Source organism: Mustelus asterias, chromosome 22, assembly GCF_964213995.1.
Source record: "Mustelus asterias chromosome 22, sMusAst1.hap1.1, whole genome shotgun sequence".
NCBI classification, from domain to species: domain Eukaryota; kingdom Metazoa; phylum Chordata; class Chondrichthyes; order Carcharhiniformes; family Triakidae; genus Mustelus; species Mustelus asterias.
In genome coordinates, this window is record NC_135822.1 from 63684824 (window position 1) to 63756912 (window position 72089).

Consider the following 72089-nt stretch of genomic DNA (forward strand, 5'->3'; position numbering starts at 1 on the left):
GTCGTCGACCACGATGGCCGCCCCCATGAATCGCACGTGGGTGAGGGCGCCAAGCGTAGCGACTCCTAGTGGTCATCCTCCTCCTCCGCCAGCCATGATGGCGTCGTCCTGGATTCGCACGTGGTCGGACCTCGTGGGTACTGCGACGCCGAAGGAGATTGTCTCCGCTCTGGAGGGTCACAGGCTGCACTGCCGTTCTTGGGCTTCGATCTGCAGACTTTCGCGTAGTGCCCCTTTTTACCGCACTGACTGCAGATCACCGTTTTAGCTGGACACTGTTGCCGTGGGTGCTTGGCTCCTCCGCAAAAATAGCACCGCTGGCCGCCTGGAGCTGCCGCCGTCGTCGGGTCGATATGGGAGCGCGAGCCCGTGGGGCGAGGAGGGATTTGTGCTTGCTCCTGCCACGTTGTCTCCACGTGGTCTTCGGGGTACAGAGCCAAGCTTTTCGACGCTGCCTCCAGCATCTCAGCCATCTCCATCGCTTGGGTCAGGTTGAGGTTCCCTTTCTCCAATAGCTTAAGCCGGATGTACGAGGACCCTACCCCTGCTACAAACGCATCTCGGGCGAGGTCGTACATGTACTGCTCAGCCGACACAGCTTTGCAGTTGCAGCCCCTGGCAAGCTGCAAGAGCTCATTGGCGTAGTCCTCCATGGTTTCGCCCGACTGCCGACATCGTGTAGCGAGGACGTAACGAGCGTGAATCTCGTTGGGTGGTCTCGTGTATCGTTTTTTCAAGAGCTCGATGGCCCTCGGGTAAGTGGTGGCCGCACGAATCGCGAGATAGACCGTGTCGCTTACCCTCGCGTGGAGGACCTGGAGTCTGTCGTTGTCCGTAGTAACTGCTGCAGAGGCCGCCAGGTAGTCCTCGAAACACTTCAGCCAGTGGTCGAAGGTGTTAGAGGCACCGACCGCACGTGGGTCCAGCGTCAGACGCTCTGGTTTCAGCATTTGCTCCATACTCTCTTTACTGTCGAGAGTTTTGTGTTTGTCAATAAAATTGATGCACGACAATCAAGCACGAGGTACAAGGCTTCAGCGATTGAAGGCTTTTATTGACAAACAATGGAACTATCTAAACACGAGTACACCATTCCAGACTGGAGGGGTCCCGCCTGAGCAGAGGGTCTTATACCTCTCCCCAGGAGGCAGGGCCCGACCGGGATGTGCCATAACAGCATCCACCACAGGTATATTAATCCCACAGTGTAAACACCCTAACCCAACAACAACATTATAACAACCCCACAGTGTCAACACCCTAACCCAACAGTAACATTGGAATAACCCCACAGTGGTAACCAACGATGGTTCACCACACATGGGGTACATATGGAGGTGAGAATTCAGATAACCAAAAGCTTGGTCAAAGAAGTAGGTTTAAAGCAGTATCCCAGAACTATAGAGCAGGAGAAATTTTGGGAGAAAATTCTGAAGTTTAGGGCCTTGGTAACTGGAAGCATGGGCACCATAGGTAGAGTGATTAAAATCAGGGATGCTCAAGAGGCCAGAATTAGAAGAGTGTAGATATCTCAGAAGGTTATGGGATGAACAATTATGGACAAAGGCAGGGTCATGGAAGGAGTTGAAAACAAGAATATTTTAACATTGAGGTGCTGATTAACTGGGAGTCAATGTACATCAGACAGCGCAGGAATAATGGGTGAACAGAACTTAGTGTGAGTTAGGACACAAGCAACCGAGGTGTAAATGACCTCAAGTAAGGAGCTGGTCAGGATTGTACTGGATTTGTCAAGTAGACTTTCATATGCAAAATGCAATAAACCTTGTAGATACCATGCGGTCAGATACTGTGGGGTCAGGACATCATGCAACCACACCTCAAGAAATGCTTCCAATTAGAGTTGCCAATCTTGGACAGATAACAAACCATAAATTATAGAGTGCTTGCAGAAACAGCCCGTTTCTAAAGGGTGAACACAAATAATTTTATTGTTGTTGAAAATCTATCTTACTAACTTCTCTCCTGCTGAAAATACTCAACAAGATAAACACACAGGTGTTGCAATTCTGGTGAATATGCTGTGTATGTAGAGTATCAATCACTGCTTCGCCCAGACTGCTGCTGAATACAATGGGTCACATGATTAAGTGAAAACATAATTTGTTCACTCATTTGAGACGGCCTCTTTCCCTTTGAACTTTAGCTGGTAGAACCAGTTCCATTTTCCAGAAAGTTTTTTTAAAAATCATGAATCTGAATATCAGCGTCAAAATCACTGACAGTGAAACCTAAACCGACCACACCGCATTTTCAGAAAGCTGGTCTGAAGGAAAAGCTAGAAAAGCAATTCAGCTTCGACAGACACTGAAACCGAGAGAAACAAGCAGCACAGCTTCCTCTCACAATGGTGAATCCTCACTCTCTGGTAGGTAAAGGCAAAATACTGATTAATGATTTTCATTTCCTTTAATCAGTTGCATTCATACTATTGCAATTGAATTTTCCACTTCAGTGGATATTTGCACAGACTTATTCTGAAACCAGTTGATTTGATTTGATTTGATTTGATTTATTCTTGTCACATGTATTAACATACAGTGAAAAGTATTGTTTCTTGCATGCTACACAGACAAAGCATACCTTTCATAGAGAAGGAAATGAGAGAGTGCAGAATGTAGTGTTACAGTCATAGCTAGGGTGTAGAGAAAGATCAACTTAATGCAAGGTAGGTCCATTCAAAAGTCTGACAGCAGCAGGGAAGAAGCTGTTCTTGAGTCGGTTGGCATGTGACCTCAGACTTTTGTATCTTTTTCCCGAAGGAAGAAGGTGGAAGAGAGAATGTCCGGGGTGCGTGGGGTCCTTAATTATGCTGGCTGCTTTGCCGAGGCAGCGGCAACTGTAGACAGAGTCAATGGATGGGAAACTGGTTTGCGTGATGGATTGGGCTACATTCATGACCTTTTGTAGTTTCTTGCAGTCTTGGGCAGAGCAGGAGCCATACCAAGCTGTAGTGCAACCAGAAAGAATGCTTTCTATGGTGCATCTGTAAAAGTTGATGTAAGTCGTAGCTGACATGCCAAATTTCCTTAGTCTTCTGAGAAAGCAGAGGCGTTGGTGGGCTTTCTTAACTATAGCGTCGGCATGGGGGAACCAGGACAGGTTGTTGGTGATCTGGACACCTAAAAACTTGAAGCTCTCGACCTTTTCTACTTCGTCCCCATTGATGTAGACAGGGGCATGTTCTCCTTTACGTTTCCTGAAGTCGATGATAATCTCCTTCACTTTGTTGACATTGAGGGAGAGATTATTGTCACCGCACCAGTTCACCAGATTCTCTATCTCATTCCTGCACTCTGTCTTGTCATTGTTTGAGATCTGACCCACTACGGTGGTGTCGTCAGCAAACTTGAAAATTGAATTGGAGGGGAATTTGGCCACACAGTCATAGGTGTATAAGGAGTATAGTAGGGGGCTGACAACACAGCCTTGTGGGGCACCGGTGTTGAGGGTGATCGAGGAGGAGGTGTTGTTGCCTATCCTTACTGATTGTGGTCTGTGAGCTAGGAAGTTCAACGTCACCTTCACATCACTTGTTGATTTAAAACCAATAGTTTTCTTCTTTGGTCCTGTTAGCGATTAAGGTTTTCTGCAAAATTTGTAAAATTACAACACATCATCATCTGAGTGTGAGAGTTAGTGGACTAGTACTTTGACACAAATGTTTGTGTGCATCTTTTTTTTAATTCATTCGTGGGACATGGGCGTCGCTGGCTGCCCAGCATTTATTGCCCATCCCTAGTTGCCCGAGGCAGTTGAGAGTCAACCACATTGCTGTGGCTCTGGAGTCGCATGTAGGCTAAACCAGGTAAGGATGGCAAATTTCCTTCCCTGAAGGACATTAGTGAACCAGATGGGTTTTTCTGACAATTGACAGTGGTTTCCTGTCATCAGCAGATTCTTAATTCCAGACCTTTTTATTGAATTCAAATTCTACTATCTGCCGTGGCGGAATTCGAACCCGTGTCCCCAGAACATCTGTTTGTGTGTAGTGTGAATTTATCTGCATAGAATCTCCAATGAGTACACGTACATGGTGTGTATACTTAGGATAGAATCTTTTGAGATTAGATGATCAAAAAGGATATAAGATCATGAGCCAGCACCCACATTTCCCTGATTGATTATCCAGCGTGCAAGTCCTCGTCATCATGTGGAATGTTAATGGAGGTGTCCACCAATATCGCTAATTATACAGAACAACCTGTGTGGCAGTGAAGGTAAGACAAAAAAACAGGCAAGAGAAAAATTCCAAATTGTGAAAACCTTACCTGGTCTGGTCTACATGTGACTCCAGAGCTACAGCAATGTGATTGATTCTTAAATTTGTCTGTGACTCCGGAAGCAATTAATAAGGGATTGAGATGTGGTGTCTGCAGAACCACGTTTCCGTATCTATGGCATGTTGCACTCCTGCACTCTCCACCTGCTTCTCTCTGTTGCAGAAAAAACACTTATGATCTTCCCTCTCCTGGCATAAAGAGTTTGTTGTCTCTCTGACAAAGCAGTGGAATGAAAGCTGTGAGGTAGATGTTACACATCTTGCTAGTTCCACCATCAAAGAATCCTGATGGTGAGAAACTCAAGGCCACAGTCATCTTTACATCTCCTGGCACCACCATCCTTTCCTTGTTCTGAAGCTGCAGGTCTGGTTGCACATTAGTCCGAGCACCTCCTTCATGAAGCGTGGATGATGTACAAACTGCTCCTTGCTTTGTTGAAGGTAAGAGAAGGATTCCTCTAAGAGTGCAAGTGGCAGAGGCCTCGTGTTGAAAACCTTTTTCCTCCTTTTTTTGCGAGCAGCTTTTCCTTGTCTTTGCTGCCTTTATTCCATTTTCCTCTCCTGTCATGGCACAAGGGGAATTGCAACAGTAGCACCCAAGATTAGGGGAAAGTGATCTGTCCAGTACCTTTTCAGTCATAACTGAGAACTCCTCCAAATGCAGCACAACTCTCTGCAGACTTTACACCAACTTTAATCAACTCTTCAAAAAAAACAAGAACTTCCACAAACTCGAGAACCGGTTGAATTAATCAGCAACTAACAGGTAAGTTGTTGATAATCCCTTTATATAGCATTGGGACGTGGAGGTCTTTCCTGTTGCCTCATGCATGCTCAGCTGTGTGTGTTTAAGAGATGTTATGAGCTTGGCAGAGTCCAGTAACTTTTTGAAAGAAGAAACCCAAAATCCCAGTTATTTACTGAACAAATGAAGCCACAACAAAGTAAGTTTTACTCTTCAAGAGTCAATCGAAGAAGACACAGAATCATAGAACAGAATCACAGAATCCCAACAGTGCAGAAGAAGCCATTCAACTCATCAAGTCTGCACCAACTCTCTGGCTGATTATCTTACCTCGGCACTCTCCCACACCCTATCCCTTCAATCGCACACATTACCATAGCTAATCCCCCTAACCTACACATCTTTGGACTGTGGGAGGAAACCAGAGCACCTGCTGCAAACCCACTCAGACACGTGGAGAACATGCAAACTCCACATAGTCACCCAAGGCCAGAACTGAGCCTGGGTCCCTGGCGCTGTAAGGCAGCAATGCTAACCATTTTGCCCCAGTGGCGCTCCCAAAATACTAAATGCTACTTGGATAATCACCAACACTCTCAAACCCAGAATCAACCTGAGTTGAACATGAATCAACAGAATTGCAGTTGATTATAGATTATAAGCTGCACATTAAATGACAGACACGGCTAAGACAAATCTTATGAATTGGCTGGGCAGTTCACTCAGAATATATATCATCAATCTAATCATAATGTTCTTCAAAAGTCTTCTCATGAAGAATTTCAGCTCCTCTTTTACAAGGATTTAGCCTGACTCCCAGCTGACAGCAGCGCACAACTAACCCAAGTTCCATGGGCATGGTCTTTACCAAGAATGATACACATCTTCAGAACCATCTCAACTCTTCTTACAAATAGTCTGAATGGCACAGATCCACCAAGTAACAGAAACAGTCATAGCAACTGTTTATTTTCCTATTCTGGATTTAGCCTCCATCTTCTTCAGCCAGCCTAACCTGCACCCCTCATCCTCATGTGAACTCTGATGGATCTGTGTCCTTTTATATAATCTCAGGTTCAGTCTTTGTTTCCTCAGAAACTGAAAGTGTCAATTTCCTTTTTCCATTTCCCATTTCAGTTAGGGTCTGGCTTTTGTCTTTACTTGTCATTATCATTTCTCATTTCTACCCAAACTGCTGCTACATCCCGATTTTCTGAAATTAGCTCATTCCTCTCTAATTTACTAACACCATCCTTAATTAACCTCTCCGACCTTTCCTGACTTCCTGTCCTTCTGAAATATCATTCAATATTCAGATCCCAATCTCTGTCATTTTGTAGCCATGTCTCTTCAACGGTTATTATGTATTTATTTATCTCTATTTGAATGATCAGTTCAACTATTTTGTTTTGAATGCTACATGCATTCAGATACAGAGCCTTTAGTTTTGTAATTTTATTACTTTTGAAACCTTGTGCCTTATCTGCTGACTTACTCTTAGATTTGTACTCTATCCCTTCCCCTCACAGTCTGTTTATAATTTCCCATATAAATACATTTCTCGCTTGCCTTTGCTCTACTCTTTGGTTTACTATATTTGTCCAAATTTGATACTTTGCACCTACTATTTAGTTTTAAATCCTCTCTGGTTCCCTAGCTATGTGGCTCGCTACAATAGTGGTCCCTGCAGGGTTCAGATGTAGACTCTCCCAATGGTACAATGCAGGTCATCCATCCTGCAGTCCCCACTCTCATCCAAACAAGCTGAAAGAACCTCAAATCTGTCCAACAATTGAAAAGGTTGAGGCTCCTGCACTCCTGCCATCTGAATCCCCTTACCTGCCTCACTCAAAGTCACACCCTCCTGTCCTTGACCAAATCAGATAACTCTATCCTAAGTTGACTGCCACTTGATACAAAGAACACAAGGGTTGGATTTTCAAGTCCCACCCATGGGCCGCCTCTCCAAATTTTCCCTCCCCACTCACAATGGTTGCTTCCATGGACAGGACTTAAAAACTCAAGCCTAGGTAACTTTCCCCTTCCCTGATGCATTGCAGTGTCTGCAGCTCGCCTCCAGCTCAATGACTTTGAGTCAAAGAACCTCGAGCTGCAAACACTTACCACAGACATGTTTGCCCCAGATCACAATGGCACGTGGGAGCTCCACATGTTGTAGTTGTAGCACATTACCTGTCCTGTCATCCTCAATGTGTTTTAATTAACTACTTCATTATTTTGTTCAATTAATTATTTTCCATTTTTATTTTCTTTTATTAACCTACCACCAGTTCCCATTCTATTTTAAACCTTCGGAATAGTATAGACCTTAACTACTTACTCGATACATCCCAGATCATACAGCCAAAATCATAAGAACCATATCATAAAAAGGAACACCTTCACCTGCTCCCCCACACTCTCCCAAGTCCCAGCACTCTTGGACAAAGTCGCACTCCAATGCTGAGTCACACTGAGAGGCCTAATTTATATGCTCTGAAAAATAAACAGTTAGCTCTGCCCCAGGTACAGAAAAATTAGTTTCCTTAATTTATTAACTTCAACTACTCTCCAGTGGTCAGCTTGAATATCACTGCTTAAAACTGGACCAAATTTAGAAGTTAAACAGTAAACTTCAGATACATGTTACAGAGAAACATAGAAACTAAAGGTAGGCCATTCAACCCTTTGAGCCTACTCCACCAAACATTTTGATCATGGCTGATCATCAAATTCAATATTCTGATTTCCCTTTCCCCATATCCCTTGATCCCTACAAATTAAAAACAAACAAACCAGATTTTTAGAAAGAGATTAAGATTCCCACGTTAACCCAACACCCAGCACTCCTGTTCAACATCACACTCCAGTCGCATGAAATCCACAAGAACCTAAGTATGTGGTTCATGGAAAGCTAGTATTGGGACCAATAGAGCTGCTAATATTGACGGCTGGGGCTTTCCAACCAGTTGACATGTGTGATATGCCTTGTAAAATTCAGCCAAATTTTTATGCCATCCTGACCAATAAAATTGCTTCATTACTTTAGCCTGAGGATTTCTTATTCCTAAAAGACCTGCCATCAGAATCTCATAGGTAAGTCTTGATATTTTCCAACTGTAAACCAGGTCAGACAATGTGACGGACTACTATCTACTCTTTATCTTCTGGCTCTGAGGAAGTCTTCACTTACTCATTAACATGCCATTTTTTAGGTCATAACATTCAAGGACTCTCACCGGTTCTTCCCCAGAATACAGCGTCTGAGAGAATGTCCACAAAACAGGGTCCACCTGCTGGGCTTCAATCAAGAATGCTTGGCCTTCCCTAAAATGTTCTATCCTCCCTCTCAACTGATTCATCTTCATCCTTATCCAGCCTGAGGAGCCTAACCAAAGGTGTTTCTCCTGAAAATTCTCAACTCAACTGGCTCTTTCAAAGCTCTTGGAGATGCTGATACTCTCAAACCTGTCAAATCATCACCCAATATAAAATCTACTCTCTCACAAAATAAACTAGGAATAATTCCTGGAATGACAACTCCATTTAAGAAGTCATTTTGTAATTTAATTTTACATATAACCACATCAATAATTTTTCTTCCATCAAACCACTTGGAAGCAAAACATATCATCATCCGCCATCAATGACTGAATTGCCCCAGTCTCTCTCAAGATATTAATGTGTTTGTCTTGTTGGGGGAGCAAGAGAGCATCAACCACTCTAGTAGGTTGTGAATAAACACTTTACAATTTTACTATTACTACTGTTTTATCACCTCTTTATTGGAGCAGTTTTTTTCCAAAGACTCCATCGGGATCCCTATTACTGCCACTGAGTTATCTTTCAGCTTCAAACTAATTGTTTTGACATGCCTCATCTCCTGGCAGTGAAATAATATTGCTTTTTTTACATCAGTACTCTATATTGTAGTGTAAAAGGGTAACAGAATGGATATGAAAATCTATGGGGCACATGATGACATGGAGCTCGAGGAGGGAAGTCCAGTGGCCATTAGCCCCTCTGCTGCTGCCAAGCTTCAAAGAGGGAGTGAAACCACAGACTGTCAATCAGGTCAGACTCTGTCCACATTGGTCAGCCTCAATGAGGTACTTGAGGGGCAGTCAACCATGAAGAGAAATCAAAATAAACCCAGGGGGTTGGAGGATGACAGAATTCCCTTGATCTGATCGCTGAATCTTTTGCAGACACTGCATATTGCACTTGCTACAGATCAAAGACTTCAAGTGCAATGGAGAGAATTTCAACAATTTTGGCTTGCTGGGAAGCCACAGCAACTTCAAATCAAAGCTGTGGGCATACAATGGGGCTGAGTGCATAGCTGAGCAGATTGGACCCACCCCCCCACAAGGTGAAATTGACATCTGCTCTCTGACAGAGGACTTCAAAGGGGTCTGCTCTCACCTGCAGCATCTGATGGGGACAAAGGAAAATATCTGTTGCAGAGTGGAGTGCTGCCATGATTTAAAATTCTGCCAGGTAATTAGAGCGCATGGAGGTTAAAGTCACTTGGCCACTTCAGAATTTGCACAGGTGACAGGCAGGAGTGCAGAAATTGATCACAGGGCTGCCTGAAATCACCATGCCAGCCAGGGTGATCTTCAGGTCTCCAGGGCTGTAAGAGGCAATCCACCATGACACCATCATCCAGGTGGACAGTTGGGAGGTCAACTCTTTGCTCCCAGTCTGAGTACACCCAGCCCCCAGGACCCTTGAAGGACCCATCCTCTGCAGCCTAGCAGCAGCAGCAGCAGGGTCATTGGACCTACCTCCTCAAGCCCCCACAGGGCCCAAAGTGCCAGGCCAGGGTATCAGTGCCAGGGTGCTGGGAACAGTGCACTGTTGGCACTGCCAAGGTGCTTGGCTTGAAAGGAGGCTGAGTGGGGCAGTCTGAAGAGGGGAGGGGTCTGAGTGGGGCAGTCTGAGTGTGGGGGCTGAGTGGGAGGTCTGAGCAGGAGAGGGCCTGAGTTGGGAGGAATGAGGAGGATGGGGGCCTGAGTGGGAGGGGCTGGGTGCAATAAATCTCATGCCTGCATGGTGTGGGTGGTGGAGGATGCCTCTCATTACTGAGGGGTTGGTGGTGCTTCCTCGACCCTCAGGTTGCAACACGCCAGGTCCTCACTTGTGAGGACTTGGTACAGAGTCTGCAAGGTGCAGATTCTGCTGGGGAGGCGGGTGAATAGTGAGGGCCATCTGACTCGGGCTGTAAGCCTGCTAATTATGGTTTTTAATCTGCATTGAGTTCCTGCCTGCTACAAGCTGGAACCCAATCAGGGGCAGCAGCGCAGCCTGGGAGGGTCATAGCAGGTTTGGCGACTGGCGCAAAACTCCCTTCCTGCTAACTCCCGATTTTCCGGGCTAGTGCAATTTGTGGGCCTGGATAATCTCCCCCATGGTCTCATCCAGTTTTTATTTCCAATCTCAGCTTCAGTCTTATTTTACTTCGAAACTGCAGTTGCATTTCTCATTTTCCCTTTTCAGTTTCCCTTGGGGTCTGTCTCAAAAAATTACAAGCTTTGAAACCACAGATTCTATCACAGAGGACATCAGCTGGATCGAAAATGACAATGCTGGTGTTAAATCAGTGTTGCATACTGGCTGATGTCACAATCAGCCGACTCTGCCTCCTTTCACCACATGGCTGTATTGTCTGCACTGACAACCTCACCAAGACCACATCCAGCATACATATGCAGTGTGCACATGTGTGCATCTATCACCAAAATTGCAGGCTCTGTTGTGCAGCATGTTGCAGCTACAGATTAGAGGCGACAGGTGAAAACATGATCCCCATGTCAGACGATTAACGTTTTCTCGTATCTTGTCCAAGTGAGAAGTGCGAGAAAAAAGGCTCCACTAATGTGGAGGATACGCTTTGGGGACACTTAGCATTTCTACAGAGTTGAGAATTGTTCAGGTAAAAGTTGAGTTTGGAACCAAAGAGGAACTTGAGCTTCTTCAAGGAAGATTTAGCAATAGAGGAAGATTGGGAGCTCTGTTTGGGAGGCAATAAGACCAAGGATAACAGGAGGCCATCAAAGGTAAGAGGTGGTTGTTGGCTGGACATAACAGCAGCAGAAATGAAGGAGAAAATAACAGATGGAGAGTGCAGTGGCGGTGAACAAAAGGCAGCCATGTAACAATTAGGGGAAGAATCAGAAATAACTGAGTCTGAGAAGGAATAAACAGCCATTTAAAAGGGTAGGAGAAGGGGTCAGAGGATACATGTTATGGATTGGGGATGTTGGGGAAATTAAGAATTTTAAATTTTGGGGTTGGGGATTTTGTAAAACAAATTGTGGAAGACTGAATAAGTTTGGCTCTGAGATGTGAACCTGAACATGAGTACCAATGGTTTGGAGAATCATGTCGGAATACGAGAAGGATTCATTACTTTATGGATAGTCATTGGGTGAATGTTTTCTTGGCATGCAGGTTGGCAATGAATTGGCAATATTGGTACCTTTCGTCATAACAGCCTGCACCTATATGATCGTCGATCTAATATCCTCTATACCACTTTGGACAAAGGGATTAACCAAAATCTTGCCCATCATCTGTTTGTGCATGTTCGTTGTGCACAATGGAAAAAAGGTTTTATGCAGTCATCCCAGTCTTCTAAAACTACTCATGGGCCTCATCCTTTCAGCGGTCGGTGATGTGCTTCTGTTCATGGACAATAACATGCTTTTTATTGGAGGTAAGCAGAATATTCTGAAATTAGACCCTGATTGGAATAAGTATATGAATACAATAAAATGCTTTTGTACATAGAGTAATTATGCATTTGCCTGCTAGCTAGCAACAGTTGCTGAGCTGGAATGCAAGGCAATCTGTCTCATACTTGGCAATCTCAGACCATGATACGGTTATTGATGGAGCGCCACTTAAAATGATATTATCTTGCAAGAAAGAAATTGGCACTCATTTAAAAGCAGTGGATCTCCAACCTGCTGATCATAGTGATGCCAACAGTCCACTTTTTCAGCTGCTGGATTATATGAGGGATGCAGCAATTATTAGTGTGAAATGTAGAGAAAACTTGAAATAATCAAAGAATGGCATATTCAGATCAATCACTTTGAACCAAAACTCTGGACACAAAATCCAATTTAAATAACTCCACTGCGTTGTGCCACAGCCAAATATTTGTAGCTGATCCTGTCAAACCTGGAATGGTTCTTATTCTTTCAAGTCTTCTCCACTTGGCTGAAGGTGTTCAGTGTTTCTGGTGCAATTTCACTGGAGAACATGTAGTCCAGTATCTCACACAAGTAGACATTTTGTCAGCTTAAACAGTGAAAGTTAACAGACTTCAAGACTGTTGGAGGATATCACTTATGAGCCCGATTCTATTTTGACTTAGTGATGAAACATCCAAATAGGCAAAGGCTCCGAGATGATGGGCAGAAACCCTGGCCCATTCTCCTCAAAACCTTGGCATCCTCATGCATCGGTCACTGAAAGTAAGCGCACGAGTACAGTAGGCAGTAAGGGAGGAAAATGGTATGTTGGTCTTCATAGCAAGAGGATTTGAGTATAGTATAGTTTTACTGAAATTGTACAGGGCTTTTGGTGAAGCCACACCTGGAGCAGTGTATGCAGTTTTGGTGTCCTTATTTGAGGAAGAATGTCCTTGCTAAAGAGAGAGTACTGCGAAGGTTTACCAGGCTAATTCCTGGGATAGCAGGTCTGTCATATGAGGAGGGACTAAGTTGGTTAGGATCGTATTCATTGGAGTTTAGAAGAATAAGAGGGGATCTCATAGAAACTTATAAAATTCTAACAGGATTAGACAGGGTAGATTCAGAAAGAATGCTCCTGATGGTGGGGGAGTCCCGAACTAAAGGTCATAATTTGAGGATAAGGGGTGAACCTTTTAGAACTAATGTAAGGAGAAATTGTTTCACTCAGAGTGTGGCGAACGTGTGGAATTCACCACCACAGAAAGCAGTTGAGGCCAAAACGTTGTGTGATTTCAAGAAAGAATTAGATATAGCTCTTGGGGGGGGAAAGGGATCAAGGGATATGGTGGTGTGGGTGGAAGGAGGGATCATTGAATCCCCACAGTGCAGAAGGAGGCCATTCAGCCTATCAAGTCTGCACTGACCACAATCCCACCCAGGCCCAACCCCATAACTCTACTTATTTACCCTACTAACCCCCAACACTAAGGAGCAATTTACCATGGCCAATCAACCTAACCTGCACATCTTTGGGTTGTGGGAGGAAACCGGAGCACCCGGAGGAAACCCACGCAGACACGGGGAGAATGTGCAAACTCCACACAGACAGTGACCCTGTTAAGTTCATTTTAGGAGACTTATTACATTCTTGAGGCAAGGGCCAGACACCAACTGTTTTGAAACAAAAGAAGTTTTATTCTCTTACATATGCAAGATGGCAGACCCTTGCTCGACTCGTCGCCCAGCAAGAGTGCCCAAATGGGATAAGTCCCATTTTTATAACATAGAAACATAGAAAACTACAGCACAAAACAGGCCCTTCAGCCCCACAAGTTGTGCCGAACATATCCCTACCTTTTAGGCCTATCTATAACCCTACATCCTATTAAGTCCCATGTACTCATCCAGGAGTTTCTTAAAAGACCCTATTGAGTTTGCCTCCACCACCACTGACAGCAGCCGATTCCACTCGCCCACCACCCTCTGTGTGAAAAACTTCCCCCTAACATTTCCCCTGTACCTACCCCCCAGCACCTTAAACCTGTGTCCTCTCGTAGCAGCCATTTCCACCCTGGGAAAAAGCTTCTGAGAGTCCACCCGATCTATGCCTCTCAACATCTTATATACCTCTATTAGGTCTCCCCTCATCCTACGTCTCTCCAAGGAGAAAAGACTGAGCTCCCTCAGCCTATCCTCATAAGGCATGCCACTCAATCCAGGCAACATCCTTGTAAATCGCCTCTGCACCCTTTCAATCTTTTCCACATCCTTCCTGTAATGAGGCGACCAGAATTGAGCACAGTACTCCAAGTGGGGTCTGACGAGGGTCTTATATAGCTGCATCATTATCCCCGGACTCCTAAACTCAATCCCGTGATTGATGAATTGATGCACACCATACGCCTTCTTAACCACCTCCTCCACCTGCGGGGCCGATTTTAGATTTCTATGGACTCGGACCCCAAGGTCCTTCTGATCCTCCACAGTACGAAGAGTCTTTCCCTTTATATTGTACTCCTTCATCCCATTTGACCTGCCAAAATGGACCACTACGCATTTATCTGGGTTGAAATCCATCTGCCACTTCTCCGCCCAGTCTTGCATCCTATCTATGTCCCTCTGTAACTTCTGACATCCCTCCAGACTATCCACAACCCCACCAACCTTCGTGTCGTCAGCAAACTTACCAACCCATCCCTCCACTTCCTCATCCAGGTCATTTATGAAAATGACAAACAGCAAGGATCCCAGAACAGATCCCTGGGGCACACCACTGGTGACCGACCTCCATTTAGAAAAAGACCCATCTATACACACTCTCTGCCTCCTTTGGGCAAGTCATGATGTGGAGATGCCGGCGTTGGACTGGGGTAAGCACAGTAAGAAGTCTCACAACACCAGGTTAAAGTCCAACAGGTTTATTTGGTAGCAAATACCATAAGGAGCTGTGCTCCGAAAGCTTATGGTATTTGCTACCAAATAAACCTGTTGGACTTTAACCTGGTGTTGTGAGACTTCTTACTGTCCTTTGGGCAAGCGAGTTCTGGATCCACAGGGCAGCAGCCCCTTGGATCCCATGCCCTCTCACTTTTTCTAGAAGCCTTGCATGGGGGACCTTATCGAGCGCCTTGCTAAAATCCATATAAACCACATCTATCGCTTTCCCTTCGTCAATGTGTTTAGTCACATTTTCGAAGAACTCCACCAGGCTCGTAAGGCATGATCTGCCTTTGACAAAGCCATGCTGAGTATTCTTAAGCATACTAAACCTCTCCAAATGCTCATAAATCTTGTCCCTCAGGATCTTCTCCATCAGCTTACCAACCACTGAGCTTAGACTCACCGGTCGGTAATTTCCTGGGCTATCCCTATTCCCCTTCTTGAAAATAGGCACCACATCCGCAATTCTCCAATCCTCCGGCACTTCTCCCGTCTCCATCGACGACGCAAAGATCATCGCCAGAGGCTCTGCAATCTCTTCCCTCGTCTCCCACAGTAACCTGGGGTACATCCCATCTGGACCCGGTGACGTATCTATCTTGATGCCATTCAAATTGACATTTCACATGAATGCATAATTCGGATCGATTAGCACTGCTTTCAGCTGGCCAATGAGGCCCCTAGCAACCGCTAGGTACAATTAGCTTCCAATCATATTTCTTTCAAAACAACCATTAACCACGCCTCATTACTTCATAGTTTCAGATGGTTTCAGTTCCCGTTTCTTAAGCTAAATAGACCCCAAAGAGTCTTATTGTTATGATACTGGTTAACCCCAAAATGAGTAATGATTACAAGGGGCCCCGCAATTGCCGTATACGGTAATCGTGCAGCAGTTAGCTTCTTTTCCCAGCAATCATTGCACAAGCACCACAGGAGCCATGTAGAAGGCAAGCTGAATGTCAAATTAGCTTATAATAGAAGAAGGCACTGTTAGCTGCACCCTGCAAGCTGTACCACCACATTCAGTAAACTGCTGACATTGTTTACTATAATTCATTAGCAAAGTGGACTTAGCTAGTATGTCTGCAAGATTCTGTTTAATACCAACATTGTTTCTTCAGAATCACCTTAAAGCAGAAGTAAATGTTTTTAACCGCATTTTTCGAACCAAGAATAGGCATGCTTGCTTTATACTGTGTTGCAAAGCCAGCTTTAAGTCTGCAATTTATGAGAAGCCCCCAGGGTCTGCCTCCGATATTAACCCTTTAATATCTCAACCCAAGCTGGGAATCGAACCCGGGTCCCTGGCGCTGTGAGGCAGCAGTGCTAACCACTGTGCCACTGTGCCAGATATTGAATTCGATGATCAGCCATGCTCAAAATGAATGGCGGAGCAAGCTCGAAGGACCGAATGGTCTACTCCTGCTTCTAGTTTCTATGTTTCCTTATCTGAGAGTCAATTGTGGCAGTCCTGAAGTTGCCCTTGTTTTAACCTTCCTGTCTTAAATCATTGTTTTTTTTAAATCAAATAACCCACTTAAGGAGTCAGGATCATTCATTTACTCCAACATTTAATAAGGCAAATTGTGTTCAACCAATTTGATGTGACAACAGACAACGTTGGTAAGTAATGCATTCCAAAAGCATTTTAAGAACACAGTCCATTTATTAGTCAACCCCAACATGGGGAGTGAAAATATGGATGAAAAGTTGAATGGGTAGCAGAAACAGATTTTTTTTCAGACTGGAAGAAGGGATACAGCAGAATTCCCCTGGGGTTGGTTTGTTTTATAGATATTAATTACTTATATCAATGGTGTGCAGGACACAATTTCAAAATTTACAGATGTCAGAAAACTTGGAAGCATTGTGAACTGTGAGGAGGATAGTTTTGGACTTCAAGAGGACATTGACAGGTTTATGGAATGGATCGATGTGTGATTTTGACATTTAAATCCGAAAAATGTGAAGTGATACATTTTGGGAGGAAGAACAAGGGGAGTCATTATAAATTGAAGTGTGCAATTCTAAAGAGGTGCAGGAAAAGAAAGACCTGGGTGTATAAATCATTGAAAGTGGCAAGGCAGGTTGAGAAAGTCGTTAGAAAGGCATAAAGGCTCTTAGGCTTTATGAATAGAGACATAGAGAGTATAAAAGTAAGAAAGTTATGATGAATCTTTATAAAACACTGGTTCAACCTTAACTGGAGATTGTGTCCAATTCTGGATAACACTTCAGGAAGGATGTGAAGATTTAAGAGAAGGTGCAGAAAAGATTTAAGAGAATGGTTCCAAGGATAAGGGACTTCAGGTACAGGGACAGATTGGAGAAGCTTGAACTGTTCTCCTTGGAGAAGAGAAGATTAAGAGATGTGACAGAGGTGTTCGACATCATGAGCAATCTGGACAGGGTAAATAAGGAGAAACTATTCACTTGTCGAACTGTGGAGAGCACAACAAGAAGTCTCACAACACCAAGTTAAAGTCCAACAGGTTTATTTGGTAGCACAAGCCACAAGCTTTTGGAGCGCTGCTCCTTCATCAGGTGAGTGGGAATTCGGTTCACAAACAGGGCATATAAAGACACAAACTCAATTTACAAAATAATCGTTGGAATGCGAGTCTTTACAGGTCATCAAGTCTTAAAAGTACAGACAATGTGAGTGGAGAGAGGGTTAAGCACAGGTTAAAGAGATGTGTATTGTCTCCAGCCAGGACAGTTGGTGAGATTTTGCAAGCCCAGACAAGTCGTGGGGGTTACAGATAGTGTGACATGAACCCAAGATCCCAGTTGAGGCTGTCCTCATGTGTGCGGAACTTGGCTGTTAGTTTCTGCTCAGCGATTCTGCATTGTCGTGTGTCGTAAAGGCCGCCTTGTAGAACACTTACCCGAAGATCAGAGGCTGAATGCCCGTGACGCTGAAGTGTTCCCCAACAGGAAGAGAACACTCCTGCCTGGTGATTGTATTTGGTAGTACAAGCCACAAGCTTTCGGAGCGCTGCTCATTCATTGTTCTCTTTCTGTTGGGGAACACTTCAGCGGTCATGGGCATTCAGCCTCTGATCTTCGGGTAAGCGTTCTCCAAGGCGGCCTTTACGACACACGACAACGCAGAATCGCTGAGCAGAAACTGATAGCCAATTTCCGCACATATGAGGACGGCCTCAACCAGGATCTTGGGTTCATGTCACACTATCTGTAACCCCCACAACTTGCCTGGGCTTGCGAAATCTCACTAACTGTCCTGTCTGGAGACAATACACATCCCTTTAACATGTGCTTAACCCTCTCTCTACTCGCATTATCTGTACCTTTAAGACTTGATTACCTGAAAAGACTAGCATTCCAACCATTATTTTGTAAATTGAGTTGTGCCTTTATATGCTCTGTTTGTGAACAGAACTGCCACTCACCTGATGAAGGAGCAGCGCTCCGAAAGCTTGTGGCTTGTGCTACCAAATAAACCTGTTGGACTTTAACCTGGTGTTGTGAGACTTCTTACTGTGTTTACCCCAGTCCAACGCCGGCATCTCCACATCAGAACTGTGGAGAATCAGAGGATACAGATTCCAGGCAAGTAACAACAGAACCAAAGGGAACATGTGGAAAAATATTTTCATGCAGCGAATGGTTAGGCTCTAGAATGTCTTCCATGCAAGGGTTGTGAAGGCAGATTCAATCTGGCTTTTAAAAAGGAATTGAATAAGCACCCAAGGAGAAAAAACTTGCAAGGCTGTGAAAAAGTGGGACTGGCGAAATCTTTCTTGTAGACAGTTGGCACAGATTCAACAAGTCAAGAGGGACCTCCAACTAAACAGTTGCCTCCATTCTATGATTCTATTATGTAACAGCAAAAGCTTATATTGTTATAGTACTTTCAGCATGAAGTATTGTTCCCAGACACTTGCATTATACTATTCATAAATTAGAGAGGTGTCAGAATTACTAAATTAATTTCTTTTTAACTTCAGGTGGAGCCCTGTTTGCTCTTGCCCATGGCTTTTACACATGGACTTTTGGATTCAAGACTCTGAATCTCCGAGCAGGAAGTTTGATGGCCATTGTGGTCATACTGGGTTTGACCTTTCTCAGCAGGTGCTCCAAGATGTGGCAGGTGCTGCTGCTCGGCTGTTACAGCGTCTTGATTGGGGTCATGTCCTGGAGAGCAAATGCTGAGGTGCTGTTCTGTGACAAAAGGACAGCAGCCAAGGTGACTGGTGCAATTGGAGCAGTGCTTTTTATGATATCTGACTTCACTTTGGCAACAAACTTGCTATGTTTTCCTGTGCCACATGACCGGTTCATTGTCATGACCACCTACTATCTGGCGCAATTGTTTATTACCCTAGGTATTGTAAGAGATGACAAAAATAAGAGTGACTAGATTTTAACTGTGCAATGGCGATTGTTTGATAATGCAATTTTAATTAAACTTCTGAAGTTTTTCAATAAGCAGAAATAGATTGAGGTCTATATCAATGCAGTTGTCCAGTTTATAAAAGTCTGGAAATCTGAAATGAAAACAAAAAATGCTGTAAAAACTCTGGTAGCATCTGTAGCAAGAGAAACAAGTTAATATTTCATGTCCAGAGACTTGGATCAATGGGACCTCTTCTGGGGCAGGGCTGACCTGTACAAGAGGGACGGGCGACACCTAAACTGAAGGGGAACCAATTTCCTTGCAGGGAGGTTCACTGATGCTACTCAGGAGGGTTTAAACAAGAGTGGCAGGGGGCTGGGAACCAGAGCAGCAGGTCAGCACATTGAGGGATTGAGGGGAATGTAGATGTAAGGACCAGTAAGTCTGAAAGGAAGGACAGGCAGGACCAGAATAATGAACATGATGGGACTGATGGGCCGAAGTTTGTTTATTTCAATGCAAGGAGTGTTATGGGTGAGGCAGATGAGGTTAGAGCCTGGATCAGTGCAAGGGACGATGATGTTACAGAGACTCAGATGAGAGAGGGACAGGACTGGCTGCTCAATGTTCAGGGTTTTGATGTTTTAGACGAGATAGGGAGGGAGGCAAAAAGAGATGGAGGAGTTGCACGACTAATCAGGGAGAATGTCACATCAGCACTCAGAGAGAACATACAGGAAAGATGCAATAATAACAGGGTTATCATCGTGGGTGACTTTAACTTCCCCAATATTGATTTGGACTTCCTTAAGGCAAGAGACTTAGATGGGGCAAACTTTGTTAGGTGCATCCAAGAGGGTTTCTTGAAACAGTATGTGGATAGTCCAACTCAAGTAGGAACCATACTGGAACTTGTATGAGCAAATAAGCCTGGCCAGGTGACTGACCTTTCAGAGGGAGTGCATTTTGGAAACAGTGATCACAACTCCTTAAGTTTTAAGATAGCTATGAATAAAGATAAGTCAGGACCTTGCGGGAAGGTACTAAATTGGGGGAGGGCAAAATTATGACTGTATTCGGCAGGAGTTAGGGAGAGTTAATTGGGAGCAGCTGATGTTGGGCAAGTTCTCATTTGCCATGTGGGAGTTGTTTAAAGACCTGCTGATCAGAGCTCTGGGCCAACACGTTCCAGTAAGGAGGAAGGATAAGGATGGTAAAGTAAGGGACCTTTGGATAATGAGTGAGGTTGTGAATTTAGTCAAAAAGGAAAAAGCATATGTAAGGTTTAGAAAGCTAAAATCGGACAGGACCCATGAGGAACATAAAGAAAGTAGGAAAGAACTCAAGCAGGGATTTAGGAGAGCAAGGGGGGCCCATGAAATGACCTTGGCAAGTAGGGTGAAAGAAAATTCCAAGGCATTTTATACCTACATTAAAAACAAGAGGATAAATCGGGAGAGGGTAGGACCACTCGAGGATAAAGGATGGAACTTGTGCTTGGAAGCAAAGGATATGGGTGAGATCCTAAATGAGGACTTTGCGTTGGTGCAAAGATCTTTGTATCCTTTGGATAAAAGCAAATGACTGCGGATGCTGGAATCTGAAACTGAAAGAGAAAACGGTGGAAAATCTCAGCAGGTCTGGCAGCGTCTGCAAGGAGAGAAAAGAGCTGACATTTTGAGTCCAGACGACCCTTTGTCAAAGCTTTGATGGGCCGAATGGCCTCCTTCTGCACTGTAGGGATTCTATGATTCTATGACCAAGGACAGGCAGAAAGGATTAGTTTAATTTGGCGTCATGTTCGGCACAACATTGTGGGCTGAAGGGCCCATTCCTGTGCTGTACTGTTGTATGACTTTTCTTCAGAGCTGAAGAGTGGAAGAAATGGTAAGGTCACAGAATATGTTAATAGCAGAACAAAGGTCAGCTACTCAACTTTCAGATGACCCTGTGGGAAGGGGCTTTGAGAAAAGGTCAAAACTGAGGAGAGAGTTCAGCAAAACAAGTTTGTGGTATAATCTCTATCCTCCGTTTGGATTTTTCCCCAAACCCCTCCCCCACGGGGCCATCTGAAGGCTGTTTTGCTTTCACAGAATGCTGACCCTTGTTCTCCAGTTATCACATTATATGACCCTTCATTTATGCCATTAACAGCACCTTCTTTAGTCTTTAACGTTACCATTAACACTCCCTTTGTTTGGTGCCCATGAAATATTTGTCAATTTGACCTGAGCTCCCAACCTATCCCTTACCTTCTATTCTGTGCCACCTTTTCCACCACCACCCCGACCTCCAACAATATAATCTATCACATTTCAGCCCCGAAGAAGAGTCATACAGACTCAAAATCTTAACTGTTTCTCTCTCTACAGATGCTGCCAGACCTGCTGAGCTTTTACAGGATTTTATGTTTTTTTCAGTTTGTCACTTGTTTGGTCTAGGCCTCATCATTAACACATCTATTTTTGATTCTGCTTACTGAAATTATATTTCAGAATTTTATTCTGTGTTCTCTCTTCTTGAATTCATGGAACTTCAATGTGGGAAATATGATGTAAAGGGCTTTTTACTATCAATATATACAAAGAGGGTGTGTACTGCTTTTCTCACTATTGCTTAAAATCAGAACACACCTTTCAGTCTCGTTAAATTTGGATACATATAAATTACTAGGACAACATAAATTGGAGGCTTTCACAGTAACCTCATTGCAGTGTTAATGTAAACCTACGATTGACATTAATAATAAATAAAGTTTTCTTTGAGGGTACTGAGGCCATCCCACAGCCCAAAACAACAAAACTGGGACATCTCAACTCTAAGACATTCTCATATCATCCCCCTCTTGCCTTACTCAAAACCAAACAAGTTGCAGTGCTCAGACATATAAAGCATTTATGTTTGTCTGTTTTGCCCCCAGGAATTTCAACTCTTCCTGTTAATCTTTCAAAACAGTTTTTTGGGACCTTATTGATGGTTCACATAACAACCTGACCTGACACTCTTGGTTATTAAATAGTTTCAATTTCATGTTCAATATCTGATGACCATGGTTATTTGACAGTAAGTAGTCTTCTTTCTGATTGAATTCCCATGATTGCTGTAAATATTGAATTTGTGACTCTCTTCTTGCCATTTGGTTGTTTCATTCAGGCTGAGTCAACTCTTGGCAATCTGATTGGTCAAAGACAATCACATGATCACACACTCATTACTTCTCCAATTTGATTGGCCAGGAGAATTATGCAATATTAGGGATTCACTGGAATTCTTTTGATCCAGTAATTTTGGCTGTTCCTGTGCCTTTTTTTTCACACCTATACCCCTGGTTCAACCTCAAAGGACTTCTGAAACACTTGTCTGCTCCAAGTTGTAAAGAAGCAGAGATTCTGTCCACCTGGCTCTTCAGTCTATCTCCAGTCATCAACAAGCCATTTCCCAGCCCCAGATTTTCTTTCTCCTTGCTCTTGCAGGTCCAAGACAAACATTTGGGATGTCCCTTCAGAGCAGTAAAGAAGAAAACAGGAAGCTAAGGTTTTGCACTCAAAGTTGGCGCAGCTAAATGAGGACAGCTGACTGGAGATAATGACTCGATCACAATACCTAACTTTTTATTTTAAGAAATCTGTAATGGTGTAGTCAAACAGCTCAAGAAGCCTTGGAGCCTGTGAGTCAAGATTTCATGCATTAAAAATATATATTACAGCCACCATTTTAAATGTGACTGCAGAGAGGTAGTGAAGGGCCATAGGCAAGAAAAAGTGGGACCAGCAGTCGCAGGGAAAGAGCTATGTGGCCTATTCTTGCTTCTGTTTCGTATGTTGTTTTGCGGACTCACCTCTTATTATCTAGGTACTTGCACAGATTTATTCATGCAGCTGCAGTACATGTGGACCCATGTCTTTTGATTTATCTTTCTGGTTAATTCATTGTTCAATGTTTTTAGTGAGTACAACACTAGAACAACAAGATAAGGATTAAACATAAATTCCAATTTAACCACTGATATCCTGGCCTTTCGTGCTGATGGACAGAAACAATGACAGAAAATGCAAATTCATGCAACACGTAAAATGGATAAGTGAAATAAACAATCTCTTAGGAATCCTGGCAATGGCCCTGAAAATTATTACTCATCTTCTTATAGCACCCAAGTATCAACATCACTTTACCGACAATGATACGGATTAATTTTGCAAATATACAGCAGGGACCTGGAATAGCAACATGAAATAGGTAGAAATTCCATTGCCATATCTGAAGATCCAGCTACAGGTGAAAGTGTTGTAGTAAATATACAAATAGCAGTTCCATTATATTGAGCTGTCAGGATTCATGTAGGTGGGGAAAAAGCACTCTAGGTAAAGACAGTAAAGAAAATAACCCCCAACTCAGAGTGTGAGGGGAGTTAACCAGTCAAGCCAGAGGGTGGGAGGAACGGGTTGGGGAAATCTCAGAATTTATTGCAGGAAAAGTTAAGGAAGAATTGAAGAAGGTTGGGTGGGGAGGGGTAACCATAGCCATCTTGCTGAGGAAATAATCAAGGATTTGGAAGCAGGAGCATGATTTAGGGGTGGGGAGCAACTATGGAAGTGGAGCAGAAAAAAAAAGTGCTTGGAATGGAAGATGGAAGAGAAATAAATGCAATGCTGTTACACATATTAATACAATAGGCCCTGTTTGTAGACAGAAAGAAATGTACACACATTGAACCTGTTTCAGATGAACAAAATAAGTGACAGCCATTCGCTGTCTCATTCCTCAGTGCAATGCATTAACCGATCAGGGTCAAGCTACCTGGTTTAAATTACAAACAATGCTTGGCAGTTAACTGTCACCATCAACTGGTGCATTCTCCATAGCAACATCTCTGCCAATCAGAGTCCACTTACCAACCAATTAGCACTGTCTTCTGTTATATAGGTGACTATCCATTTCCTGAATTGGACAGGGTCAGACATTCTGATAATTCACAACTGTTTTATTGCATTATTATAGTTCAGTAAACACAATGGCTTCCACTCTACTGTTTTTGTCCAGAAGCAACTTCCCACTTTGAAAAAAAAACGTCATAAACACCATCTATGCTCAATTCACTCCGAAGATACTCCTAGTTTACTCTTAAAGGGACCTGCATTTCTGACATTGACATCTTAAAGGGACCTGCATTTCTGACATTGGCATCTGTTCATACAGCACAAGTTGTTGTTTTCCCCTTATATTGGTATTTTTGTGAAGAGTCCGGATGAGTGCAAGACAATCAGCTTCGACATGGCTCTTTTTTGCAATAAAATGTGGCTAATTTGTGGGAAGAAAGAGCAGCAACATGTCAGGAATTATGGTCAAAATTAACCCTGAAAGGCTGGAGCATCATACCATACCATTCTGGTCCAATTTGATCCAAAGGAGAGGTACCAATGCTGATGTGAGATACTGTCTGGAGAAATGTGAGAACAACTATGGGATATATTTTCTTCCAGTAAGCTACTTCAGTGAAAGCATCAATCTCACTATCCCTCTGTATTAGTTATGTTTCACGTTGTATGAATTTACAGTAAATAAAGAACACAAGACCTACCAGAAGTAGCATTTAGCTGTTGAAGACACAGCATGAAGGACCTGTGCTATGATCAGCATCGCAATATCTGCCTTCTATTTATAACTAGAAAGCTGTCAGCTGGAAAGAATTAATACAGTGCATTAGCTTCAGTCACAAGCATAAGAAAAAGATTACAATGCCGATTGGGAGGAATGAAAGATACAAACACAAAGTTATAAATCACCAAATATTTGTTAGTGAGTGCTTTCTATGCATGCACAAACAACTGGGGCGGAGCGTTCATGATTTGTGATACTGGCTTATTTATCTGTATCCCTGGGCTGGGGAGGAGGAAAATCAACCAGGGTCGATTCATTATCATGTTGGAAAGTTAAGTATAAATTTATTTATTAGTGGCACAAGTAGGTTTGAATTAACACTGCAATGAAATTACTGTGAATATCCTCTAGTCGCCACACTCCAGCGCCTGTTCAGGTACACTGAAGAATTTAGCCAATGCACCGAACCAGTACGTCTTTCGGACTGTGGGAGGAAACCGGAGCACCCAGAGGAAATCCATGCAGACACGGGGAGAATGCGCAGACTCCACACAGACAATGACCCAAGCTGGGAATCGAACCTGGGTCCCTGGTGCTGTGAGGCAGCAGTGCTAACCACTGTGCCACTGTGCAGCCCAAAGTGCACATATGTGGAGACTGAATGAGGACACAATCTGACTCAGCTATGATATGTTTCATGATCGAGTAGCCTGCAGACAATCATTCCCAAACCTCACAAGAATGGCCATTGGGAAAGATAGTTACAGATTGTGAGCAACTGTGAAATGGACCCCAACATAAATCTACACCTTCAGGAGAACAGGGAATAAAAGTTGAGAAATTATAGCACAAAAACAATCTATTTATAGGCAGCTGTGGCTCCAGGGTGTGCTGGTGCAGTCAGATGAAAATGCATTAGCCAACTTATTACCAGATGACCGCTCCATTCTTGAGATCCAATTGTCTTGTGCACCTTTTCACACTCTGAGGGTTCAACGCACTTTCCTGATGTTTTCCTTTTTTTTAGTTTCATGGGTTCATGCAACAGGAGAAACCACAAATGTGATATATTTGACTTCAGCCTTTTCTAACATTTTGGGATTTTCAACCTCTTGTCCTTTTTCATGTTATTATCTGTGCACTTGTTAAATTTTGTTATCCAGCACTGCGTCATGTGACAGGAATGTTATCTTTTCTGTGATGCTTAGTCAAGAATGAAATTGTGTCTTTTGTTCAGAGCAATGTGTTGTCATGAATAAAATAAATTTTTCTTTGGCTTTTAAATGTACCTGATCATTAACTTCCGTCTGAACTTCCACAGCAAGCCATTCAGTCGCAAGCTATGCAAAATTATACTTAGTATAAAACCAGGTGCTGACCTAGATTCAGATACAACAAAGGCACACTTTACCCACTTGACTCCTCACTAACATCAGTGAACTTGTGCCAAAACTGGGACAGCATACTGCATACACATCAAACAATAGCCTGATATAATGATACTCACAGAATCAACCTTATGGTCATGTTTAATCTCTTTCATCATCACTTCTATGTATATGCAGCACAGTCTTGTACAGTAGGGATGGAGTGGTCCTGGGAGTCCGCAACATTGATTCCAGACCCAGTGAAACCTGATGGCATCAGTTCAAACATGGGCAAATAAACCTCCTGCTAAGGGACTACCTACTGCCATGTTTAGCTGATCTATCAGCGCTCCTTCATGCAAAACCACACTTGGAAGAAACACTAAAGGCAGCAAGGGCACAGAATGTACTCAATATGTGGTACTTCAATGCCCATCATCAAGAGTGGTTCAATATTACCACTACTGACAAAGTTGGCCAAGTTCTGAAACTGGGATCCATCCTAGTTCAGTGCACGGTAAACCAAGAAGGTCAGACTAAGAGCAGCCCAAAAGCTGCAACACAAGACTACATGTATATTAAACAGTAGAAACAGTATGCTAGAGACAGAACTAAACAATCCCGCAACCAAAAATCGATCAAAGCTCTGCATTCCTGTCACATTCAATGTGAATGCTGGTGGACAAGTAACAACTAACAGGAAGCGAGGCTCCATGAACATACCATCCTCTGTGATGGCAGAGGCCAGTACGAGAGCAAAAGATAAAGTTGAAGCAATTGCAATCATCTTCATCCAGAGGTGCTGAGTGGATGATCCATTTCTGCCTCCCCTGAAATTCTCAATGTCTGAGATATCAGTCTTCAGTGAATTGGATTTACTCCACATAATATCAAGAATAGGATCAGCAAAGTCTGTGGCTCTGACATCAGGCTTTAATTCTGAAGACTTGTGCTACAGAACGAGCCCTGGCATCTCTCTGACAAAGTGGAAAATTGCTTCAGTAGGTCCTGTCCACATAACACAAGATGATTCAAACTGGCCAATTACGATTACATCAGCCGACTCTCAATTATTAGCCCCAGTCCAAACATGGACAAAAAAGCTGAATTCCAAAGGTGAAGCAAGAATGACTGTCCATGATATTAAGGCAGCATCTGACCGAGAGTGGTCGCAAGGAGCTCTCCAGTGGAGGGAGTCAAACCTCGAACAAAGAAAGATTGTTATGGTCGTTAGGAGCCAATTATCTCAGTCTTGGAACACTGCCACATGAGTTACTCAATATTGTCCTCAGCACAACTAGCTTCAGCTACGTTATCCAAAACCTTCCCTCTATCATATGGTCAGCAATTCTTCATAGAATCATAGAATGGTTACAGCACAGGAGGCCATTTGGCCCATAGGGCCCATGTTGGTTCTCTGCAAAAGTGCCAATAAACCCACTCACCCGCCCCGCCTTTTCTTCATAGCCCTGAGTGTTTTTCCTGTTTAGATATTTCTGATCCAATTCCCATTTGGATGCCTCGACTGAATCTGCCTTCATCACACTGCATTCCAGATCCTAATCACTGGTTGCATTATTTTTTTTTTCATATCGGCAATGTTTCTTTTTTTTTAAAGTAAAAGTTTATTTATTAGTCACAAGTAAGGCTTACATTAACACCACAATTAAGTTACTGTGAAATTCTCCTAGTCGCCACACTCCGGCACCTGTTCGGGTCAATTCACCTAACCAGCAAGTCTTTCAGAATGTGGGAGGAAACCAGAGCACCCGGAGGAAACCCACCGGGTGAACATGCAAACTCCACACAGTGACCTAAGCCGGGAATCGAACCTGGGTCCCTGGTGCTGTGCAGCAGCAGTGCTAACCACTGTGCTGCCCCAATGACCTTAGATTTGTTTCTTTTGGTTCACGAACCTTCCACCAATGGGAACAGTTTCACCCTATTTAAGTTGTATAGACTACATGATTTTGATTACCTCTATCAAATCTTAAGGAGAACAGTCCCAGCTTCTCCAATCTTTCTACATAACTGAAGTTGCTCATCCCTGGAAGCATTCTCACAAAACTTTGTTGCATTCTCTCGAATGCCTTCTCATCCTTCCTGAAGTGTGACAATGAAGCTGTCCATGCCTGCATGCAATATGACTTCGACAACATTCACACTTAGGTTGAGAAGTGGCAAGTAATATTCTTATCATGCAACTGCCAGACAATGACCATCTCCAACAAGAGAGATCCTATCTCCAACAAGAGAGAATCACTATTGACTAGAAATTTAACTAGACCAGTCACATAGAAATTGCAACTACAAGACCAGGTCAGAAATTGGTATTCTGCAGTGAGCCACCTCCTAACTCCCCAAAGCCTTTCCGAAACTACAAGACAACTCTGGAGAGTGACAGAATACCTATCTGGATGAGTTTAACTCCAACATCTCAAGAAGCTCAACATCATCAAAAACAAAGAAATTGGTTTGATTGACACCTCATCCACTATTTTGAACATTCATCCTCCTTTTGCCACCCACACAGATATCACAATGTATCTACATGATACATGGTAATAACTTGCTACAGCAACTCCTAAACCCGAGATCTGTATCACCTGGAAGGACAAGGGAAGCCGCTGCATGGGACACCACCATCTGCAAGTTCCCCGCCAATAACACATCATTGTAATTTAAAAATATATTGCTGTACCTCCATTGCCAGTGGGCCAAAATCCTGGAACTCCTGACTGAACAGCACTGTGAGAATACCTACATAGAGAGTGCAGTGGTTCAGGAAGGCAGTTTACCACCTTGTCAAGGGCGCTTCGAGGATATGCAATCAAAGCTGGCCTTGCCAGTAATGTCCAAGCCCCTTGAAGGTTCTTTCTCAGAATGGCAACCGGTGACAAGTGGTGTCCCGCAGGGTTCAGTGTTGGGGCCACAGCTGTTCTCTTTATATATTAACGATCTAGATGACGGGACTGGGAGCATTCTGGCCAAGTTTGCCGATGATACAAAGATAGGTGGAGGGGCAGGTAGTATTGAGGAGGTGGGGAGGCTGCAGAAAGATTTAGACAGTTTAGGAGAGTGGTCCAAGAAGTGGCTGATGAAATTCAACGTGGGCAAGTGCGAGGTCGTACACTTTGGAAAAAAGAATAGAGGCATGGACTATTTTCTAAACGGTGACAAAATTCATAATGCTAAAGTGCAAAGGGACTTGGGAGTCCTAGTCCAGGATTCTCTAAAGGTAAACTTGCAGGTTGAGTCCGTAATTAAGAAAGCAAATGTAATGTTGTCATTTATCTCAAGAGGCTTGGAATACAAAAGCAGGGATGTACTTCTGAGGCTTTATAAAGCGCTAGTTAGGCCCCATTTGGAGTACTGTGAGCAATTTTGGGCCCCACACCTCAGGAAGGACATACTGGCACGGAGCGGGTCCAGCGGAGATTCACACGGATGATCCCAGGAATGGTAGGCCTGACATACGATGAACGTCTGAGGATCGTGGGATTATATTCATTGGAGTTTAGGAGGTTGAGGGGAGATCTGATAGAAACTTACAAGATAATGAACGGCTTAGATAGGATGGACGTAGGGAAGTTGTTTCCATTAACAGGGGAGACTAGGATGCGGGGGCACAGCCTTAGAATAAAAGGGAGTCACTTTAGAACAGAGATGAGGAGAAATTTCTTCAGCCAGAGAGTGGTGGGTCTGTGGAATTCATTGCCACAGAGGGCTGTGGAGGCCGAGACGTTGAGCGTCTTCAAGACAGAAATTGATAAATTCTTGATTTCTCGAGGAATTAAGGGCTATGGGGAGAGAGCGGGTAAATGGAGTTGAAATCAACCATGATTGAATGGTGGAGTGGACTCGATGGGCCGAATGGCCTTACTTCCGCTCCTATGTCTTATGGTCTTATGGTCTTGAAGGAAAAAGAACAAAAATATTCTAAAATCATTCAAGAACGAGTAGTCTATGTAGCACTTATATTGCAAACCAGGCTGAGGCTTCCAGTGATGGTGTACAGACATTCATACTTCCAATAGTCAAAAAACAATCTGCTAAATTTGATCTGGAGCCAAGAGGGTTTCTCAAAGGCTGAGCTGGGTCATGTGACAAGTGAAACTATCACACACCTGCTGAGAGAATTAGTGATAACTTGTTGAGTGAACCAGCATTCCACTCTGTGAAGGAGGGTCTAGTCAAACCTGTTTGAACCTGACTCATAACTTGCAGTGAAAAAGTACTTAACAACTTGCTGAACAGACCAGAAAATGCAAGGAGAGCAGTACCAAAGCAAACTTTTATCAGAGATGAACTCAGGTACCTTCATGGTAAGTCCTTTTTGAAGTTAAATCACTTTATTCACACATTTTGTTTCACTTCAGTCAGCAGTGAGGGATCAGGAGCAATGTTAATATAGTGCCAGCTCATTGAAACACACAACAACATAGATTCCATCTTTCAACAAAAAGAAATTTGCTCGTAAAAAGAGCAGATACTTGGAAAGGGTCAGGCTTGCCTATTGATGCCTTCCATGGTTGAATTGCCTGCCTACATCCACCGGAAGGCTCACTGATGAAGAATTGTTACTGTGCCAAGCATGCCACACTTGAGTATACATCAAGCAAGTTCAGTAAGAAGAGGGCAACTGAACTTGAAATTCCCAACAGGTCTGTTCGCTTTCATCTATACTTTGTCCTTAAAATATCTAACAGTGTAGAACCATTAGTTTGTGACAGAAAAAAGGTTAGATTAATTTCCTAAATCTGATGCAATAAACTTAAGCATCCCTTCTTTGGAACTGGATTTGATACACAGTAAACATCAGAGTGTTTTTCTAGTTCCAAATTGAGTATTGTGTTTGGAATAATACTATTAAGCATGGGTGATTCTGACACTCGCCTTTCTCTATTTTTATGATCTTGCCCCTTTCTACTTTTCAGATTTAATTTTGCCTTTCTGTTTCTTTCTTATAACGACACTGAGGCTGTGTAATTCTGTTACTGGATATTGTGGCATAAGTTACAAACCCTTCTCCAGCTGAAAGAGTGCCAAGGATCATATATACCTGCAACAGTTGCAGGAAAAGGTGTGTAATTGGCAAATCAACTTCGATATAGGTTAAGTGTGAGGTGGTATATTGTGGCAGGGAGAATAAGAAACAAATGCCACAGAAAATTAATGCAACTGAGGAGCAGAGGGATCTGGGTGTACAGAAACAAATCATAGACAAACCAAAGAAGAACGTACAGGGTAAATGGTAGGATTCTGAAGAGTGCAGTTGAACAGAGGGATCTGGGAATACAGGTACAGAATTCCCTAAAAGTGACGTCACAGGTGGATAGGGTCGTAAAGAGTGCCTTTGGTACATTGGCCTTTATAAATCGGAGTATCGAGTATAAAAGTTGGAGTGTTATGGTAAGGTTATATAAGGCATTGGTGAGGCCGAATTTGGAGTATTGTGTACAGTTTTGGTCACCTAGTTACAGGAAGGATGTAAATAAGATTGAAAGAGTGCAGAGAAGGTTCACAAGGATGTTGCCGGGACTTGAGAAGCTGAGTTACAGAGAGAGATTGAATAGGTTGGGACTTTATTCCCTGGAGCGTAGAAGATTGAGGGGAGATTTGATAGAGGTGTATAAGATTTTGATGGGTATAGATAGAGTGAATGCAAGCAGGCTTTTTCCGCTGAGGCTAGGGGAGAAAAAAACCAGAGGGCATGGGTTAAGGGTGAAAGGAGAAAAGTTTAAAGGGAATATTAGGGGGGGCTTCTTCACGCAGAGAGTGGTGGGAGTGTGGAATGAGCTGCCGGATAAAGTGGTAAATGCGGGATCACTTTTAACATTTAAGAAAAACTTGGATGGGTTCATGGATGAGAGGGGTGTGGAGGGATATGGTCCAAGTGCAGGTCAGTGGGACTAGGCATAAAATGGTTCGGCACAGACAAGAAGGGCCAAAAGGCCTGTTTCTGAGCTGTAATTTTCTATGGTTCTATGGTTCTATAAAAAATAGCCATACAAGTCAATAAGGCTATTTTTTTTTTAAAAAAAGCACTGGTATTCAAATCTAGAACCATAGAATCACTACAGTGCAGAAAAAGGCCTTCCAGCCCATCAAGTCTGCACCGACTCTCCAAAAAAGCATCCCACCCATGCCCTCTCCTCTACCCTATCCTCATAACACTGCACATTTACCATGGCCAACCTCCCTAATTTGCACATCTTTGGACTGTCTAGAGCACAGTAAGAAGTCTCACAACACCAGGTTAAAGTCCAACAGGTTTATTTGGTCGCAAAAGCCATTAGCTTTTGGAGCGCTGCTCCTTCGTCAGGTAAGTGGGAGTTCTGTTCACAAGCAGGGCATATGAAGACACAAACTCAATTTACAAAATAATGGTTGGAATGCGAGTCTTTACAGGTAATCAAGTCTTAAAAGTACAGACAATGTGAGTGGAGAGAGGGTTAAGCACAGGTTAAAGAGATGTGTATTGTCTCCAGCTAGGACAGAGGTGTCCAGAGCACCCAGAGGAAACTTGCAAAGACGCAGGGTGAGTATGCAAATTCCTGAATTGAACCCAGGTCCCTGGCGCTGTGAGGCAGGAATGCTAACTGCTGTTTCAGAGAACCTTGGTTGGACTGTCTTTGCAATACTGTGAACTGTTTTGGTTCCATATTAAAAAAGCAAAAAAAAATTTATAAGGAACTAAACTGTGAGATTACGCTTGTCAGAATAGATTGAACAGGTTCTGACTCTGTTCTCTAGAAAAGTGACTGAAATATGACTTAATGGAGCTTTTTATGATTTTGAAAGGATTTAACAGAGTGGACCTTGTGAACATGTTTACAATTATGGTGGAGATCAGTACTCAGGGCCATAAGTATAAGATAGTTACTAATAAATCCAACAAGAAATTCAAGAGAAACTTCTTTACCCAGAGTGGTTTGAAAGTAGAATTCAATACCACAATAAGTATTTAAGGCAGCTAGCTTAGATAGATTTAAGGGGAAGCTAGATAAACACAAGAGGGAGAAAATAACAGAAAGGTATCTCGATCGGGTTGGATGAAGAAGGGTTGGAAGGAGCCCAGGAGGAACACAAACACCAGCATAGACCTGTGGGCTGAATGGCCTGTTTCTGTGCTGAAAATGCTTGATAATACTATCCAGCACAACAGGCCTCAGATCCTTCAAAATAGGAACTACACAATATAATCTGAATATATTCTCAAACATCCACACAAGCACACTTTCTAAAATAAGTCCCCAGGCATTGGCCAAGACAACTATGGCAAAACTCTTCCCAACCAACCAATCACTGGGTGCTTTCAGTTTTCAATTAGAAAAACCAGAGGCTCAGATTTTGTGCAATCAGACATGCCTCGCACCTCACAACCGTCAAAGATATACAGGAGTTAAACAAAGATTTTGCTCACAAGCCAGAGAGCTGGATAAGCAAGTGATGCTGTAAAATAATGATCATCCAGACCACCTACATGTGCAGAAAGAGAGTGTATTCTATTAGAGATTAAATGGCAGAGAAAGAAATTGCAATAATTGACAAGAGGATTTTGCTGGCAATGATGCCTCCTTTTTGTGTGCACTGAATGACACAAAACTTTGGATCAACCCTACACAGTTGCACAAAAATAAACCAGCAGCACAGAAATAGAACGTGCTTCAGAACCACATCCGAGATAATGGGTCACAGTTCGGCTGATTTTCCTTCTCCAACCCAGATGCACTGAGGTGAATTTTCATATCCCACTGCTACTTGACCGAGGAGAAACAAAGTCATCACAGAATGAGAATCTAATCTGGGATTTTTACTGTTTCTTGTGTTCCATTTATACACCACACAATTCATTAGTTATTGTAGGAAATAGAACATCTGGTATCTCATAATCTGTTGTTAAAAACCTTCTCTAGAAACATAAATATGTTATCAACAAAATTTTAACTTTGAACCTTTGAAATTACTTTTTGCTTTCTCATATTTCTTTGCAATATTTGCAATCCACCTGAGCTGTCATAACTTGTCCAGCCTTGTGGAGGCAGCCAATTTAGAAGGAACTAATCCCTTCTTTGGTGTCCTCCCACTGAAGCAGGATTGCTGTACAAGCAAAAACTTGTCTGCAGGCAGAAATAAGCAGATCTGCATGAAACAGTTTCACTGGAAACCGTGGAGGAATATCATTATTTAGGTTCTTCTTACTTTGACTTGTATCAATCATTGAAGGCAACACAGTGTAACTAACGGATGTCAACAGGTGGTGGTGCTGTTTGTGCTGTCCCCGATCCACACTGTGAGTGACTGATTTGGTTAGATAACCAGAATTTTGATAACCAGAATTTTGGGGGTTCCTGAGCTTGACCTCTCCTCTAATTAACCACTTTTCTTTTCTTCAAATCATATTTTGTTTGACTTTCCATAAGAGGAACGTTGATGCAAATCGGTGCCTTACTATAATGTGGCAAAGCGTATCTGAAAACAACACTGGTTTGCTGAACGACACTTATTTTACTTTTAAAACAATAAGATCCAGTTTGATGGATTAAATACTTGGCTTAGTGTAATACTGAACCACACAGAATAACAAACGGTCAGATTAGCTGATCTTGGCATGAGTGCCAGTTCAGGTTCTACAGTTTGGCCTCAGATATTCATGATGGAAAAGGAAATAGCATGGAAAGCTGCAGGGGTAAGGTTTGGCTGTGACCCTGTGGTGTATCACCATGGCAATATTGCTGTTTAAACTTGCATCTCGTAAAATCACCATTTCCTTAAGATGGTGGAAAGCTGCTGGCACCATACCAATGAAAGTATACCCCCTTGGAGGAATCTGTATCTTGTTAAACAGGGGAGAAAACTGGAGGCAGAACAATTTTCAACATGTTTGATAAGAATGGAGAACAGAACAATGACTAATGCTCCGTAATTCTTTGGTTATCCCCAGAGCTGAAATATCACTCATTGGTGATGCATTTGGTTCATTTGTAGCAAAATATCAGAAACCACCTCCGAAATTGTGCTGCTTTTAGTCTTTTCCTCCAAATCTAACAAACCATTTTTTTGTTTCTTATTGAAGGAGCTGTGCAGGTTCATCCCCTTCCTGCTGAGTGTCTGTATTTATTTTGTATTGGCACCGCAGTCTTCCTGCCCCTTGTGGATGAAGGCCTTCCTCAAATGCTTGCCTATTTTGTTTCTGTGTACGTACATTTTGACCCATGGAATAAATAAGTGCACACACTCCAAAACTCGAAAGCTCATTGCCGGACTCCTATTTTCAGCTGCAGGGGATATCTTCCGCACGACTTCGACACAGCTGTATCACTTTCATGGTAAGTGTGGGAAAACAGAAGAAAGGTTTGCAATTAACACAAACAATGTTGCACATTTACTTATTTCATTCAGAATCAGAGAACTATAGGATCCGTTCAGTGCAGAAAAAGACCATCCGGCCCATTGAGACTGCAGCCACTCTTAGAAAGAGTATCTCTTCCAGTCCCTTCCCTCCATCCTATCCCCATAACCTCAGGCAATTTTAGCATGGCCAATCCAACTAACCTGCACATCTTTGGGTTGTGGGAGGAAACTGGAGCACCCGAAGGAAACCCACACAGACACAGGGAGAACATGCAAACTCCACACAGTCACCCAAGGCCAGAATTGAACCTGGGTAAAAAGTAAAGTTTATTTATTAGTCACAAGTAAGGCTTACATTAACATTGCAATTAAGTTACTGTGAAATCCCCATAGTCGCCACATTCTGGCGCCTGTTCAGGTCAATGCACCTAACCAGCGCGTCTTTCAGACTGTGGGAGGAAACCGGAAAACCCGGAGGAAACTCATGCAAACATGGGGAGGAAACCCATGCAAACTCCACACAGACAGTGACCCAATCCCCTAAAACAGACACCGTCACGGTGCTGTCATGGAACATGGCAGCTCCCCAACGGGGAATTGAACCCGGGTCGCTCGCTTGACAGGCGGGGATATATCCTCTACACTAACAAGGACGCTGCACTGGGTCCCTAGCACTGTGAGGCTAACCACTGTGCCGCCGTGCTGCCAACTTTTAACATAGAACATTACAGCGCAGTACAGGCCCTTCGGCCCTCAATGTTGCGCCGACCTGTGAAACCAATCTAAAGCCCATCTCACCTACACTATTCCAATATCATCCATATGTTAATCCAGTGACCATTTAAATGCCCTTAATGTTGGCAAGTCCACTACTGTTGCAGGCAGGGCATTCCACACCCTTACTACTCTCTGAGTAAAGAACCTACCTCTGACATCTGTCCTATATCTATCACCCCTCAATTTAAATCTACGTCCCCTCGTGCTAGCCATCACCATCCGAGGAAAAAGGCTCTCACTGTCCACCCTATCTAATCCTCTGATCATCTTGTATGCCTCTATTAAGTCACCTCTTAACCTTCTTCTCTCTAACGAAAACAGCCTCAAGTCCCTCAGCCTTTCCTCATAAGAGCTTCCCACCATATCGGGCAACATCCTGGTAAATCTCCTCTGCACCCTTTCCAATGCTTCCACATCCTTCCTATAATGCGACGACCAGAACTGTACGCAATATTCCAAGTGTGGCCGTACCAAAGTTTTGTACAGCTGCAACATGACCTCCTGGCTCCGAAACTCAATCCCTCTACCAATAAAAGCGAACACACCGTACGCCTTCTGAACAACCCTATCAACCTGGGTGCCAACTTTCAGGGATCTATGCACATGGACACCGAGATCTCTCTGCTCATCCCACTACCAAGTATCTTACTATTAGCCCAGTACTCTGTATTCCTGTTACTCCTTCCAAAGTGAATCACTTCACACTTTTCCGCATTAAACTCCATTTGCCACCTCTCAGCCCAGCATTGCAGCTTATCTATGTCCCTCTGTAACCTACAACAACCTTCCGCACTGTCCACAACTCCACCGACTTTAGTGTCATCCGCAAATTTACTAACCCATCCTTCTACACCCTCATCCAGGTCATTTATAAAAATGACAAACAGCAGTGGCTGAAAAACAGATCCTTGTGGTACACCACTATTAACTGAACTCCAGGATCAACATTTCCCATCAACCACCAACCTCTGTCTTCTTACAGCTAGCCAATTCCTGATCCAAACTGCTAAATCACCCTCAATCCCATGCCTCCGTATCTTCTGCAATAGCTTACTGTGGGGAACCTTATCAAACGCTTTACTGAAATCCATATACACCACATCAACTGCTTTACCCTTATCCACCTCTTTGGTAACCTTCTCAAAGAACTCAATAAGGTTTGTGAGGCATGACCTACCCTTCACAAAACCGTGTTGACTATCCCTAATCAAATTATTCCTTTCTAGATGATTATAAATCCTATCTCTTATAATCCTTTCCAAAACTTTGCCCACAACAGAAGTAAGGCTCACTGGTCTATAATTACCAGGGTTGTCTCTACTCCCCTTCTTGAACAAGGGGACAACATTTGCTATCCTCCAGTCTTCTGGCACTATTCCTGTAGACAATGATGACATAAAGATCAAAGCCAAAGGCTCTGCAATCTCCTCCCTAGCCTCCCAGAGAATCCTCGGATAAATCCCATCTGGCCCAGGGGTTTATCTATTTTCACACTTTCCAGAATTGCTAACACCTCCTCCTTATTAACCTCAATCCCGTCTAGTCCACTAGTATTCTCCTCGACAACATTGTCTTTTTCCTGTGTGAATACTGATGAAAAATATTCATCTAGCGCCTCTCCTATCTCTTCGGACTCCACGCACAACTTCCCACTACTGTCCTTGACTGGCCCTAATCTTACCCTAGTCATTCTTTTACTCCTGACATACCTATAGAAAGCTTTAGAGTTTTCCTTGATCCTACCTGCCAAAGACTTCTCATGTCCCCTCCTGGCTCTTCTTAGCTCTCTCTTTAGGTCCTTTAGGGTTTCAGGAATGATTTTGTTAGAGTGAGGGGTCGGGGGGGGGGAATGTTGGCGGGGAGAGCTCCAGTTTCAATTTGACCTCCATGACAAAAGTTGAAGGAGATGTAATTGATAGTCCCTAAAGATAAATAGTTCGGGAGTGACTTGACTTGGGTTGAGATATTTAAAATAATGAAATTAAACGAACAAAGGGTTATAATTTTTAAAAATAAAACTCAACCAAAAAGAAGCAGATTCAGAAAAAACATTTCCATAAAATGGATTGTGGGACCATGGGCTTGAATATTGAGAAGAAGAAGAAAGCTACTGTCTTTAGCCACTTCCAAACACTCTCTGTCTTCGAGGATGATCATGTTGGTGTCTATGACCACTGTTTGAGACTGATACAGACTTTTCACAAATTTGGTGACATGTTTGATACTTTTATGAGATTCTAATGCTGTACCCTCTCCTTCATCAAGATCTCCTCTTTTCACCACATATTTTTGTCCACCTCCACCCATATCTCAGACCATCTACTGCTGATATTTGCAACCATGTTGCTGTTACCTACAGACTGACTATTCCAATGCTTTCCTTGCCACCTCCTAACCAACAGCTTCCAAAAGCTTGAGCTTGCCTGGAGCTCTATTGTCTGTATAGTAACTCAACACCAATTCCTGCTCATCCATCACCATTGCTTACTGTTTTTATCCTTCTGTTTAAAACCCACAATGGCCAACTTATCTGTGGAGCGACATACAGCCCTTTGAGATCTTTGCCTCTTTTGGTATCATCCTGACTCTCAGTTTTCATTGTTCCACTGTCTGCCATGCCTTCAGCTGTCTCAGCAGCAATCTCTGGAATTTGCATCCTAAACTTCTCCTTTAACATGCTACTTAAAACATACCTCAATCACCAAGCTTTTAGTCACCTCCCTGAATATTTGTAATACTAGTAGAAAATGCTACAAACAGGTCAGATAGCATCTGTAATCAGAATAGCCTCAAGTGCTTGTTGGCCCAAAGAGACACCATTCGCAATGCTTCTCAATCCTGATATAAACATTTCTTTAGGTGGCTCAAAGTCAAAACTTTTCTGATAATGCTCGGTGAAGTATATTGAATTGGGCAGCTACTGGAAGTGATGTGCATTTAAAGTCAATTGCAGTATTTCCCTGATGCATAAAGACATCAGCTAGCTGAACAGCTTTATAAACCAGAAAGCGTGAGGTTTGCTAGCTAGTCTTTGTTGTTGCGACTGATCTCAGCCGAGAAAGCAGTTGGATGTAACAAATGGCCTCAGCATTCTTTGACCCAAGGAGAGAAAAATTAGTTAGGCTTCCAAATCATTGGAAGATCACCATCTAATAGAACCAGGTGGAAACTATACCTTGTTCGGATATCAAACAAGGACTGCATCAGACTCTGCTGGGATAGTATTAACCATCCCTACTCAAGTGAAGGACAGCCATCTGGTCATGTACAAGAGATGTTTCAGGAAAAGAGGCAAAAATAGCAAAAACAAATGGAAAATGCAATGATTTAGGTAAACAGGAGTTTAGAAGTCGCAGATACATAGAAGTTTCAGAGAAAGATGGTGTGCAAAGGCATCACATATGTAGAAAATTAAGAGGATGGAATGAACGTATTTACAGAAAATTGTTTATTCCATTGTTTCAGGAGACTCCATGTTTGGCCTGGCACATGTTTTCTACATCTGGATGTTTGGTGCAAAACCTTTAAACCTGCTGGCAGGCTTTTTCCTGGTGATTGTTGGCACAATATACTTGCTGTTCCTCAACAGATGCCTCTGGGATCAAAAGCCCTTCCAGTGGACAGCCTACATCTACATCGGTTTAATTGGAACTATGGCCTGGCGTGCTGGTGCTGGGACACTCTTCAATCAGCACTGGTCTTGGATAAAATTGTTTGGTACTATTGGTGGAATGCTTCTTATAGTATCTGATTTCACCTATGCTGTCAGCATGTATTGCTTTCCCGTGTACAACTCTGGAATGATTGCAGCTACCTATTATGCAGCACAGATGCTTATCACACTTTCAGTTGTAAACACTAAGAATAAGGTTATCAAAAAGTGAAAAGGAAGTAACTTGCCATTGTCTTAAACTATGAAGGGTGGGCTGGTTGTGTATAGGTCATTCTGCACCTGATGAGATATCGAGGTAACGGCTTATTGAAAATTAAAGGTCAATTCTTTTCAATGAAGCAAAGACGCAAGTCTCTCATCCTCATTTCCCTCTCGCTCAAACCTGTAAAATATGAAAAAAATATTTTTTCCAAGAAATATTTTCCTCTGCTTCACTGCACAACAGTCACATCACATCAGCTATGACTGGAAATTTTGCAACATGTGATTTTTCACCTAGAACATTTTCAGAATTACATAGAATTTACAGTATTTTCTCTTCCTACCTTTCACCCTGTTACACATCTCCATCTGTCCCTTCCTCCATCTAACTTAGCTAGCTTTAGCATAAACACATCAATGCCATTCACCTCAACCACTCCATGTAATAGCAAGTTCCACATTCATAGCACTCTCTCCCTCATGTACTTCCCTTGGTTCAAGTTTAATACACTGATGCAATTCACCTGTGATAGAAAGTTTCACATTTTCAGCACTGTCTTGGTAAAGAAGATTCCCCTGAATTCCTCATTTCATTTGTTACCAACTATTTTATATTGATAGTTCTGGACTCCCTAAGATGTATCTTTAACTGGGTAGACATGGTTTAACAACTCATCCAAAAGAAAGCACATCACCGCCTCCACAATCATTCTCAACACCGATGCCCCACAAAGCTGTGTTCTCAGCCCCCTACTATACTCCTTATACACCTATGACTGTGCGGCCAAATTCCTCTCCAATTCAATTTTCAAGTTTGCTGATGACACCACCGTAGTGGGTCAGATCTCAAACAACGAAGAGACAGAGTACAGGAATGAGATAGAGAATCTAGTGAACTGGTGCGGCAACAATAATCTCTCCCTCAATGTCAACAAAACGAAGAAGATTGTCATCGACTTCAGGAAGCGTAAGGACTTCATGCCCCTGTCTACATCAATGAGGATGAAGTAGAAATGGTTGAGAGCTTCATGTTTTTAGCTGTCCAGATCACCAATAACCTATCCTGGTCCCCCCATGCCAACACTATAGTTAAGAAAGCCCACCAACGCCTCTACTTTCTCAGAAGACTAAGGAAATTTGGCATGTCAGCTACAACTCTCACCAACTTTTACAGATGCACCATAGAAAGCATTCTTTTTGGTTGTATCATATGGTATGGCTCCTGTTCTGCCCAAGACCGCAAGGAACTACAAAAGGTCGTGAATGTAGCCCAATCCATCACGCAAATCAGCCTCCCATCCATTGACTCTGTCTACACTTCCCGCTGCCTCGGCAAAGCAGCCAGCATAATTAAGGACCCCACGCACCCCAGACATTCTCTCTGCCACCACCTTCCTTCGGGAAAAAGATACAAAAGTCTGAAGTCACGTACCAACCGATTCAAGAACAGCTTCTTCGCTGCTGCTGTCAGACTTTTGAATGGACTTACCTTGCAATTAAGTTGATCTTTCTCTCCACCCTAGCTATGACTGTAACACTACATTTTGCACTCTCCTGTTTCCTTCTCTATGAACGGTATGCTTTGTCTGTATAGCACGCAAGAAACAATACTTTTCACTGTATGTCAATACATATGACAATAATAAATCAAATCAAAATCAAAAAAATCCAAAAATGCAGTGCTCTCGGAACCCTCAGAATCCATGAATTCACATTTATGGTGGGGCTCTGAATCAGAACTGAGAAATGTATCGCTTGAACCAAGTTGGCAGCAATTTAAGTTGTGGATTTCTCCAATAATACTCACAAAATGTAGAGGTTACGTTTCACAACGCTCCATTAACTGATGCTGAAGTACAAAACTGCTTTTAAAATTTATTTATTAGTCACAAGCAGGCTTACATTAACACTGCAATGAAGTTATTGTGAAAATCCCCTAGTCACCACACTCCAGCGCCTGTTCAGGTACACTGAGGTAGAATTTAGCACGGCCAATGCACCTAACCAGCACGTCTTTCGGACTGCGGGAGGAACCTGGAGGAAACCCATGCAGACACGGGGAGAACGGGCAGACTCCACACAGACAGTGACCCAAGCCAGGAATCGAACTGAGGGCCCTGGCGCTGTGAGGCAGCAGTGCTAACCACGGTGCCACCGTGCTGCCTCTGTACGAGAATATAAGGTTAATAATTATATGTTGATTTGAATATTTTTTCAAGTTCTTGATAGCTGTTTCCGATCGAGAAAACATTATAACATGACGGCGCAGACTGCATTTCTGTTGACGCTGTTTAAGGATGTCGGTTTTGGGGGCACCGAAAGGCAGGAGGGTAGCGAGGACAAAGTAACGTGATCTCTTACGTTTGTGTTCAGAGCTGTGTAAGGAGCGATGCTCCCTTTTAAATGCAGCTGGCTGAGTTGTGTGGGAACAGAGCGAGACAGAACCAAATGCAACAAAAGCTGTGGGACGTTTGTCATAGTGAAAGCACACGACAGATAAAGTCAAAAGCAAAATATTCAGAGCCTTTTTAAATAGAAACAGCTGCTGACTGCAGCACTGCCGCTTCCTCCAAGTGATTTCCAATAAGATAGTTTTGCAGGATATATATGTCAGAATAGATCAGAATATTTATTCCGATGGAAAAGTACAGCAAGAAATTAACGTTAGGGTGAGAACTTTATTATTTCATTCGGGTTATGGCCGTGTTTCAGGGAAGCCGCAGTCTGATTCATTTGAACTACAGGCTGCTCAAGGCGAATGCTAAGTGACCAGAGGCTAAAAGGAAGGGCGATGGCATCGGTGGACTGCTCGACATTTCGCGGCAACGGCACCTTCCTCTGCAACGCGAGCCAACCCAACGTTTTGGGGGAACGCCTCTTCTCACTGCCCTATACCCCTCGAACCACGGCAGGTATCGCCACTGCTATCACCTTCATTATAGTGTTCACAATCATTGGGAACGTGCTGGTTATCATTGCTGTGCTGACCAGCAGGTCATTGCAAGCCCCTCAGAACCTCTTCCTCGTCTCTTTGGCTGCCGCAGATATTTTGGTGGCCACTTTGGTGATGCCTTTTTCTCTGGCCAACGAATTGATGGGCTATTGGTACTTTAAGAAGATTTGGTGCGAAATTTATTTGGCGCTAGATGTCTTGTTTTGTACTTCTTCTATTGTCCACCTGTGTGCGATAAGTCTGGATAGATACTGGTCAGTAACCCAAGCCATCCAGTACAACTCCAAACGAACACCTAGAAGAATCCGGTGTGTGATTCTGACCGTCTGGCTCATTGCTGGAGTTATTTCCTTCCCGCCGCTAATCTCAATGGACAAAAATCTTGGCGAAGACGAGATACCCGTGTGTCGCCTGAATGACGAGAAATGGTACATCTTATCTTCATGCATTGGGTCTTTCTTCGCTCCTTGTGTCATCATGATTCTGGTTTATCTGAGGATTTACCAGGTGGCCAAGCAGAGGACAAGGCAGGCACCCGGCAACAGAAAGATGGAAGGGCTCAGCGCCACCGGCTCCAAGAAGCAACGACTCGCGGAGCAAGGATCACCCTCCAGTCCCAATTGGCAGGAGAAGGAGACCAAGTCCAAGGACAAAGAGGGTCAAGGAGAATGTTCAAGCAGACTGAAGCAGAATGATTCGCTCGGCTCCACCAGCCAAGCGCCGGATGAGAACAACTCGAACTGTACAAGAGAAGAGCATTTTGTGAGCCGACAGAAGTCTCGGACGCCAAGTACAATCAGGAGGAAGGCTATCCAGAACAGGGAAAAACGCTTCACGTTTGTTTTATCTGTAGTTATTGGCGTTTTTGTTCTATGTTGGTTCCCCTTTTTCTTCTCCTATAGTCTGACTGCCATCTGCCCGGCGACATGTTCAGTCCCACCTGTAATCTTCAAATTCTTCTTCTGGATCGGATATTGCAATAGTTCCCTGAACCCCGTCATCTACACCATATTCAACCAGGATTTCAGAAGAGCTTTCAAAAAGATCCTTTGCCGAGAACAGACAAGATCTCTCTACCGAGTCTAGTCGGCAGGTCTCAAGACGGATCAGTTACAGCGGGAGTTATTGTAGAAAGTTCATTTTAAACCAAAATAAAATTTTCAAACTAAATGGCATGCAACTGTACGAATGTCTTATCAAAACGGATGTTCTTTCGAAGTAACGAAATAAATGAGCTGTTGTTGAAAGGAAACGCCACAAAGTGATATGTCTGTTGGCTGATTACAAATATATATTAAGTGCTCAGTAGCTTGATAAAGGGGAGCAGAATGTGTCGATTAGAATGAGGAAACTTTTGTAAAATTTTTACACCCTGACCATACTAACTCTCGCCTTTTTGCACAGACAAGGACAAATGCTCTTTCGCCCTTAGCCATTCTAAGAAGGCTGGAAATTGATCCTCACTGCAAAGGAATGCAGAATATTAGCGTCATCCCTTGTCTGTACTCCTGTAATATTACTTCCCATTTCTACTCAACCACAGAGACCAACGCCACACAGGTATATTTCAATTGCGACAGTTATAATACCAAATTAGTAGAGAGTGAAGATGGTTATTTAGGATTGCACTGGTTCTTGACCAATTGGGCCAGTGGATGAATGGCAGATGGAATTTAATTTAGATAAATGCGAGGTGATGCATTTTGGTCTATCTCACCAGGGCAGGACTTACTCAGTTAATGGTAGGGCGTTGGGGAGAGTTACAGAACAAAGAGATCTAGGAGTACAGTTCCAAGCTCCTTGAAAGTGGAGCCATAGGTGGACAGGGTGGTGAAGAAGGCATTTGGCATGCTTGGTTTCATTGGTCAGAACATTGAATACAGGAGTTGGGACCTCTTGCCGAAGTTGAACAAGACGTTAGTAAGGCCACACTTGGAATACTGTGTGCAGTTCTGGTTACCCTATTATAGAAAGGATATTATTAAACTAGAAAGAGTGCAGAAAATATTTACTGGATGCTACCGGGGACTTGATGGCTTGAGTCATTAAGAGAGGTTGGATAAGCTGGGACGTTTTCCCCCGGAGCATAGGAGGCTTAGGGGTGATCTTATAGAGGTCTACAAAATAATGAGGGCACAGATCAGCTAGATAGTCAACATCTTTTCCCAAAGGTAGGGGAGTCTAAAACTAGAGGGCATAGGTTTAGGGTGAGAGGGGAGAGATACAAAAGGGTCCAGAGAGGCATTTTTTTCACACAGAGGGTGGTGAGTGCCTGGAACAAGCTGCCAGAGGTAGCAGTAGAAGCGGGTACAATTTTGTCTTTTAAAAAGCATTTAGACAGTTACATGGGTAAGATAGGTATAGAGGGATTTGGGCCAAACGGGGACAATTCGGACTAGTTTCGTAGTAAAAAAAGGGCGGCGTGAACAAGTGGGGCCGAAGGACCTGTTTCCATGCTGTAAACCTCTATGACTCGATAAATCGTTTTAAATCAGCAACCTATGCACAACATTGGATAGTGTGGAATAAGAACAGGAGTGAGACGGGCTGCATAACTCACGGGGTGGGATAAAGGGCATAAACAACCTTGTACACTTCACAACTTTAACAAGTATTTACAACAGAGACTATTTTGATGGGATATTAGCGGACCGACTGGACCTGAAGCTGTTTTGAGATTGAATAAATATGACATTTCGTACTCTGGAACCTTTAAGCTTGCTGGAGAAAATCTATTAAACAAGCCCTTTTGCAGGTTATAGAAGAGCTAAATTTTGACTGCATGATTGAAGGTACTCAAAATGATTTCTAAACATAGGGAGTAGGAGCGGGCCATTCACTCACTTATAACGAACGGAAGAGCAATGTCAGGCCAGGTACCAGGAAAACAGTCAACAATGGAATCTGATACCAGCGACTGTTTATTATTGGGCTCATAAAGAGTGCACTCTCACGAACTGTAGCCTGGATGTGAAGTGCATTTACTTTCCTGGAAGTGTAAATCCGTAGTTATGACCTTATCTCCTGCCAGGATAAACGGAGTGAGACTCTTCAGATATGTCAGTCACACGCTGTTTTATTTCAGACTCGGACAGCCTGGACACCAAATCCGCACCCCAGAAGTTCAACATTCCTTCAACGCAGAAGCAGCTCCAAAATGATGCTAAACTTATCGCTTGAATATACAGTTAGAATTATTGAAACTTGCGGCACAGTGGGAGGCTATTCAACCCGTTTTGCTCATGCTGGCTCCCTGAAAGAGCAGAAATGTTTAGTCCCATACCTTCACTTTTTGGTTTTAACCCTGTAAATTCTTCATCCTCAAGTAAATGTTCAATTCCCTTTGAAAATAATTCATGAAACCAGCTTCCACCAAATTCTCAGGTAGAGGTTTCCAGTTTCCTTGAATGAAAAATAAACCATCACCTTTGGTAATTGACCGAAGGGCAAGAAAGGAATATTTTTCTCAATTTTCTCCATCAAAACCTCTCATAATCTTACAAAACCTCTATTGGGCGCCGCTATATGCTGCAATAGAAAGCGGTTGAGTTCGCATTGTTAAATATACATGTGAATTGAACTAGGTTATGATGCTCTTTCCACCACTTCCTCTATAAAGAACAGTCTGCTGACACGCACTGTCCATGCAGGGCTGTCAACGCTTGTGGAATCGGGACCCCAGGGCCAGTTCACCATCTTTAGACGAAGAAATAAGGATATCTAAAAGCATGCCTGAGTTCTGATTTCTGCGCTGTTCTGTTGCTGACATCTGCAGAATGGTGGTATTGTAAATGTATGGCTATTATTTCTACAGTATGATAATAACACTGTACTTTTCAACAGTTCATAATGCATCGATGCATTCGGTTCAAATTCCCACATATCTTCCTAAGACTAATCAGCAACAAATCTTATACAGTTGCTTGCAGCATTGTGACATGATGAACTCGATGCCAAGCTTTGTGTTCACTCTGTAGTTTAACACCGGTGAATCCAGAATCAGTGTCGAAAAGCATGCCCAGTGAGAATTCTCCAAACGGAATCTAGTGCCATTGTAAGGTTGGAGATAAATTAGCGCCCAGAAATCAACGATGTACGTAAATATGTCAATTGAAACTTTGAATCCCTTAGGAAAATTCAGCACCCACAGGACAGTAAAATTCAGATTCTGCACCCAGGTGCAGTGGACACTCACAATGGATTAGCATCCTCTGAAACTTGCAGCATTGTTGCAAATGTGGATATTGCAACAAATAGTTTTGAGCTTTAAAGGGTGTCATTGCCAAGGATAATTTAATGAGAATAAATGTAGCATGACAGAGCACAGGTGGGCACGTTCGGAGAAGATATTCCTGAAAGAGGTTTCTGCTCCATAACGCCGCAAAGCCACGAGGTTGGGTAAAAACCTCATAACATAAGAATGTAAATCTCTGACATTCCTTTGAAAATTCTTAGATTTGAGACCATCATCGACACATATGTGCAACATGAGATGATGCCAACATATTCTCTTTGCAAGTTATCTCTTGGAATATTCACATGAGCTAACACCTTGCCATAATTGCACTGAACCACAGGTACTCAAATCATTAGGGGTTATATTTGCTTTCAGGAAAAACATTGCCAAGTGCAACATTCAAGTACATAAATTTGAATCCCAGCTCTGCATCCAATAACAACCAATATTTATACATGTAATAAAACATCCAAGACACTTCACAGGAGCATTATAAAACAAAATGTGGCACCAAGCCATATAAGATAGATGTGAAAGATAAGAAAGATAGAATGATCTTAAGGAGTGCCTAAAAGGGGCAGCGGATGAACTGAAACAGGGATGAAGTCAAGTGATGTTACAGGCGTAGAAATAGGTGGTCTTTGTGATAGCCTGAAAATGAAGTCAAAAGTCATCTCAGGATCAAATATGACATCAAGGGTGCAAACAGATTGGTTTAAGTTTAGACTGTTGCCATGGAGAGTGATGGTGTTGGCAGCGAGGGAAAATGGTTTGGACCAGGAGCTGAAAACAATAGCTTCCCATGTTTAATTGAAGGAAATTTCTGCTTATGCAGTCCTGGATGTTGGATAAGCAATTGGCTAATTTAGCATCAGTGGGGAAATCAAGAGAGGTGGGGGGCGATCTTACCTTCTTGCCCCACTGGCCGATGGGTGGGGCGGGCCGGTAAGATTGTGAGAGAGCTGAGAAATCAGGCTCGTGCCCGATTTCTCACCTCTCGCAATCAAACCTGCATCGGACATCCAGCAAGGTCAGCCTCGCACTATGGATTTAAATATTAGTGAGCCCAGGATGGAATCGTCCAGGCGCACTTGCCTCTGTGGACTCATGGTCGATGGTTCTTTCCAGCTAAGATCATGTATGGTCCCCATCAACAGGGACCAGATGTGATGACCTTGTCGGTAGAACCGGAGACCATTGAGGCCTCCCCGAGAGATTGGGGGCAGAAGGAGGTGCCCCTTGGGTGGTGCCAGCCGGGCAGTGTCAGCATGGCATCCTGACACTGCCAACCTGGCACCTTGGCTGTGCCCACTGGGCACCGGGAAGTCCCAATGGGGCAGGGCCTGAGGGGGTGGCTGTTCGTAGGAGGGAACACCGCTGCGCACTCTTCCATTGGTGTGGCTGGGAGGGGGTGGTATCGGCTGTGATCAGTCTGGAAGGGGCAGGGGTGTGGAGTGGCAATTAATCCAGGTGGGGGGTGTGTGGCGATTTGTCTGGGTCGGGGGGGGGGGGGGGGTGGCGATCGGTCCAGGTGGGGGGAGGGGTGCGGTGATCGGCCGCAGGTCACCGCAGTAGCAGGGGGGTGGAGGGATAGTGATCAGCCAGAAGGCCGGCTGTGGCACAGAAATCTGCACATGTGCAATTGAGCCCTCTGCTGCTATCAGCTGGTTTTTGGGAGATTTAGGCTAACGGATTCCAAGTCTGGCAAGATATTTTTTGACAAAGTCAGGTAAGTTTTGATTATTAAGTTGTCCAAAAAGAAGACACAAATTTCTCCTGTTTTCATGCTCATTTGGGACTTAAAACTTTTTTAGTAAGATCACTCTTCCCAAAGAGTGGTGCAGTATAATTGAGTGTCATCAGCGTACATTGTGAAACTGATCGCTAAGATTTCAGATGATGTTCTCCAGCGACAGCCTGTGGATGAGAAATAGGAGGGAGCTGAGGGCCGATTCTTATGAGAATTACAGAGGTAACATGAGTGAAATTGTTTCAAGTGATTCTCTGACTATGTTTAGTTCAGAATGGAAAGAGTCAAGATCACTCACCCAGCCGGACAACAGTGGAGAGGTTTTGGAAAAGGATGGTGTGGTCAATCGTATCAAAGGCTGCAAACAGCTCACAATCACACAGAATGTCATTGATGACATGATGACCATGGATGAGAGATGTTAGTTTCTTGGTTTCATTAGAGAAAACTGAAGCTCTTTTCATTAAAGAGAGTTTAAGAGCTCTGTTAAATATGTGAAAATCATGAGGAGTTTTGATAAAATAAACAGGAAAACAAAAATTGAGCATGCAATGTGCTTCACAGGGATAGGACTGGAAATAAAAAACTGGCTTAGAGCAAAAGGACAAGTCAAACTGGTCAAGGAGGTAGGCTTTGACGAGTATCTTAAAGGAGGAGGGAAATGTCAAATTGCTTGTCTGATATCCAGTCCTGGATGAACTGAAATTTCCTCCAACAAAACATTGGGAATGCTGAGGCTATTATCTTTGCTCCAGTCACAAACCCCTTTCCCCAGCCATTGGTTTCATCCTGTCTGAGGCTGAACCAAAATGTTCACAATCCTCGGTTTCCGATTCGAACATGAGTTGTGTTTCTGACTCATACCATCCGTAATAGCCTGTTTCTCCCATCTCACACCATCAATGGCTGAAAATCTGATCCTTGTATTTGTTAACTCCAGATTCAACAACTTCTGGATGGTCTGCCATCCAAATCTCTGCTACCTGTAACTGAACTCGCCACAAATTCCATTCACCCACCAGCCATCCTCACTGATCTACATTGGCTTCTAGTCCAACAATGTTTAAATTTCAAAATTCTTATCTGTGTTCAAATCCCTCCAGAGCCTTATTCCTCTGGATATCTGTAATTTACTCCACCCCTGAACTTTTGAGGACATCTGCATTGCAACAACTCTCCCATTTTTATGCCAACCTCCCCAACTTCCTTCACGCACCAGGGTCAACCATGCCTTCAAATTTCTGGGCCCTAAGCTCTAGAATTCCAGCTCTAAACTTCCCTCTCATTGAACACTGTTTCCACTGGTTTGTCAGTTAGCAACCAGAGGCTATAAATTTTAACATAATCACAAAGAGAACAAATACAAAGGTTCAGAGATTTCTTCAAGCAGGAGATGGAGTGTCCAAAACATAGCAACATGAGTTCATCATTCATCCTATCAAGTCTGTTCCACCATTCTGTATCATGGTTGATGCGCATCTCAACTACCTACCAGTAATTCAGAATAGCTTCAAAAAGAAGAAAGTGAATAAATTTTTGAAAAATAACATTTGGAAAGGCTAGCGGGAAAAGGAAGGGTAATGAGCCTGAGCAAATTGTTCTTTCAGTGAACCGGCACAGATGTGATGTAAAATTCTACTTTCAGATTACAACATTTCAGATTTGTGAAAATGATTGCACCAAACTGGAGTGAAGAGAAGTATGAATTGGTTAATGTATTTGGCCAAATCCCCACCTGCCTTTTTATTCATCATTAACCCATCAAAATAGCACACAGCAAAATTTTATACCCTCTGGACCGAACATGTACGACAGCATTTAATAATGTGAATTTATAATTCATTTTCTTATGGACATGTAACAGTCACACAGAAGCACTATTTAATTCTAGGTTAGGTTTGATCTCCCACCTCATCCATGGCTGGATGAGTGCAGCTCCGACAACATTTAAGAAGTCTAACCAAATCAGCCTGCTTAATTGCCCACCACCTCCCCCCACCCCCCACTATCCACAAACATTCACTCTCTCCACCACCAATGCATAATAGCAGCAGTCCGTACCATCTGTAAGATGCAGTGCAGGAACTCACCAAGTTTCCTTGGACAGACAGCGCCTTCCACACTCACCGACTGCCATCGAGAAGGACAAGGGTAGCAGATACATGGGTATAATAACTCCAGGAGTCAGCTGTGAATGAACCGCGCTTTTATTGCACAAAATGAAAATAAACAATAACCAGAAACCTGTGGAGAACACAACAGGTCCCAACCTGGATTAAAAGGTTAATGGACCTCTCAGGGTTTTACTTCATACAGGGCTCGGTAGACGAACTCCAGCTGGTTGGCTAATCACCAATCCCCAGGGAGCTCGTCCTCAATAAGCCCAACTGGGAGGTCAATTAGTGATTCCCCATGTAGATCATGAGGGTTAACACACCCCTCCTCCTCCGAGTCTGAGGGCTCTTCCTCACTCCTTAGCGCCAGGGCCGTTTTCATCCTTTGGCCTTTAGCGTTTTTCCTATTTTGTACTCCGCCTGGTCAGATGGTGTATAGCGTATCGGTGAGTGCCTCTTATTGATGATTGATGAAGTATTGCTGTAGGTGGTTCTTCCTCACCAATGGCTTCTGGCTGGGCTTCTGCTATTTTGGTCTCCATTTCAGAGTCAGAGATCTCATATGGCATTTTAGGGTCTCCCTTTGGTAGAGGTGTTCTGTTCTTCTTCCGTATACTTGGGGTCTCCGATGGCATACTCGCCAAGCTGGCTGCTTCTGTTGATGGCTCCTGATGTGGTGGACGTCACCTGGTGCACCTCCATCCGCTTAGAATTGGCGTCAATTAACAACAAAAACATGGAGCCCATAAATGGTCTTGTAAAGTCAGCATGTACCATGTGGATTTCCTGGCCATTCCCAGGGATGTAGGGCAGCTACTGGTGGTGCCTTCTGGTTTTCCTGGCACATTCTACATGTTTTTACCATTTTCTCTATGTTCCCATCAATTCCAGGCCACCAGACGTAGCTTCTCGCTAGCATCTTCATTTTTGATACACCTGGATGATCATTATGCAGTTCTTGAAGGATAGGCCTTTGAACGGGATGTAGGATAACTACCCGGACTCCCCACAGGATAATGCTGGCTTCTATGCTGAGTTCCGGGTATTTTGTCGCATACGGCTTCACAAAGTCTTGTGTCGGGCATTACTGCATTCCTCCATTTAATATCATGTGGCTTAGTTTTGCCAATTTAGGGTCATTTCGAGTCCAAGTCTTTATTTGTTTTGCTGAAATTGGCAAAATTTAATGTGATCACTACTTCATCCATTTTCGGTGGTGAGGGAAAGCTTGTGGGCAAAGGTAAGCGACTCAGGGCATCTGTGTTGGTGACTTGTGTCCTTGGTCTATGTTGCAGGGTATACTCATAAGCGCCTCGTAATAGTGCCAATCGCTGTATTCGGGCTGATGCTAAAGGAGGGATCGTTCAGTGCTTGGAAAAAGACCCAACAGAGGTTTGTAATCTGTTATGATTGTAAAGTGTCGACCACACACATATTGATGGAATTTCTTCACTGTGAAGACCATTGCCAAACCCCCTTTTTCTCGATGAACTGTTCTTTCCACATCAACCAATGTCATTGAGGCATATGCAATTGAGCACTCCATCTCATTGTTCCATTGGTGCGATAGTACTACATCTATTCCATAAGGGGAGGCGTTGCATGTTATGACCAAAGGCCTTTCTGAGTTGAAATGGGTCAAAACCTTGTCCAACTTCAGTTGGTGTTTCACCCTCACAGGCATCAACTGTATTGCACTGGTGTTGGATCGATGTAATCTAATGCTGCTTTGAGTCACTGTTGTCACGAGAGCTTGTACATAGAACATAGAACAGTACAGCACAGAACAGGCCCTTCGGCCCACGATGTTGTGCCGAGCTTTATCTGAAACCAAGATCAAGCTATCCCACTCCCTATCATCCTGGTGTGCTCCATGTGCCTATCCAATAACCGCTTAAATGTTCCTAAAGTGTCTGACTCCACTATCACTGCAGGCAGTCCATTCCACACCCCAACCACTCTCTGCGTAAAGAACCTACCTCTGATATCCTTCCTATATCTCCCACCACGAACCCTATAGTTATGCCCCCTCGTAATAGCTCCATCCACCCGAGGAAATAGTCTTTGAACGTTCACTCTATCTATCCCCTTCATCATTTTATACACCTCTATTAAGTCTCCCCTCAGCCTACTCCGCTCCAGAGAGAACAGCCCTAGCTCCCTCAACCTTTCCTCATAAGACCTACCATCCAAACCAGGCAGCATCCTGCTAAATCTCCTCTGCACTCTTTCCAGCACTTCCACATCCTTCTTATAGTGAGGTGACCAGAACTGCACACAATATTCCAAATGTGGTCTCACCAAGGTCCTGTACAGTTGCAGCATAACCCCACGGCTCTTAAACTCCAACCCCCTGTTAATAAAAGCTAACACACTATAGGCCTTCTTCACAGCTCTATCCACTTGAGTGGCAACCTTTAGAGATCTGTGGATATCGACCCCAAGATTTCTCTGTTCCTCCACAGTCTTCAGAACCCTACCTTTGACCCTGTAATCCACATTTAAATTAGTCCTACCAAAATGAATCACCTCACATTTATCAGGGTTAAACTCCATTTGCCATTTTTCAGCCCAGCTTTGCATCCTATCTATGTCTCTTTGCAGCCTACAACAGCCCTCCACCTCATCCACTACTCCACCAATCTTGGTGTCATCAGCAAATTTACTGATCCACCCTTCAGCCCCCTCCTCTAAGTCATTAATAAAAATCACAAAGAGCAGAGGACCAAGCACTGATCCCTGTGGCACTCCGCTAGCAACCTGCCTCCAATCCGAAAATTTTCCATCCACCACCACTCTCTGTCTTCGATCAGATAGCCAGTTACCTATCCAATCTGCCAACTTTCCCTCTATCCCACACCTCCTCACTTTCATCATAAGCCGACCATGGGGGAACTTATCAAATGCCTTACTAAAATCCATGTATATGACATCAACTGCCCTACCTTCATCAACACACTTAGTTACCTCCTCAAAAAATTCAATCAAATTTGTGAGGCACAACTTGCCCTTCACGAATCCGTGCTGACTATCCCAGATTAATCCGCATCTTTCTAAATGGTCGTAAATCCCATCCCTAAGGACCTTTTCCATCAATTTACCAACCACCGAAGTAAGACTAACCGGTCTATAATTACCAGGGTCATTTCTATTCCCTTTCTTAAACAGAGGAACAACATTCGCCATTCTCCAGTCCTCTGGCACCATCCCTGTGGACAGTGAGGACCCAAAGATCAAAGCCAAAGGCTCTGCAATCTCATCCCTTGCCTCCCAAAGAATCCTAGGATATATTTCATCAGGCCCAGGGGACTTATCGACCTTCAGTTTATTCAAAACTGCCAGGACATCGTCCCTCCGAACAACTATTTCCTCCAGCCTATTAGCCTGTAACACCTTCTCTTCCTCAAAAACATGGCCCCTCTCCTTGGTGAACACTGAAGAAAAGTATTCATTCATCACCTCGCCTACCTCTACTGACTCCATACACAAGTTCCCACTACTGTCCTTGACCGGCCCTAACCTCACCCTGGTCATTCTTTTATTCCTCACATAAGAGTAAAAAGCCTTGGGGTTTTCCTTGATCCGACCCGCCAAGGACTTCTCATGTCCCCTCCTAGCTCTCCTAAGCCCCTTTTTCAGCTCGTTCCTTGCTAACTTGTAACCCTCGATCGAGCTATCTGAACCTTGTTTCCTCATCCCTACATAAGCTTCCCTCTTCCTTTTCACAAGACATTCCACCTCTTTCGTGAACCATGGTTCCCTCACTCGGCCATTTCCTCCCTGCCTGACAGGGACATACCTATCAAGGACACCCAGTATTTGTTCCTTGAAAAAGTTCCACTTTTCATTAGTGCCTTTCCCTGACAGTTTCTGTTCCCACCTTATGCCCCCTAATTCTTGCCTAATCGCATCATAATTACCTCTCAAACTTACCTTGTAGTGAGGGTAATGGTCGCATCCCGATGATCTTGGCTGTTTTCATGACTTTCTAATCTTTGACTTGTATTTTTCCAGTCAGAGAAGCTATGCTTCGAAAAAGCATGGTCTTCACTTGAAAACAGTTTGCAGTTAAAACAGAATGCCTTACCTGTGCTTGGAGAATAGCACAGCCAACTTCTCCTGATTTTCTCGCCATTTGTAAGGGAGCGCTAAAACATGGACTTACTAAAGTAACGTTTCTGTTTAGCGTCATATATTATAGATTTCACAATACTGGCATTCATGTTCCAACAGGCTTCGCTCCCTGTCTTTAACCAGTATCCGGTCATGTCTTCTGTAATTCTGTCAGGCCACATGCCCAAATCACTCTCCATCGACTTCAACAACTTGTCTGCGATTTCTCCATCATCGGATCTGGAATAAACTTCACGTTGCGATTCTTTGCCTACTTTTTCATTGTCCACATCACCGTCCACATCTTCTTTTGCTGGCTTAAAAAAACTTGTCAAGCTTGCATGTATTCTTTTGTAGACTCTCTTGTTCTCTTTCCTTTTTTGTGCTCCACTTTTATGTTTGTATTCACTAGTAGCCATTTTGCTCGTAGTCATTTGTCGCGTTGTAAACAACAATGGCGGCGCGCAAACGAAAGTCTGTTTTGATGTTTTCACAGGCGGTAAATGCGCTCAACAACAGTTTTGATGATAGATTATGCAGTGATGATGGTGGGAGTGATTTAGATGGCGAGGATTTTGATGTTGATATTGGTGAATTGTCAGATGATGATCAATGTATTTGATGATACATTGATAGCACTGGAGGCAGTGGTGACAGTCATCGTGCTGTGGTGTGGGACTAATACTATGTAAGGGTGAATGTTGAAAAAAGTACTATATGTAACTATGCACTAAAATAAGTATGTATACATGTTATAGCATGATAATAAACTCTTCATTTCATTTATTTTGTATTTATTTGCATGTAGTACAAGTCCGGGGGTGAAGCTCCTCTATTTATAGGTATTTGTTATATTAATTCACCCACGGGGTATAGTTATGAAAATTTATTCACCCTTAAAAGGGTTAAACCAATTTTCTTTTGCTCTCGGGCCCCTCCCTTCCGGTCCCTCGGCTTAAGCCTACTCAGCTTAATCCGCCACTGCTAGTCTGTACTGAAATGGGAAAATAGTTCAATTACCAAGACTGTACTTGGATGACTGGGCACCGATAGGCAAAATGCACAGCAAATATGCCCCTGCTAAGCTCTGAAGGTCTGTGCATGAGTGTGTTCTGTACAGCAGGAGAGGGCTATACACTTTGGCCTTTCATCAGGCAGAGGTTTTCCCATGACTCCTCACAGCTTTCTACAATAAATATTTTGTTTTTTTGCCAGCAGCTATGAATAAACAGTTCTGAAGTTTGCAGAAACACTTTCAACAGAATACTCAGTCACATTTTCTGCATGCAACAGACATTCAGGGTAGGGCCCTCCCCTTGTTCTGTGCACACATTTTCCCCTCCAATTTTCTCTCTTCCTCTCCTGAAACAGCTGACAGTTCTGCACCTACACGATTGGACTTTGTTCTCCACCGTTGAGATTCAATGTTGAGTTTCAACAAGCAATACTCGGCAAGAAATAGCATCACAGCTGTGTCCAATGTTGTTCTCATCTGACATTCATCTTATGTCTTCCAGCAAGGGTCACTGAACAGTATAGGCCTGAACTGCTCAACCTATTTTCATAAGACAAACCCCTCATCTCTGGAAGCAATCCAGTGAACCTCCTCTGAACTGCCTCGAATGCCACTACACCCTTTCTCAAATAAAGGGACCAAACTACACACAGTACTCCAGGTGTAGTCTCATCAATGCCTTGATTAGTTGTAGCAACACTTCTTTAATTTTATACTCTATTCCTTTCGCTATAAATGCCAAAATTCTATTCCTCATTAACTGCTTACCTGCATTCCAGATTTCTGTGACTTATGCATGAAGACACCCAGATCCCTCTGCACTGAAGCACCCCAAATCTCTCTCCATTTGCCTTTCCACTTTTCCAACCAAAATGGATAACCTCATATTTATCCATGTTATACTCCATCTATCACCTATCTATATCCATTTGTAAATTTCTTATTTCCTCATTGCAACTTACTATCCCAACTATTTTAGTGTCATCTGCAAATTTAGCTACTGTATCTTCCATCCCTATATCCAAGTATGTCCACATACATACGGTTTAGGTTGATTGGCCATGATAAATTGCCTTAATGTCAGAGGGATTAGCAGGGTAAATATGTGGGGTTACAGGAGTAAGACAGGACCCAGGTGGGATTGTTGTCGATGCAGGCTCGATGGGCCAAATGGCCTCCTTCTGCATTATAAATTCTATGATTCTAAGTCATTAATATAGATTGTAAATAGTTAGGGCCTGAGAACCAAACCCTATGACACCCCACTAGTTACATCGTGCCAACCAGAAAAAAATGCCATTTATCCATACTGTCTGCAATCTGTCAGTTAGCCAGTCTTCTATCCAACCTAATAAATTACCCCTAACCCCAAGTGATCTTACCTTATGCATTAACCTTCTGGGCAGCACTTTATGGGCCCGATTTTACCATTTTCATTCTAAGTGCTGAATCTGGGCGCAATTCAGATCTGACTTGGAAATCTGCTTTCAGGCGCCCCCATTAGCACTTAGCCTGAAAAGAAATCGTGAGTCCGAATCGCGATGTGGGCGGGGCTTAGCACGCCCGAAACGATTGGAGCTCTGAACTGCACATATGCAGTGAGGAAAAAGATTTGAAAATCGCGCCGCTGACCACATCGCTCCCGGGCCGCAACGTAACTTTCCCCCTTATCCACCCAGACCCCACCGCTACCCTGCCCCCTTTCTCCCCACCGATCGCCTGCAGAGTGGCAGCAGACCCCCCTGCCCCTGCCCCCACCCCCCACCAGAGATCCATCTGGCCTCTCCCCGCCCCACCAGCGATCCATCTGGCATCCCTCCCAGTATATTTCACATTATCAGCCAAGTATTTTGAGAGTTTCACTAATTAAGTGCACGTGCACTATTATAGCTGTGGAATCCCTTCTCTCTGCTGCCTGTACTTGCAACATCCACTGAGATACATATCCAGGTCTTTATTGAAGTTGCGTCATGAAATATACAGGTGCGTATACAAATAACTGTTGCTTGATTCAACAACCTTTGCACTTGTGTTTAGCAACAGCTAACTTGCAGTAAATTCTAAGAGCTGCATTTCCAAACTTAGAAGATAATTTGGGAAATGGTAATAAAATAATTTCTACTTCTTCTGAACTTGCCGGTGTAGGGAAAAACAATCATGGCAAGTGAAATATAATCTAAGTAGCATTCATAACAAGAATGATCAGAATTAGAAATGAGATGGGATAGAATTAACTCCCCCCCGCAACTCCTCCCCCAGAGAATAATCGGGCCTCCCCCCCCCTCACCAGGCAATGATCTGGCCTCCCCCCCCGACCAGAGATACATCTGACCCGCCTCCTCCTCCCTCCCTCCCTCCACCAGACAATTATCTGGCCTCCCTCCTCCCTCCTCCCTCCCCCCTCCACCAGACAACAGTCTGAACAAAGAACGAAGAACAAAGAAAATTATAGCACAGGAACAGGCCCTTCAGCCCTCCAAGCCTGCACCGACCATGCTGCCTGACTTAACCCTTCCAGGGTTATTTATGTACTTGTCAAGATGCCCCTTAAAGGTCGCTACCGTATCTGCTCCCACTATATCCCCCGGCAACGAGTTCCAGGCACCCACTACTCTCTGTGTAAAATATCTGCCTCGTACATCTCCTTTAAACCTTGCCCCTCGCACCTTAAACCTATGCCCCGTAGTAATTGATTCTTCCACACTGGGAAAAAGCTTCTGACTATCTGGTTTCCCTCCCCCCCGCCCCCCCCAACCAGACAACAATCTGGCCTCCCTCCTCCCTCCCGCAACCCCCCACCAGAAAATGATCGGGCCCGCCGCCCTCCACCCTCCCCCCACTTCCCCCACCACTGATCTGAGTCAGAGAGCCGTTGGAAGCTCTGAATTTACCTCTTCAGCAGCTGGAGTGCCCGAAACAGACCTTTGCCGAGCAGGTCTGTTTCGTGCTGAATCTGGATGCGCGAACGCGATGGTAAAGGGGGAAATGCTGGTAAAGTTGGGCGGACAGTTCATTAATTCAATTTAAATGCTTGCAAATGCATTTAAATCGCCATTGCGCCCGTTTCGGGCACGAATCGAAATGCGGCCATTTTCGGCCCTCGGTAAAGTGGGCAGCTGCGCGGACGTGGGCGCAGATCGCGTTAAAGGCCTCACGCCCGACTTTACCGTGGTTTTGCGCCCGAAAACTGGCACAACGCAATGGGAAAATTGAGCCCTACCAAACTTCCATGAGTCCAGATATACTACATCCACAGGATCCCAATTTCACACTTGGCTTGTTACATCTTCAAAGAACTCTCGCAAATTGGGTAAACGTGATTTACCCTTGATAAATGACTGATGGATTTCATTTTGACTATCCAAATTTCCTGTCACTGCTTCCTTGATAATGATTCTAACAATTTCCCAACAACAGATATTAAACTAACTGGATTGCACAGTTCTAAACAATGCAATTATACTAAGTAAGACATGTAAAACAATTTGCAATGCAATTTTAACATTCAGAATTAACATGAGGTACATATGAATTAAGAGGCAAACCATGGTTGAATACACCATGCTATGTAATAAATGGAAGATGCAACCAAGACAAATTCCATGGATTTCTCAGCAATCCAACCGAATGTCAATGTCCATTATGGGTTACATAATCTTGTTAAAACTCTGTCTTCCTCACAAGGGATTTCAAGTCCTAACTTTTAAAGATCCAGCCTCTGAATTGCCTCCAAAAGTCTCTCCAACTCGGACTGCCTAAAAATCACTGCACACCTCAGATCCTTTACTACTCCAAAGGATTCACAAAACTGCACTCCCGCCTTGAATAACGGGCACAATTCCAGTTTGTTTGCAGATTGTGAGTTTAATTAAACTGATACCACCCCTAGTTTTCTGTAGTAATTCAGCCAAATGCCAGTTTCCGGTCACCAAACACGCTTTATTGTGTACCAAGAAAGAAGCTGCCCCTGTGGCTCACAGTTTGGCAGTTCAACACCTTGGGACCTACAACAAAGGTACGGGTGAAGTAACAGGTTTAAAAGCTCCCGCTGAGGTTTGGGTTTGCTCAATAAGGAAGCTTGTACTCCACAAAGTCCACAGGGAGATCTATCAACAATACCCTGTGACCTCCGTAACCATCATAACAGTTTCTATGAATTCGAGTCTCCCAGCTGCACTGAGCTTTAAATAGCTCCCAGAGCTTCTTTAGGGCCCTAACTCTCTCTGATATGGAACAGTGACTTTCCACTGCCTTCTCAGCTACTCAGGACTTCTGAGTCCTGAGGTTAGCCATCTCCAGGACTTCAGTCTACTCACAGACTTCAACCTACTAACCATGCCCTCCATATTCTCATCCAAATCATTAATATAAATGACAAATAACAGTGGACCCAGCACTGATCCCTGAGGCACACTGCTGGTCACAGGCCTCCAGTTTGAAAAACAATTCTCTACAACCACCCTCTGGCTTCTGTCAAGAAGCGGTCACGGGCATTCGGCCTCTGATATTCGGGTAAGCGTTCTCCAAGGCGGCCTTTGCGACACACGACAGCGCAGAGTCGCTGAGCAGAAACTGATAGCCAAGTTCCGCACACACAAGGACGGCCTCAACCGGGATATTGGGTTTATGTCACACTATTTGTAACTCCCACAGTTGCGTGGACCTGCAGAGTTTCACTGGCTGTCTTGTCTGGAGACAATACACATCTTTTTAGCCTGTCTTGATGCTCTCTCCACTCCCATTGTTTTGTTTCTTAAAGACTGGATTAGTTGTAAGTATTCGCATTCCAACCATTATTCATGTAAATTGAGTCTGTGTCTTTATAAGTTCTGTTTGTGAACAGAATTCCCACTCACCTGAAGAAGGGGCTTAGAGCCTCGAAAGCTTGTGTGGCTTTTGCTACCAAATAAACCTGTTGGACTTTAACCTGGTGTTGTTAAACTTCTTATTCTGTCAAGAAGCCAATTTTGTATCCATTTAGATACCTCACCCTGGATCCCGTGAGATTTAACCTTATGCAACAATCTACCATGCAGTACCTTGTCAAAGGCCTTGCTAAAGTCCACGTAGACAACATCAACTACACTGCCCTCATCTACCTTCTTCGTTACCCCTTCAGAAAACTCAATCAAATTTGTGAGACATGATTTTCCACTCACAAAGCCATGCTAACTGTCCCTAATCAGTCCTTGCGTCTCTAAATGCCTGTAGATCCTATCTCTCAAAATACTTTCCAACAATTTACCCACCACAGATGTGAGGCTCGCTGGCCTGTAGTTCCCAGGCTTTTCCCTGCAACCCTTTTTAAACAAAGGCACAACATTTGCCACTCTCCAATCTTCAGGCACCTCACCCGTGGCTATCGATGATTCAAATATCTCGGCTATGGGACCCGCAATTTCCTCCCTAGCCTCCCACAATGTCCTGGGATACACTTCATCAGATCCTGGGGATTTATCTACCTTGATGCGCTTTAAGACTTCCAGCACCTCCTTCTCTGTATTATGTACAATCCTCAAGACATCAGTATTTATTTCCCCAAGTTCCCTAACATCCATGCTTTTCTCAGCAGTAAATACTGATGAGAAATATTCATTTAGGATCTCACCCATCTCTTGTGGATCTGCACATAGATGACCTTTTTGATCCTCAAGAGGCCCTACTCTCTCCCTTGTTACTCTTTTGCCCTTTATGTATTTGTAGAAGCTCTTTGGATTCTCCTTTGCCTTATCTGCCAAAACAATCTTGTGTCCCCTTTTTGCCCTCCTGATTTCTCTCTTAACTCTACTCCTATACCCGCTATACTCTTCAAGGGATTCACTTGGTCCCAGCTGCCTATGCATGTCATGTGCCTCTTTCTTCTTCCTGACCAGGGCCTCAATATCCCGAGTCATCCAGGGTTCCCTACTTCTGCCAGCCTTGCCCTTCACTCTAAGAGGAATGTGTTTACCCTGAACCCTGGATAACACACTTTTGAAAGCGTGCCACTGACCAGACGTCCCTTTGCTTGCCTTCCCACAGATTCCCCCAATTAACTTTTGAAAGTTTCTGCCTGATACCATCAAAATTGGCCTTGCCCCAATTTAGAATTTTAACTTTTGGGCCAGACCTATCATTCTCCACAGCTATCTTAAAACCAACAGAACTATGGTCACTGGTCGCAAAGTGATCCCTCACTAACACTTCTGTCACCTGCCCTTCCTTATTTCCCAAGAGGAGGTCAAGTTTTGCTCCCTCTCTAGTCGGGCCATCCACATACTGAATGAGAAATTCCTCCTGAATACACTAACAAATTTCTCTCCATCCAACCCTCTAATACTATGGCTGTCCCAGTCAATGTTGGGAAAGTTAGAATCTCCGACTATTACCACCCTATTTTTCTTGGAGCTATCTGTAATCTCCTTACATATTTGCTCCTCAATTTCCCGCTGACTATTTGGGGGCCTATAGTACAATCCTATCAAAGTGATTTCCCCCTTCTTATTTCTCAATTCTGCCCATATAGACTCAGTGGCGGAACCCTCGGATATATCCCCTCTCAGTACGGCCGTGATGCTTTCCCTGATCAAAAGTGCAACTTCCCCTCCTCTCTTACCTCCTGTTCCATCTTTCCTATAGCATCTGTACCCTGGAACATTGAGCTGCCAGTCCTGTCCCTCCCTTAGCCATGTTTCAGTAATTACTATAATATCCCAGTCCCATGTACCCATCCATGCCCTGAGTTCATCTGCCTTGCCCGTCAGGCCTCTTGCATTGAAATAAATGCAGTTTAATCTGGACTTCCCTTGCTCTCTGTCCTGCTTTTGCCTGATCTGTCTGGTACTAGGATTACTGACACTGCCTTTACTACTTAATGTGCTCTCCTTAACTTCTGTGCTGTCCTCAAACTTCTCTTCTGTCTCCCTACTGCGGGATAGGATTGGGCAAAGAGCAAGCGAGCAGTACTGCTTTGGATCGCACCCCCCTGCCAAACTAGTTTATACCCTCCCAAGTGGCTCTCGCAAATCTCCCCGCCAGAATGTTAGTCCCCCTCCAGTTCAGATGTAACCCATCCCTCTTGAACAGGTCAGCCATTCCCCAGAAAAGATCCCAATGATCCAAAACTCTAAATCCCTGCCTCCTGCACCAGCTCTCAAGCCATGCATTCATCTGCCTAATCCTCCTATTCATACTCTCACTAGCGCATGGCAGCGATAGTAGTCCTGAAATTAATACCTTCGAAGTCCTGCACTTTAGCCTTCTGCCTCTCTATATTCACACTTCAGGACTTCATCCCTTTTTCTACCGATGCCGTTGGTTGCCAATATGTACAACGACCTCTGGCGGCTCACCCTCCCCCTTAAGAATGTCCTGCAAGCGCTCAGAGACGTCCTTGACCCTGGCACCAGGGAGGCAACACACCATCCTGGAGTCTCGATTGCGGCCACAGAAACACCTGTCTGTGCCTCTAACTAGCGAGTTCCCTATTACTACTGCTCGCTTGCTCTTTGCCCGACCCTATCCGACAGCAGAACCAGCTGTGGTGTCACAGGCCTGGCTGCTGCTGGTATCTCCCCCTGACAGGCTATCCCCCTCAACAGTATCCAAAACGATATATCTTTCTATTTTTTTTACTCTGAGCTCCTATTTAAAAAGATCATGATCCAATCCAAAGATGTGCAGGTTAGGTGGATTGGCCACACTAAATTACCCCTTAGTAGATCATAGAAACTGGTCCTGGATGAGGTCCTGAAGTGTGAATATAGAGAGGCAGAAGGCTAGTGTCCCAAGATGAGTAGGTTGGGGGGATTAGCCATGGCAAATTGCCACTTAATATCCAAAAGTTGCATAGGATAGATAGATGGGGATTACAGATGCGAGAGGGGATAGAGAGACACGGACACACTGAGAGAGGGACAGAGAGACACAGACACACCGAGAGGGGGCAGAGAGACACGGACACACCGAGAGAGGGACAGAGAGACACAGACACACCGAAAGGGGACAGAGAGACACAGACACACCAAGAGGTGACAGAGAGAGAGACACGGACCCACCGAGAGGGGAGAGAGAGACACAGACACACTGAGAGGGGACAGAGAGAGATACATGGACACACTGAGAGGGGACAGAGAGAGACACGAACACCCCGAGAGGGGACAGAGAGACATGGACACACCGAGAGGGGACAGAGAGACACGGACACACCGAGAGGGGAGAGAGAGACACAGACACACTGAGAGGGGACAGAGAGAGATACATGGACACACTGAGAGGGGACAGAGAGACACGGACATACTGAGAGGGGAGAGAGAGACACGGACACACCGAGAGGGGAGAGAGAGACACAGACACACTGAGAGGGGACAGAGAGAGATACATGGACACACTGAGAGGGGACAGAGAGACACGAACACCCCGAGAGAGTGGGGTTGAGTTTTGGTGAGAGTCGGTGTGGAGTCGCTGGGCCAAATGGCCTTCTTCTGCACTGTATGGATTCAATGGTTCTATGGTGCAAAATGCTTTGTTGATTGCTTTGCTGACCTATCCTGTTCGCTTCAAAGACTTTTGCACAACCCCCCCCCCCACCGCACCCCCCCCCCCCCGCCCCCAACCCCGTCCCCACCCCTGCCCCCGCCGCGAGTCTGTCTTCTTGCACGTTCTCTAAACTGTACCATTTAGGATGGAATTTTACGACCCCTCTGAATGGTTTACTGCATTTTCCGGCTTTACACTTGCTGCAACAGGCCCGTAAAATTTGACCCCTGGTATGTATTGTCTCTCCTCATTCTTCCCACCAAAATCCATTGCCTCACATTTTACTGCACTGTATTTCATCTGGCACAAGTCTTTTCACCAGGCTACGTCCCCTTGAAATCTATTATGCTCTTCCTCACTGTTTACCAGACTTCCAAGGCTTATGTCATATCAAAAACAACAGTGCTCCAAGTTATGAAATCTGGGGAACACCACTGTAACGTCATCCAGTCCAGAAAAAATCTATGCAGCACAACACTCTGTTTCTTCACCTCAACCAATCTTGTGTACATGCCGATAATACATCTTTTATTCCAGTAGTTTCAATTTTGCTAACAAGCCTTTATTAAGCATGTTTCCTAAGTTCACATATGCAACATCAATTGCATTTCCCTAAACCACTCTCTTGCCTCATGCAAAAACTCAGTGAAGGTGGTCAAATAAGACTTGCTCCTAACAAATCTGAACTGACTCTCCTCTATTAGCCCACACCTGTTAAGTGGCTGTTAATTTCCATGTTGATTTTTATTTCACTAAAAGTTTCCCTACCACTGAGGTGAAACTGACTGATCCGTAGTTCCCAGTTTTATCCTTCTGCCCCTTTTTGAGCAAGTGTAATGTTTGTCATCCTCCAGTTCTCTAACACCATTCCTTTATCGAAGGAAGATGGGAAGAGTGTATGTGACCAGCAAATGTAACTTTTACCCTTCCTGTCCTCAGTAATCAAGGATGCATCCCATTCACTTTAGCAACTGCCAGCCAATGCACGACAAACGAAACCAATATAAGTTCTGAACTGAAACATTAACTGTTCATTTTCTTTTAAAGAATAGAGTCGACCTGTATATTTCAAACAGACTGGTCATTCAGTTTCTTACACGTTGAATTGTTATTCATCCATTATGAATAAAAGAACTGGTATGACAGACATTAATATTTACTGCCATGAATATTATTCTTTTACCTTAGCACTTCTTACTAGTTTCTGAGTCTGACTGGGTCATATTGGATGATAATAAAAATGTTTGAACATTTATATTTACAGGTTTTCACCCCATTCCTCCTCTGAATACACTGACTGTTCCTGGAGCTAGGTCACGTGTGTTGGTTGCTCTTCAGTGCCTAGTTTGCAGTGATTGCATCAGGCTATTCCACTCGACGGATATCACAGCCTCGTCAAATACTGTTATTCTCCAATATCACACCCACATACTTTCCAGCAGGGGACAATGATGAGCAACAAGTGTGAGGATCGCAATTAAATTATTTTTCTCCTTCCTTAGCCTTCAGGATACTGAGGGAACCTTTATGCAAACCCAATTGAAATCAGCTCATTCCAGAGTAATTCTGACTTGAAAATGATCCCTCTAGTGTATGTGCACACTGGACAGGATTTTGAGCCCACACTCTCCGTCCGTGGGATTGCCGGCGCAGGTGAAAAATACAGAGAGAATCAGGAAACAAGATTCTCTCCAGACAGATCATGGGGGCGATACTCCCAGCCCGCTCTGCTGCTAGAGCAGTGCAGCTGGCCGGGATACAGAAGCGGAGGCCATTTAGCGAGCTCCCTGTTGGGCACCATGGCATCCACACGTCTCCGGACCTCGGATTTCCGACGGTGTCAGCTCTGCACTGGAAATCGGCGCAGAGCTGATTTAAATATGCTAATTGCTATTTTGATATCAGTAGCAGGCCTGGGACTGAAGTCGCCGGGCCCGCTAGGTGCCTCCCACCCCCACCAGCAGGGCTTCCAACAGTTCCCCACTAATGGGGAGCTAGTGGCTCAACCCTGCTGGAGTGAAGGGAGGCCATGGAAGCCGCCCCAGGGAGGTCAGGGTAAGGGGTGTGTGCCCCCTGGGCATTGCCAGCCTGGCCCCTTCAAAGTGGCAATGCCTAAGGGATACCTTGGCACTGCCTCGCGGGTATTGTGCGGTGCCAAAGAGGGCCAGAGGGGAGGGGCGGGTCCTATTGGGGGGGTGGATGGGTCCCACTGCCATTCTGTAGTCAGGATCGGTGGCAGAGGGAGGGAAGTGGCTGATTGAGGCTGGCCATCGGGGTGGAAGGCTGCCAGGCGGGACAGGGCTGCCAGGAGGTGGGGGTCAGGATTGATCTGACAGATCGGCGCACGTGCAGTGGTCTGCTCAGTGCTATGCTGCTGGTCACTCTGGTGGGAATAGGCCCCGTCCCCAGATTTTCATTGTGAATCTCATTGGGGCACTGTGTGATGTACAGAGTGCGGGAGATTCATTTTGAAAATCCCGCGAAACAAAATAGCGGAAGTTTCTCCAGTTTTTACGCGGATTCGGCACTTAGACTTTTTTTGGGAGAATCCTGGCCCACGTTTCCTGGTCTTCCCCTCCCCTCATGGGCGATGTCATGAGGTTCATGCCCACAAAATGCGGAACCTCATTTAATTTGATTTTGAGAATCCTCACTAAATATTCATGCAAGTTTGGACAGTGGTGGGGGGGACAGGAGATTCATGGCCAGTCACTGCATTGGTACTGCCCATGGAACAGATTGGCACTGCCAGGAAAGGGGCAGACCATTGTGGGAGCCTCATGGAGAGTTGTTCATTAATGTGTGGTTGGGGGCGGGGAGGGGGGGGAGGAGAGGAGGAGGAGATTGTAGGGAGGGGGATGTAGTAATTCAACCATACACCAGTTTCCTGTCACCAACACCCTTTATTGACCGCCAAAGGAAAGGGCTGTGCCTGTGGCTTATCATCAGGTAGCCTTCATCTCGGGACCTAACCTGTAGAGTAACAGGTTTAAAAACCCCGGCTGACTGTTTCCCATTGGGTAAGTCTCTGCTCGCTCAATAAGGCATTTCATACTCCATGAAGATCATGAGGAGATCTATTGATCATTCTCATGGCCTTCATGGCCATCGTAACATCCTTCCCTCTTAGGTCCGTGTCCATCCCAGCACTTCCACTGTAAAGAGATCCATTTCATCACTTGACACATGGTTCGGGGCTGCCAAAGGTGGGCTTGGTCAGGCGGTGCAAATCAAACAGGGGACAGGGTTATCAATGCAGGGTCCTCCCCAGGTTCTGCAGAGACCCACATTTTCAGCCTCCAGCCTTGAGTCTGTGCCTTTGCTATCTGGCAGGGCCAATGCAATCCAGGAGCTTTGAGCTCCTGGGTGACCATTATGTAGTTCCATTAATATTGGACATCCTCCTCGGGGCAGAACAATTACTCAGGACCCCCAAAGAATGATGCCATCCTCAACATTAAGTTCAGCTTTCTTAATGACGTAGGATTTCACTTCTTCCAAGGGTCATCCTTGGAATCCCCGGTGTAGGATCATGTGCCTTATTTTGGATAAGGTTGGATCTTTTTGGGCCCAGGTTTTAATCTGCCTCACTGATACTGGCAAGGTCTTGAAAAAGTTCAAAGTCATCACAATCATTTCCAATGCTTGAAGCCAGGCTTGTGGTCAACAGGAGGTGAATCAGTGCATCAGCATTAACTATCCAGGTTCCAGCGTGGTGTTCCAGAAGATATTCGTAGATTTTGATTTGATTTAATTTATTATTGTTGCATGTATTGGTATACAATGAAAAGTATTGTTTCTTGCGCACTATACAGACAATGCCTATCGTTCATAGAGAAGGAAAGGAGAGAGTGCAGAATGTAGCGTTACAGTCATAGCTAGGGTGCAGAGAAAGATCAACTTAATGCGAAATGGATCCATTCAAAAGTCTGATGGCAGCAGGGAAGAAGCAGTTCTAGAGTCAGCTGGTACATGTCCTCAGGCTTTTGTATCTTTTTCCTGACGGAGAAAGATGGAAGAGAGTATGTCCGGGCACGTGGAGTCCTTAACTATGCTGGCTGTTTTTCTGAAGCAGCAGGAAGTGTAGACGGAGTCAATTGGTGGGAGGCTGGTTTGCATGATGGACTGGGCTTCATTCACGACCTTTTGTAGTTTCTTGTGGTCTTGGATAGAGCAGGAGCCATACCAAGCTGTGATGCAACCAGAAATAATGCTTTCTATGGTGCATTTTTAATAGTTGGTGACAGTTGTAGTGGACATACCAAATTTCCTTAGTCTTCTGAGAAATTGGACTCATTGGTGGGCTTTCTTAACTATAGTGTTGGCATAGTGGGGGGACCAGGACAGGTTGTTGATGATCTGGACACCTAGACACTTGAAGCTCTCGACCATTTCTACTTCATCCCCATTGATGTAGGGTATGTCCTCCACTACGCTTCCTGAAGTCGATGATCATCTCCTTCGTTTTGTTGACATTGAGGGAGAGATTATTGTCGTTGCACCAGTTCACCAGGTTCTCTGTCTCTTTCTTGTACTCTGTCTCACCATTGTTTGAGATCCGACTCACTACGGTGATGTCATCAGCAAACGTGAAAATTGAGTTGGAGGGGAATTTGGCCACACAGTCACAGGTGTATAAGGAATATAGTAAGGGGCTAGCATACAGTCTTGTGGGACACCGGTGTTGAGGATGATCTTGGAGGAAGTGTTGTTGCCTATTCTTACTGATTGCGGTCGTGGGTTGGGAAGTTCAGGATCCAATCACAGAGGGAGGAGCCGAGTCCATGTAGTTTGGAGATGACTTTCGTAGGAATAATGGTGTTGAAGGCTGAGCTGTTGTCGATAAATAGGAGTCTGACATTGGTGTCTTTGTTATCTAGGTGTTCCAGGGTTGAGTGCAGGGCCAGGGAGATGGTGTCTCCTGTGGACCTGTGGTGGCGGTAGGTGAACTGTAGTGGATCCAGGCAATCTGGGAGGCCAGAATTGATTTGTATCATGACTGACTTTTCGAAGCACTTTGTAATGATGGATGTCAGAGCCACCGGATGATAGTCATTAAGGCACGCTGCTTGGCTTTTCTTTGGTGCCGGGATGATGGTCGTCTTCTTGAAGCAGATAGGGACATCAGACTGTTGTAAAGAGAAGTTGAGGATGTTTGCGAATACCCCTGCCACCTGAGTGCTCACCAAGAACAAGGCCCAGCACTGTATCCGAGTGGTAGTGATGGGATATTTGCCTTGTTCTCTTTGAAGAGGTCCAATAAGGGTTCATGGTCAGTAACTATAAAAACCCATCGACCGTAAATATATTGATGGAATTTCTTCAAATTAAGTATGACCACCAACCCTTCCTTCTCAATTTGAGAATGCCTTTGCTCTGCATCTGAAAGGGTCCTGGAGGTGATCAGCTTTTCCGCCCTGACTGTCCAGTAATGGGACAGCACTGCAACAACCCTGTACGGGAAAGCACCACAAGTTAACTTAAGTTCCTTCTTCGAGTAGAAATGGGCCAGTAAGTGAGATGATAGTAACTGACATTTAACTTTACAAAAAGCCTCGGCTTGCAGAGCTTCCCAGGACCATCTTTGGTATTTTCATAGTCGGATATGCATAGGGGCCATCATAGCAGTCAAATTCAGGATAGATTTTCCGTAATAATCCCAGGAAGGATTTTAACTCGTCTTCCTTGGGGGTGGTGCTTCGTTAATGGCTTTCACCTTATCCTCTACTGAATGTAACCCCTTGCCTGCTACTCAGAAGTCTAAATAGGTTACTTCAACTGCTTGCAAAATGCATTTCTCCCTCTTCAAGTGAACTATTGCTCTGGAAAATCTCTGCAATTCTAGGTTGGCCAGGTGTTACTGTTCTGAAGCCGCCATGTCACCTGGGTATACTGCTACATTGTGTAGCCCTTGAATGATGTTCTCCATAACTCTTTGGAAGATGGGACATGCTGATCAGACCCCAAAGGGCATATGGTTATACTTACAGAGTCCCTTATGTGTATTGATAGTCACGTTTTTCTGGGAGGACTTGCCCAATTCAAGCCGAAGATAGGTTAGCTCATGTCCAACTTGGAGAACGTCTTGCTGCCTGTTAACTTAACATACAAATCTTTGATTTGGGGAATGGGGTACCGAATGAGTTTGGGGACCCGAATGACTGTTAGTTTACAGTCCGCACAAAGAGGAACTGATTTGTCGGGCATAAGGACAGGGACTATCAGGGTAGCCCATTCTACAACTTACACAGGCCTTATTATATACAAACTTTCACAGCACCCTACTTCAGTTTCCACCTTCACCAGCATGGAGTAAGTGTCCTGGAATACCTAAATGTAGCATCAAAGTCAATGTAGATCTTGGCCGTGGCTCCTTTTATTTTTCCCAGCCCGTCCTGAAAAACTCCATTTATCTATTAATAATTTTGTAGCCCCCCACACCTAGACTGCAGATCTCCAACAAGTTCAGCCAGATCTGCTGGAATTAATCTCTCCCCATAAGGCTTGGTCTGTGGTTCTGTACAACAATGAGTGGGAGACGAGCTGATTGCTGCCTTGCAGATACTGGGGCCATCGGAGTGCATGTAAGTGGCTAGTCTGGCCTTCATATCTTCCAAGCTTAGGAGTTGGATGCCCAGTTGGAGGTTCTTATAGGTCTGTTCTCCGACTGCAGCTCTTGAGTCCACCTCCATCTTCAAGGGATAGTCATTCACTCGTAATTGCACCATTATTGGGGCAACTTTTGTTGTAATACTACAATTCAGTTATAGTGTCTCTGTCTCTGGAAGAGGGGATACCTGCATGGTACGATCAGGTACTGGCCTCAGCTTTATCCCTAGGTAGCACGCCATGGCCATGTCTTATGACAGAACTTGCAATAATCCGTCATCTGGCAACTTCACCTTTCTGGTTCTCTAATAATTTTGGGGTTGTCACTGCCTCTCCTTGCCTAGGTGGTGGTGACATTAGGGTTCCTGTATCGAAAAGGGCCCTTTAACACCTTGTAAATACACAAGCAATCTCCACTGCAGACTGATTACATGGAGGTCCCTCTCCCTAATTGCAGGACATTGCTTCCTGATGCCCCTTGTAGTTCCTGGGCCCCTTTTTCTGCATTCTCAAGTGACAAGACTATTTCTGTGGCTTTTTTAAAGTCCAAATTGAGTTCTGCCGACAGCTTCTTTTGGGTGGTTAGGTCATTTGTGCTACATATGGAGGGTCTTAGCTATGAGGAGAGATTGGGTAAACTGGGGTTGTTCTCCTTGGAAAGACGGAGAATGAGGGGAGATCTAATAGAGGTGTGCAAGATTATGAAGGGGATAGATAGGGTGAACGGTGGGAAGCTTTTTCCCAGATCAG

At 44.1% G+C, this 72089-nt stretch overlaps 2 protein-coding genes across 3 annotated transcripts; both read left to right on the forward strand.

The window, feature by feature from the left end:
* The first annotated feature begins 2242 nt into the window (after nucleotides 1-2242).
* Nucleotides 2243-19186, forward strand: LOC144510128 (lysoplasmalogenase TMEM86A-like). The gene is made up of 3 exons (XM_078239479.1): nucleotides 2243-2389; nucleotides 11505-11769; nucleotides 18670-19186. Exons 1-3 carry the CDS (start codon nucleotides 2369-2371, stop codon nucleotides 19080-19082), a joined length of 699 nt encoding a protein of 232 aa, XP_078095605.1. The 5' UTR covers nucleotides 2243-2368; the 3' UTR covers nucleotides 19083-19186.
* Nucleotides 19187-30246: 11060 nt separating this feature from the next.
* On the forward strand, nucleotides 30247-44195 carry LOC144510125 (alpha-2C adrenergic receptor-like). Of its 2 annotated transcripts, XM_078239475.1 has the most exons (3): nucleotides 30247-30348; nucleotides 35103-35355; nucleotides 39623-41685. In XM_078239475.1, the coding sequence occupies exons 1-3, from the start codon at nucleotides 30289-30291 to the stop codon at nucleotides 40039-40041; spliced, it is 732 nt and encodes a 243-aa protein (XP_078095601.1). In that variant the 5' UTR covers nucleotides 30247-30288; the 3' UTR covers nucleotides 40042-41685. The 2 variants fall into 2 exon arrangements, with proteins under 2 accessions (XP_078095601.1, XP_078095600.1); XM_078239474.1 differs by lacking the exons at nucleotides 35103-35355; nucleotides 39623-41685 and adding an exon at nucleotides 42776-44195 and having other exon boundaries at nucleotides 30274-30348.
* The last annotated feature ends 27894 nt before the right edge of the window (nucleotides 44196-72089 follow it).

What these genes read in the sequence shown, in the direction of transcription:
- LOC144510128 (XM_078239479.1), top strand. Translation starts at nt 2,369, where the DNA reads ATGGTGAATCCTCACTCTCTG. An exon ending in TGGTGAATCCTCACTCTCTG is followed by an intron (nt 2,390 to 11,504) that starts GTAGGTAAAGGC and finishes CTTGGCATGCAG; the next exon opens with GTTGGCAATGAATTGGCAAT. An exon ending in TAACATGCTTTTTATTGGAG is followed by an intron (nt 11,770 to 18,669) that starts GTAAGCAGAATA and finishes TTTTAACTTCAG; the next exon opens with GTGGAGCCCTGTTTGCTCTT.
- LOC144510125 (XM_078239474.1), top strand. Translation starts at nt 42,790, where the DNA reads ATGCTAAGTGACCAGAGGCTAAAAGGAAGGGCGATGGCATCGGTGGAC.